General features: G+C 40.6%; 3 protein-coding genes and 1 long non-coding RNA gene across 12 annotated transcripts in view; 2 read left to right on the top strand and 2 right to left on the bottom strand.

Moving 5' to 3' along the window:
• Window positions 1-11,881: 11,881 nt before the first annotated feature.
• dnajc6 (DnaJ (Hsp40) homolog, subfamily C, member 6) lies at window positions 11,882-53,395 on the bottom strand. 6 transcript variants are annotated; one of them, XM_063460334.1, is made up of 20 exons: window positions 52,876-53,394; window positions 47,989-48,127; window positions 36,404-36,539; window positions 29,257-29,306; window positions 27,641-27,789; window positions 25,421-25,543; window positions 23,994-24,127; window positions 23,318-23,512; window positions 22,970-23,087; window positions 22,113-22,192; window positions 21,786-21,979; window positions 21,024-21,050; window positions 19,849-20,220; window positions 19,587-19,730; window positions 18,796-18,897; window positions 18,546-18,680; window positions 18,133-18,465; window positions 17,519-17,667; window positions 16,944-17,120; window positions 11,882-14,702 (listed from the first exon to the last, which is right to left on the bottom strand). In XM_063460334.1, exons 2-20 carry the CDS (start codon window positions 47,999-48,001, stop codon window positions 14,601-14,603), a joined length of 2,733 nt encoding a protein of 910 aa, XP_063316404.1. In that variant the 5' UTR covers window positions 48,002-48,127; window positions 52,876-53,394; the 3' UTR covers window positions 11,882-14,600. The 6 variants fall into 6 exon arrangements, with proteins under 6 accessions (XP_063316404.1, XP_063316403.1, XP_063316399.1 ...); XM_063460333.1 differs by lacking the exon at window positions 47,989-48,127 and having other exon boundaries at window positions 52,876-53,395; XM_063460329.1 differs by lacking the exon at window positions 52,876-53,394 and having other exon boundaries at window positions 47,989-48,309.
• On the top strand, window positions 48,494-59,284 carry LOC134615726 (uncharacterized). Its single transcript, XR_010091332.1, has 5 exons — window positions 48,494-48,600; window positions 49,452-49,709; window positions 50,156-50,583; window positions 53,590-53,661; window positions 58,459-59,284. It is a non-coding gene; the product is annotated as an uncharacterized LOC134615726 (long non-coding RNA).
• ak4 (adenylate kinase 4) lies at window positions 53,593-61,486 on the bottom strand. The gene is made up of 5 exons (XM_063460335.1): window positions 60,952-61,486; window positions 59,959-60,078; window positions 57,569-57,741; window positions 56,681-56,799; window positions 53,593-56,095 (listed from the first exon to the last, which is right to left on the bottom strand). The coding sequence occupies exons 1-5, from the start codon at window positions 61,091-61,093 to the stop codon at window positions 55,969-55,971; spliced, it is 681 nt and encodes a 226-aa protein (XP_063316405.1). The 5' UTR covers window positions 61,094-61,486; the 3' UTR covers window positions 53,593-55,968.
• A 7,226-nt stretch (window positions 61,487-68,712) lies between these two features.
• jak1 (Janus kinase 1) overlaps window positions 68,713-72,089 on the top strand; it is a 44,536-nt gene continuing 41,159 nt past the window's right edge. For 2 of the 4 annotated variants that reach the window (XM_063460644.1, XM_063460647.1), the window contains exon 1: window positions 71,292-71,558. The gene's annotated coding sequence lies outside the window, so the exon portion shown is untranslated. Of the gene's footprint in view, window positions 68,816-71,291; window positions 71,559-72,089 lie in introns of those variants that run through there. The other 2 variants (XM_063460646.1, XM_063460645.1) reach the window with 2 other exon arrangements.

The following is a 72,089-nucleotide window of genomic DNA, read 5'->3' as shown; positions in this document are numbered from 1 at the left end:
TGCAGTCTACTTTTCCCAGTCTCTTTTTGTTTGGTTTTCTTGGGTTTTTGCAATTGACCTATTCAAATATTTTTCTTTTCATTCAAATACCAACTCACTCGCCTCCTAAAGCGAACAGTTATGCACTTTTGCTTGTGTCAACGCACAGATTGAAAACCGTTCAATCCCACTTGATTTCTGGCCACAGGTGTAACTGTGTCACTAACATTTGGAGAGAAAATAAGTAAGAACACAGCGGAGGTCTGACATTTTACCAAGACAGAAAGTTTGTAGTGATTAATTAAATTAAAGTGAGGCAGAATGAAAGAAAGTGAGAAACTGTGCATATAAAGACCGAGGCAGGGGAATTTACTGTTTCAGCATAACAAAAGGAGCGCAGAGTGATGAGAAACACAAGGGCGATCAACCATGTATGACAGTTACTTCTCCAAACAACCAACCAACGAACCGTCAACACAAAATCAACTTCAGTGACACGGGCGGCCTTTGCAGTCCGTGAGGCTTCATACAAGATTATGTTCAGTCTTATGAAATGTTGCAGTGTTTACAGTTACTCACCAGCAGCCCCACACCACCAGATATCCAGAAGTGAAAGATAAAAAAGTTTGTCCTCCAGCTGATATGGCCAACATTTGAAGTTGGACACGAGGAAGGGACATTTTAAAGTCCCACACGGAGAGAGAGCTTTATGCAGAGCAACATGTCTCTAGGCATCAGGTGCTATTTCTGATACAGGCTATCAGAATACACACCAATCCCTCACAACACCACACACAGGACAGGGTGTAAATACACGAGACAATCATCCATGTATCTGTTGGAGTGGGTGCCACTCAAGTGTAGATGGCATGGGGGAATCGAATGCTTCTGGATAAAAGCCATCTCTATTTTTGTGTACATGTAAGTGGACTGGACGTGTAAGCCTCTAGCTGTGGGCACAAAGAGATCTCAGTGACAAGCCTACCTTCTGTGAAGGGCCTCCTCAAATTTTCCCCTCTGCCTAAGCTACTGTGGGCTTTGTGTCTGTGTGTGTGTGCATGCAGTTCAATGAGTGATATTTGATCCCATAAATCTTCTGACGCACAGCCAAGAGCTGGCTTTGGGTTGTGAGCCATTTGCAGCAGCCCTCCCCTCACTGACCCATACTGATCCTGACCAGGCCAAACAAGCCTTAGGATATGACCCTGCTTTATTTACTTGTAAGATAGGGGGAAAAACCTCTTACATGATATTCTTGTAAGTCTAAAAATACATCCTGTTTGTGTGAAAGGGAATGTTCACTAAGCTGCTGCACTACATTCTTACATTATACTATATTCTTACATATCATTCATACGTGATGAACAATGCTGTCTAATGCAGAAGTTCCTTAAATCTATATGTTTTCTACTGGCCAGATTAGGTCATCTCCACTGGTTACTGGAAGAAGTCTGAGTGTGTTGAATCCTAAGCTAAACTGGCTCTACTTTTTTGTGAGCTCAGTAAGCATTTGTTAAATGAGTTTATTAGTTTTGAGTCTTTTTCAGTTCAACAACGAGAGAGAAACTGAAAATTATCTGCCCTTTTGCAGTAAAACAGAAAGAAATGAGGGCATGTGGACCCTGTGGTTGACTGGTCGCTCACACAGAATAATGCATCCAGTATCCTTGAGTTTCTTACAGTCCCAGTTTGGTAAGATCCCAGAGTTTGGTAAGATTCAAAGATACTTTTAGGAGTTGGCCATTTATATACTTCTCCATTATGTTTTGTTTTCAGTCTGCTTTTCATTTCATCACATGAAAATCAAATAGATGATCCTTCCTGACCAAGCTGGCTAGCTAGTTCTAGCATCGCCAACTATCTCTACCGTCATATTCAAACATGGTCACAACTCCAACACGCCAAACGTATAAATGGAATTCCAAAAACAAATGGACGACATCATCATAGCTGGGTTTACTGTTTATCTACACTGTAGATCAAAGGTGGGCAGTTCATTGTCCCAAGGAACCACATAAGAAACTGGGAGTGTTGTGAAGGACCACATCTGTAAATTGATAAAGAGATAAAATCAACCCTGTAAAGCCTGAACCATGAAATATTTGCCAGAATTGTTTATTATTATTAAATACTGGAAATATTTAATATTTATTGAACCTTCTATATATAGAACTGGGTTCAGCTCATTTACATGACCCACCACACCAGTCGCGTTTTCTCATGATGCTCCATGGGAAAATTGTCTATCCCTGCTGTATATCAACATATATGTAGTTATCACCCTAATTTGCTTTCCAGATTGGATTTGTTTGTTGTGCTCCAGTGACTGCCAAGCACAGAAGAAATATTGATGAAAAAAGGTATACTGGACTACAGGTTGGCACCATCCACAACAAATTTATAAAGCACCAGCCTTTTGTTGCCCCACTTCCAAGTGCCAGGATCTAATAATCTAACAATAAAACAAAGGAAACTACACATTTAAACTTAAAGTTAAACATACATAAGACTTTCCAGAAACTCTTTGTACACCTGCTACAAAACCTTAAGAAGTGGGAAAGCAAAAGTCAGGGTTAAGTGGCAACAAACCCCAACAACAGCTGTACTATTTTAAAGGAGATTTTAAATGCCTGTAAAAGTTATTATTATAGTTCAATTGATTTCCATCACAGCTGCAGCTGGCAGCAGAGCCAAAGAGGGGAGAGAAGTGTTATTTTTAAACTGCCAGTAAGACAACAAAACTCTGCTGAGCCCAGCAGCATTATGGGGTCGACCTCTATGACACCTGGAGTGTTTAAAACAGCCTAAAATCTTGACAACTGTTGCGCTACAATGGCTTGGCTTCCTGTAACCAGGTGTGATCAGTAAAAAAAAATGCACACAAGACTTATCTCTGAGTTTTCTGCTGATATGTTTTCAGAGATAAAGCTGACGTTTGGCACAGTATGTGTAAAGTTGATCAGTCTCCAGATGTCATACATAAAGATGGCGTTCGTAATCAGTCAGTAATAATAGAGGAGAAAAGACATTAAAAAAACGAAGATATTCTGTTTCTTGTTGATGTATGAAATTAACACCCAGGCAGCAATATCTCAATGTTTTGGTATGCAAACCAGACATTCCTATTCATCTGTCACGCACGTGCACATTGTTTGTGTGGGAGAGAGACTAATAGACCCACACTCACACACGCACACACACACACACACACACACACATGCACACACACACACACATGCGCACGCACACATCCACACACTCCCTCTCTTTCTACAGTCTTATTGCATCAGACAGGATGTGTTGCAAAATGTTCCTTTCATTCAAGTCGATGCTTGTAGCACGGGGATTTCAGATAACCATTTATGAAAGGAAAATATGAGGGAAGAGTGATAACGAACTTCAGGGTTTAAGAGAAACATAAAAAACAGCTTTTATCTGTCAGAACCGTCACCTAATGTAACAAGTGAAGAATAACTCGCCAAATCATTCCACACATGCCTCTTGGCTACACACTTGCTCCACTAACAAAGAAACTTGAGGACAGTTCATTAAGGACATGGAACAAAGGGTCAAAGTTCACAGAAGTCAAAGAACTCTCAAAAACATGGACGAGCTGAACTTTCTCACCTCCTTGATGAAAATTATTTTTGGCTACAAGAAACAGAAACACTGGGGTTTACATTAGACTGACGTAGATTGATCGGACACTCATGGCATCTTGAGGTTGTTATTTTTGCTTTTGATTGACTTGAAAACTTGGAATTTAGTCTCACTATAATGACTCTGGTGATTCATTAATTATCAACCGAATAAATCTGGCAGCGGAGAACAAGCTAAAAATCTATATTCTGGTGCCATCTGTACTCATACAGCTGTGGTCACATTTACAGACATTTAATTTGGGGCTTTTAATTTTTTCTTTGAATTGTTCTTTTTCGTGGGTGAAATATTTGTAAAGCATACACCTTTAATAACTTAAAAAACAACAACTGGTTGGACAAGTTTGACTTTATTTTGTATTTTTATCAAATCCACATACGATCAAAAGTATACATAGAGCCCCAAGTATATACACATACTCACTTGAATGTGTCTCTTTGCCAGTATAAAAAGGATGCTGTTGATCTGATGTGAAGTTAAAGATTTTGGAGGTAGTGTAAGAATTAAGGAGCAGGAATTCAAAAGCCGCAGCCTACCATTAACTTGAAACAACTACAACACCAACATCACTGTCCACAGTGATGTGAATTTTATACCGCCTTGAAATGAGAGGGTGCTGACCAAGTAAGAAGTCCCTGTTCCAAGTTCGGCATCTTTAAGCTTGACTGAAATTTGACGCTGTCCAGATGAACAAGGCAAATACCATATGGAGAAAAGTGTCTTGATGCATGCTCAATCATCCAGGTAAGTAAATCTTCAAAAGTTTATCTGTTTATCTGGACGTAGCGTTTTGTGGGAGAAACGTTTCGTCACTCATCCAAGTGACTTCTTCAGTCTCAGCTGACTGCAGGTTTCCCCAATCTTATAAACAGTACATTTGCACAATGACTGAAACCAGCACCACTGAATAGACAATGGGCCGTGAGGTCAGTTAATTGATCATTAATATGCAAATTGTTGTGACCATTGATCAACAACCACTGATCAAAGACCATTGGTCATTGATCAAAGACTGTTCTGGAGAAAGGTTTTAAAGTCAGATGAGATAAAAGTTTATCTATTTGACCACATTGACAAGGTATGTTTGGAGGAGTAAAGCTGAAGCTTTGAGACCTGAGAGCTCTGTACGAGCTGTTAAGCACGGCAGTGGCAGCATCGTGCTCTGGGGCTGTTTTGCTGCCAGTGTTATTGGTACAATGTACAAAGTGGATAAAATAATGAAGAAATTCTTCGGCATCACCTCAGATCAGATGGTTAAAACTTGAACACAACTTGGTTTTCCAACAAGACAGTGATCTCAAACACGCATCAAAACTGTTTGGGGTTGTTTTTTTTTTACTTAACCAGGCTAATATAAGCTGCTGGAAACCAGTACATTTAAATGAACTCTGCCAATTCTGCCAAGAAGCACATCAAAGAAGTGGTCAAATATTCAGCCAGAATTGACTATGTGCATGATAGCATATGCTAGTTCCGGTGCGGAAAATCCTGTGTGGAGCTTTGTTTCCGGTGTCCTATTCGCGCCCTGTTTAATGTCCAAAAGAAGTTAACCAAATGAATGAATTAAGCGTCGATTTACATTTCTATAGATGTCTTGGTCATTTACCCAATATAACTGTAAATGATGTTCATGGACTTGTCGATATTTTGCCCCCACGCCTCGGAGCAAAAGAGAAAAGGGATTCAAATGTTATATTTCTCAGCTGTCCCTCGTTTATTGCGGGTGTTATGTTCTAAAAATAACCAGCGATAGGTGAAATCAAGTAGCCAATTTTATTTTTTTGATGCGTGGACATCGTGGACATCCAGTACTGCACTTTTTAATTTAGAAGGTAAGTCACAACATACCCTTCATACATACTAATGTATAGAAACCCTCACCAGCAATCGTTCATTTTTTGTGTGGCTTTTTTCACGGTTTGTTAACATGCTGTGTAGGTGTGTACTTGACTCGCTGATATCGACATAACGGGAAACATCTGACTGTTGTTCACCTGTAGTTTGAATGCTGAACATTTGCCTGTTTAAAGAATAAGACCAGTCACTATACAGAGATGTGCTTCTGAATGTGGACGATGTGTCTTATGCTGCAGTGATGCAGTTCTGCTTGTGTTGAGTGATGCAAACAACCGATCGATCTAAACTCTTTAAACGTCAATCACGTGGTTACCGGCTACCGGCGAAAATAATCGGGACGGTAAGCCAATTTCTGTCTTAGCGCATTTGCGCCGCTGTGTGTTTTTGTGGTCTTCTTTTGCGGCTAATTCAGTGAATTTTGGTCTGATCGTGGTGAAACTTGGTGTGTGGAGTCAGTGATGGCTCTGGGAGCTAACCAGCCTATCTTTAACCGGTTACTTTTATGAAGTCTGAAGAATTTCTGGTTCGGTTTTGTTTGTTTAGCGGACTTCTGCGCATTTACGTAACTGCTCGTTTACTCGCGGCTTATTTTCGGTGTGTTTGGTGGTTGTAGAAATGGTTTATATGACATTTTAGCTGAGATTATGAGGTTTCTGTGGATACCACACATGTCTGGACTTATATTTCTCAACCCGCGTTATAACCGATTAAACGTGATCTCCTCCTTTTTGCCCCCGGTACCGGAGACGTGGGGCTTAAGTGGTTAAACATCAAAATCTATCATTAGATTTTTTGTGACACAACAGTGGTGAGTGTTCCCACCTTCTGCTCTTTGGAACTTAACGCAATCTTTCCGTTTTCAAGTTTTGGACGTGATTTTGGAGTATATCTTAGCAGTAGCGATTTACCGCAAAGTAAAGCTACCGGAAATGTGCAACCCCACATCCGGCCTCAAACCAGGAAGTTAGCATTTTCTCGTGCACATAGTCAATTATGTCGCTTGTCGATGGCTTGCTGAGGGACATTTAGCCAAATATTAGTGGGCATGTATTCATATATTTGATCATGTATGTATACTTTTGACTCCGTTTAAATTCGAGAAAATCCTAAATAAATTCAAACTCTTGCACCCATTCCTTTGTTTTTTTTAAAGTCATTAAAGATGTAGGCTGTACAATTGTGCCTTTTGATGCCCGTGATGTGTACGTAAGCTGCTGTTCACAACCGTATTTAAAAATATGTCTACATTAACATGAAAATCATATTTACAGCAATTTATCTCAAGACTTAAATATAAACCATTCACATTTTATTCATATTTTTTCCGTAATGAATGATTTTATGATCCTTTTCCACTATATTTTTTAATAGAATCAACTTTAGTAAATGACAATACTTATTGCATGTTGTCTTGAATATAATATTGCTAAATATAATAAATAAATATGAGGTTATTGTACTCGGCCCTGAAAATCTTAGAAATATGGTATCTAACCAGATTCTTACTCTGGATGGCATTACCATGGCCTCCAGTAATGCTGTCAGGAACCTTGGAGTCATTTTTGACCAAGACATGTCCTTCAATGCACATATTAAACAAATATGTAAGACCGCTTTCTTCCATTTGCGCAACATCTCTAAAATTAGAAATATCCTGTCTCGTAGTGACGCTGAAAAACTAGTTCATGCATTTATTACTTCCAGGCTGGACTACTGTAATTCATTATTATCAGGATGTCCAAAAAACTCGCTGAAAAGCCTTCAGCTGATCCAAAATGCTGCAGCAAGAGTACTGACAGGGACTAGGAAGAGAGAGCAGATTTCTCCTGTTTTGGCTTCCCTTCATTGGCTTCCTGTTAAATCCAGAATTGAATTCAAAATCCTGCTCCTCACATACAAGGTCTTAAATAATCAGGCCCCATCTTATCTTAATGACCTTGTAGTACCATATCACCCTATTAGAGCACTTCGCTCTCACACTGCAGGCCTACTTGTTGTCCCTAGAGTATTTTAAAGTAGAATGGGAGGCAGAGCCTTCAGTTTTCAGGCCCCTCTTCTGTGGAACCAGCTTCCAGTTTGGATTCGGGAGACAGACACTATCTCTACTTTCAAGATTAGGCTTAAAACTTTGCTTTTTGCTAAAGCGTATAGTTAGGGCTGGACCAGGTGACCCTGAATCCTCCCTTAGTTATGCTGCAATAGACGTAGGCTGCCGGGGATTCCCATGATGCACTGAGTTTTTCCTTTCCAGTCACCTTTCTCACTCAGTATGTGTTAATAGACAGTGTTGGGAAGGTTACTTTTAAAATGTATTCCATTACAGAATACCGAATACATGCCCCAAAATGTATTCTGTAACGTATTCCGTTACGTTACTCAATGAGGGTAACGTATTCTGAATACTTTGGATTACTTACTTAATATATTATCATGCTGTTTACAACTACGTGAATGTACTATTGCTGTGATTTATTACTGTTACTGAAGGTCCGCGGCTCCGAACCGTAGTAAAGGGACATCTGGCTAATACGTCGGGTTCGTGTCGGGCTCCTAGCTTAAAAATAGCTTTACTTTGTTGTCTGGGTCAACTTTGCTAGAGACAGAGAGAGGCGCTGAAAGGCTGCTCCAACGGAACTTATTTTTTCCGGAGGAAAACACGAACACAGTGTACAGTTGAGTCTTAATATCTTACTTACAAATGGGCTCGTCAGGCACTCTTCTTGGCTGCAGTGGTTATTATTATATTTACATGCTTCCAGCTCCCGTTTTTGCTCCGTGACAGCTCGGACTTTTCCTTTCTCTCCCTCCCTCGCTCACAGACACATAACGTGTATGACAGTCCATTCTCGCTGCAGCACGGACTACACTGCCCATGAGGCTACATTCTTTAGGGCCATGCCTGTAGCATTCTGCCTTTTAGCTTAGCACAACAACAACAACAAAAAAGCGCTCTCTCACCCAGGAAACACGCAGAGAGAGAGAGAGAGCGTCACCCTGTAACCATGGCAACCGTAACGCTGCCGCCTGGAACAACAGAACATAGCTGTCAAACAAACCCAAACAGTCCTGACCCGCGACAATATGAAACAGGAAAGTACCGCCGTGTAATCCATTTATTTCACCAAAGTAACTGTATTCTGAATACCACCTTTTTAAACGGTAACTGTAACGGAATACAGTTACTCATATTTTGTATTCTAAATACGTAACGGCGGTACATGTATTCCGTTACTCCCCAACACTGTTAATAGACCTCTCTGCATTGAATCATATCTGTTATTAATCTCTGTCTCTCTTCCACAGCATGTCTTTATCCTGTCTTCCTTCTCTCACCCCAACCGGTCGCAGCAGATGGCCGCCCCTCCCTGAGCCTGGTTCTGCTGGAGGTTTCTTCCTGTTAAAAGGGAGTTTTTCCTTCCCACTGTCGCCAAAGTGCTTGCTCATAGGGGGTCATATGGTTGTTGGGTTTTTCTCTGTACCTATGAAGCGCCTTGAGGCGACTTTTGTTGTGATTTGGCGCTATATAAATAAAATTGAATTGAATTGAATTGAATAGTACTAATTGTTAAATCTAATATTGTCTTAAATATGATATAATATTGTTAACAGTAAATCCACGAATCAGCTCAATAAAAAAAGGACTCTACCAGTTCTAAGCTCCTAGTATTTTTGTTTGTTGACCACTGAATGGAAAGGCCATGTGAAAAGATATTTTTATGTACTTCTAATGTTCCCACGCTGAAGGAATAGCATCTCTAGAGACATTTTCCCAGGAAGCGGCAGTCGGATCACTGTAAGATAACAACAGTTCGTACTGTACTCGTGCAATTCCGAAGTTGTCTTAAATACATTTAAGACAATATTTAGTTACACAAAGCAGCACACGACCTGTTTTTCCAGGCATTCCTGACATCACAGGAGTTTCCAGCATAAATAAGTTTTAGCCTTTAAACTGACGACAGTGCTCAGCACAGACCAATCTACTTTTTTTTTCATCGTTGATGCAGAAAAACAATGTTCCCTTGTTACCATCAGTCTCTTTGTGAGAGCAATTTGTGGCCAGTCCAGGTTTATGTTGGTTATATTAGAAAGATGATTAAGACCCCCTTTTTGGGAACTGCACGTCAGTGTTTACCTGGGCCTTATATTTCATTTCATTTCTAAAATCTAGATAATCTGATTGTGTGAGTCAGGCTCGCAGCAAACAGCGGCTCTTTTGGCCTCTTTATATATAGAGTGAATTACACGGTGCATTAAACACTGAACGTGGAAATGTTCACATTGTTCACAAAAAGATGAGTGAATAATGAACTCCAATAAAACAAAAAACAAAGAGCAGCAGGTGAGCTGTGATGAAACCAAGCTGGCTTTTCTGTGGGAAGAAAAATTGGATTTACGTTAATTTAACTGTAATAAAAGACAACACTTTTATTAAAACCCAGAACGAGACTGTCTTCTTACTCTGGGGGCTACTTTATTTTCCATACATAATGGGAAACCTCTCTCAGAGCTCCATTCATTAAATTTATATTAATTTTAAGCAGAGGGCTAACAAACAAAACAAAACTATTTTGGTGGTGCCCAGGCTCAGTGACAGGATTGGCACCTCTTTCCACAGACTGGTGCAAACAGTCCAACCATATTATAGAAAAAGGGCAAATGGATTACATTTCAAAACAGCTTCAAGTAAGATTATGAAGCGACTCATACAGTCAATTTGCTTGCAATAATGACTTCCTGTAAATTAAATACATTTCTTCTCAGTGATCATTTTGTGGTGCAAACATGCTTACTCATTTCTAATTTCATCCATGTCCCCTCTGCTCATAGCTTTTTTTCTTTCTTTTTTTCAAACTCTGTGTGTGTCTAACAGCTTGACACCCAAATGCGGCTGGTGTTTAATGGTGTAGGATATCATGAAAATAAAACATCGGCCTGTGCTGATGGTAAACATCCATCAGCACTGGAGTCTCTCGAGAAGTGCGTCAGCACTGTCAGCAGAGCGAGTTGGAAGAAGGAAAAACTGAAGTGTCCAGCAGTAACTTTGTTTTACAATGAATCACTGATTGGGGGGGATTATATTCAATTACCCTAAATTTCCTTCTGGATAATCTAACGCTGGCACCGCAGCCATGTTTTCCCGAAACTGGGCCCCAAGGGGAGAACTATCAGCCCCAGATGGTAACAAAGCCGGAGAGGCTGGAACACGAGTAGCAAATAGCAGCGTTGTGCCACAGCTTATACTGTGATGGCTCATTAGCATCAGAGCAATCATGTACTGCCACAAGTTGACATTGATGATCTGATTAACGTGATTTTTCCAATAAACAGAAACAAAAATGTTGCTGCCATTGTGAGTCTGTATGTTAAGGGCCTTTCAAGAAACCCAAGAAGGTCGCTTTCTGGTCAAAAGTCAAAGCCCAAAAGCCTGTGTGAACAGGTGACACCTCAGAGGACGGGGGATGGGGGCATGAAAGGCTCTGTCCTTGAAAGATTGGAGTTTGGTGTAGAGAGATGCAGAGTATCTGTATCTTTATCTGTGGAAAGCAGAATCCAGGCTGGGGTGCAGGGGAGGAGAAGATCAGATAAACACTGGGGAACAAGATCACCTAGGGATTTAGAGGTGAGGAGAAGGATTTTACTGGAGATTCGGGACCTGACTGTGAGCCAGTGCATGATGGTGATAACCTGGTGAGGAGAAAAGCCTTTTTAAAGTGGCAGTACACCATCATATTAATTAATATTCTTATAAATGCTTATAGGGTGGAGATGGTAGCACAGTTAACTTAGTTTATGTCTGTGAAGGTTCTCAGTCATCCAGGTCATCGTAGTCTAAGGAACTTGGAAAGAAAAGCGTCTGGACTTTTCTTTCCAAGCTCCTTGGATTAACTTGGGTTCCTTTGTTTACACTTTTTACTCTGACAGGTTTTCTTTCAGATTAAAAAAGAATAAATATCAAAATAAATTCAAGGTCTTTTTTAGATGTTTACAACTTGCTGCACCTGCAGCCTGTGACAGCTGCACAGGTAGTTCAGCTGTCAAAAGAAGGTTTGCCGGGTCTCGAGGCACAGTATCAAGAGTGTGGAGGGAAAACCAGAAGATACGCAGTTATAAGAGACTCGACTGCAGCAAGACTGGTATCTGCTCCTTTGTGCGAGGAATATGAGGAGCACATCACCACCAGCAGGGTCCTCATGTGCATGTTTCTGGCCAAACTCTCAGAAACAGACCCCATGAGGTGGCACCACGTCCTTTAACTGGGACTCTCAGCTCAACTGCTCATGACATATAGCTCATGTGCTGTACAATGCAGCCCTCTAGTGGTTACAAAGACAAAGGCCAAGCGAGAAGTAAAAACTGAGGAATGCCGCTCACCCTGCTCCGGTTTCTGTTTACTGTTTATTTCTGTGCGCTGCACTTGATCATTATGTACATCCTGTAACCGTAAACAGAACTGAAAAGAACAACATGAACAGAATTTTTACACAGCTTAAGTAATATTTGAACAGGAGACAGGCAAACACATAACTTACAGTACTCTGTATCCAACTCTGAGCTCCTCCATACATACCACAAGTTCAAACAACACACATCCACTGACTACAATATAGAGGTTAGCTTTTTAACATAGCTGTAAGATCGCAGATTCAGTCAGCGAGGGAGCCTATGAGGGTTATTTCACATGTAGGTCCTCAGTGTAAATAAAGCATAGACACATACTACACACTTCTCATATCTTGTAAAACGACAAAGAAAGCAGTCCAGATTAAAGTTCAGTATTTTCAGCCTGAGACCCGGAGTCTTGTTCGACGACGCAGTCAACGCTTGTTTTGGGATCCTTTCGGGGTCCTCAGCCAGCTAATGAAACCACACCTCACATAATTCTCTTACACTGGTCAGAAGTCAGTCAGCATCCTTAATGCAGATGAACAAACTGGACGAATGAAATCCAGTGTAGGGAAAAGACAGTATGATGCCAACAGAAAATCACCTTTGACCTTACTATACAAATCAGAGAGCATGAAGACAGTTAACAGTGTCAGGATCTTCAACTGGTCATGAGCATGAGAAGGTAAACACTTGGCTCAATTTGTGTGTGAAGAATAAACAACAGGGTGAAGCGGTTTAGGCTGTTTCACCCTGAAACAGCTTAAACTATTTCTGGGGATCGTGTAGGAACATATTAGTGTTTTGGGAAAACCTCATGTGCTTGAAAGAAATTGATCATTGCCTCTCTAGTTATTGCATATTTTATCGTTTTCTCCACTTTGCTCTAAAATGATGAAATGCTTTTAGCACTAAGAACTGATTTTGTGAATAATTGCACGTAAAAAGGGGCCAAATGCATCCAAAATCAGCAAATGTTTGTGTTAGGTTAGTACACATCAGCTGCAGCATCTACTGCTGTTCACTACTTCTAATGCATACCCCATTCTTTTATGCTGATTATGAATAAACGTGTAGCAAATGAAGTAAAAAGTAAACAAAACAAATCAATAAAAAGTAAATTGTTGTAAATCAGTGTTTTGATGAAACACAGTATGATCTGCCTGACATGAAACAGTGATATACAGTAAACAGAACTCTTATTGCGGTCTTGATGGTTTGCGTTTAAGCACATTAGTGTCACTTCTGTGGTTCAGAGATTACCCCACCCAGTCTCAACCTTACAACTACCTCCCTAATTTAATGCAGGCTCCCCTCTAGAACAGCTCTGACTCATCAGAGCATCAAGATGGGATGTTTTGGGGTGTCTTACAAACTCTGGCACTGGGACAGAGGCAAATTTTTTGAGTCCTCTGGTTGTGTGGAGGCGTCTGTTAGAGTGCGTCCCATGGATCCTTGATCAGACGTGGGGGATCTGGGGAGTCTGAAGAATAGGTGTGATGTTAAGGGCGTCACATTCTCATGAACTGCCTGATGTTTCCCAGCAGAGAGCTGCACTGTGATCAGATTTACTTTAACTGCCAGTGGTTTTTACTGTTTTGGCTGACGACTGTGTTTGACAGACGTTAAAAGTCTTTAAGACAACAGCCTCAAAGTCCTGAACTCTTTCTCACGAGCAGATTGAAATTGAACCAATATTTTTAAGACAAACAAAGCGATTTAATAAATTAATTCAGGGATTGCCTTCCTTGAGAGCTGCACCGATTCGATTCATCAGTTTGTGCTTTCACAGAGATGTAAAGCAAAAATATATTATTATATGAGTGAGTGTGTGCGAGGCCTCAAGGTGCTTCATGTAAGGAACTGTACATGTGCTAATGCTAAAACATACAATTCCCAGTTCCCCACAAGGCTTCAGGATATCAGACACACCAATTCTTATTAACTCTCTTCATAACAAAACCATTCCACATGATATCATATATGTCACATACCAAGTCAAGTTATTGTGTTACTGTTTTTTTTTAATCTATTTTTGTTTCCTCAGCTACACTCAGCAAACAACATCTTCAAGGTGAAACTCGACCTGTGATCAAGATTTTCTAATCCAATCACCTCCAAACAGCCTATTTTAACTTGACGCTGCTGTTTGTGTTTGTTATTTATAGGGACATTAAATAGTGTGAAAACTGGATTTGATATGACGGAACTGATCTTGAATTCAGTGTTCGCTCACAGTACAAAAAAAATGGCTTGAATGCTGTTAAATGCTTGTTGTGCCTCACAGACTTCTTCATGCTCCAAAGCTCTCGCGAAGAGCAGTCTGACAAATGCTTGCTCAGTTTATTCTCTGGCGTTTCTTTTTCCAGATCAACAGCTCTCACCTTGTTTTGATCCATCTCTTTGACGTCCCAGTGATTTTTAATTTTTTTGAATGGGATGGTTCATACATACAGTATGGATATTAGAGCTACAGAGAGTCAGCTGTTCGTCTGAGCTTCTAGTCCGGGCACGGGAGGCTGTTCTATAGCCTGTCATCACTCAAGTTCTGCGTTTTTGTTGCAAGAAGAGAGACACGAGTTAAAGCATGGGTATAAAGGCAGATGTTGCAGGGTGTGGCTGCAGTATGCGGACAAGAGGTGGTAACACTGTAAGGGTTAGATGATGGAATCAGCAGGGACATCATCTCCTCCTCCTTAAGTCCCCTTACGCTTTATTCAGTAGAGAGGCTTTTGTCCTTGGGTCTCAAATTCTGACCAGGCATCATTTAGTTCCATGAAAATCATCTTGGCATATTGTTCGTATGGTTGTCCCGTCGCCTGCGAAGTAGGAGAGAAAAACACAACAGTTATGAACCCATAAGTAAAGCATATTTGAGACATGTTGGACTTTTGGGATTCCCACTTCATTTGTCTCTCATTTATAGCTTGCTTTACTCGAGCATTATGTCAACATTATATTATTCACTGTTACAGAAAATTCAGGTAAGACACTAACTTGTCTTTCAGTGCTGAGAGTCAGGAAGTACACGGTACCCCACTCTTTCTATAATACACACACATCCCTGCATGGATGGATGTTTACAGGTATAACTTGAATCACATGTTTAATTCTGATAAGAGTCCATGTCAGCACGGTGGCACGGTGGTTAGCACTGTTGACGCACAGAAAGAAGGTCCTGAGTTCAATTCCACCATCAGGCCAGGGTCTTTCTGCGTGGGTACACCGGGTACTCCGGCTTCCTCACACCATCCAAAGACATGCAGTTTGTGGGGATAGGTTAATTGATTAGTCCAAATTGCCCTTAGGTGTGAATGTGAGCACGAATGGTTGTCTGTCTCTGTGTGTTAGCCCTGCGATAGACTGGCGACCTGTCCAGGGTGTACCCCGCCTCTCGCCCTATGACAGCTGGGATAGGTTACAGCCCCCCCTGTGATCCTGAAAAGGATAAGCGGAAGCGGATGGATGGATTAATTGAATTGAATTCACCAACTGCTAACTAAACGTGTCTTTCTGCAGTGTGGTATAGGCAGATAAACCAGCGTTGGTTTATTAGGGATTACTTTGACCCAGGACTACAACTGGCTGTTCAGCAAACTGAAGCCAGTGCTAGAAGTGAATGAAAGAATAGAAAAACTGAGTAAAATGCTGAAACTGTTTCCTAAAGAGGAAAATGGTGATGTGATGATCATACAGTCATAAAAAACCCTTGATACTTCTCTTTTTCAGCTATTCTGTTGTAGATTTGCTGCTGTGCTTGGGATCATCATTGTGTTGCATGACTCAGTACTTGGCCAAACTTTAGCTGTTAGATAGATGTCCTCAAATTTGACCCTAGAATATTTTTCGTATAAAGGTTCGTAGGTCGTCTTGCGGCAAAACAACCCAAAGCATCATCCGTGCTTACCAGTTGCTATGAGTATGAGCTGTTTGTGGTGATACACTGTGTTTGATTTTGCCAGATATTGTGTTGTACTTTATATATCTTTTTTCTGATACAGAATTTCTCTGACCACTGCATGGTCTGAGTTTGGGATGAATTTGATTGGGTGTCCCCTTCTGTGGCATTGTGTTAACACACATGGATGACTCAGACCAGCAAACGGGCAGAACGTCTTGTTACACACAGGTGCTCAAACTTGTTGATGACCACTTACTCAAGCAAATGATTATCAGCATCTGGCTGCTACTTACCCCTTTAATTCTTATAGAAGCAATAGGGGTGTACTTAGTTTTTTACAGAACGGCACAAAGTGCTGTCAAATCTTTCCTTTTCCATCCCTGTATATGCATGCTTGCGAGGAATTATGTTTTTTTTAAAGCTAGTTTTTATTTTCATTATCATTTTCATGTCACGATATGGCCACATCATATCCAGAATTACTTTTAATCAGGGGTGCACATAAGTGGTCCGCAGGTGCGCATGCGCTGTCAAAATAAAAGACGCGCACCAGATAAGAAGTTGCAACGCACGTTTGCGTACATAAGATTTTCTGGAGGAGGACAGACATTTGTTTAGAACTCTTAAAGATGTCGAAGAAGCAAGTTCCTTTAAGCAATTACTTTGGTGTTTCTCCACCTCCAAAGAAATGTCAGAAGGAGTCCAAACCGCAAAAGAAGCGCGTATTCTCGGAAAAGTGGTTGCAGGAGGTGAGCTGGCTTCAAACAAATAATGAAAGCACAGAGATGTGGTGCAGAATATGCCGTGAAAATCCCACTCTAGAGGACAAAAACAGTGCCTTTTATATGTACGCAAACACGCGTTGCAACTTCTTGTCTGGTGCGCGTCTTTTATTTTGACAGCGAATGCGCACCTGCGGACCACTTCTGTGCACCGCTGCTTATAAGCCTGATATAAGGAGAAGAAAGTGAAAATAAAGACAGTCACTATTTTTTCATCTGACTTTACCTTCAGTTGCTTTTAAGTAAAGAATGTCTCGTTATTGCAGCTGATTTATTCTGTACATATGGATTAGATGTAAAGTCAGCCAAGCCTGTCTCCTATTACTGCATCCATACAGAAAGCATAAAGATCCCATTCATCACAAATTCTGTCTCACCTTATCTGGGTGAACAACAAGGACTGCTTTGCGATAGACCTTCTTGACCTGCTCTGGAGTAACCAGGTCAGCCATGCCCACAGGCTTCCAGCGTGTCTCTCCTTCCCAAAGCACGGTGTGCATGGTGGAGAGCAGAGCACGGATGTTACGCTCCTTCCCCTCTATCCAGTCCAGAATCTAGGGCACAGAAGAGGGAGGCAGAGGAGGGGAGCCAATAACCAGTGAGGACCTGATTTGAAACAATTATTAGCATAACTGCTTTCAGTAGTTCTGGCTCTGGTTTTATCTAAAAAAAAAGCTTTTAAAGGAGCAATTAGCTGAACCAAAATTTGGTCATGGGAGACCTACATTGGACGCTTCATTAACTCTGAAATAAACAGAAAAGGTTTAACAGCCAAAGGTTTTCGAGTACACTATCCTACTTTTGGGAATCACTGAACTGCTTCTGTTGAGCTACACTGGATAAACAGGCGACCACCACCAAGCGAAATGTCATCAAAAACTAATTGTAATCAGACACAATGAACCAAAACTCAATAGTTCAACTTCATTAGTTTCAAACAAACGGCCCATGCCTTTAGTTTCTCAGGGTCCATTTCTTTGGCCATCTCCTCCTTCCTCATCTCTGCTATAGTCCTGGGCCCTTTCTTCTCTTTGGTCCCCGCAAAGCCCTGAGCAGACAGCAGGTCGTCAAAGTTGGCATCCGAGGGTTTGGGCTTCGAACCTGACAAAGAGGCAGACAAACACAAAGACAGAATACATACTTGTTAAGCAACAAATGCACTAATTACTATACGGTGAGCTGAAGAACAATGTATGTGTGCACAGCATGAAAATTTTAATGGATTAAAAATGCGGCGCTGTCTCTAAATGTTTGCAGATATTTTGTTAAACGTTTAACTTCAAAAATCAAACAAAAAAACCTTAAAACCTTCAAAATCCTCACAATTCTTAGTAAAATTTTTAGACCTTATATTTTGAAATATGATTTCAAGGTAATAAAATATTTGTTGAAAATGTTTTCTGCTCCAAGAGTGCTATGCAAAAGTGAAATATCTTTTTCTGAATCACTTCAGAGTTAAGTGTAATCTCTATTTTGTTTTAAAAGAAAAATGTCCTTTTATGTGAAATATACCCCAACTGACCAGCCACAACATTTGGAGCGTAACAATGAGCCTGTCGAGCTTACCCATCCCAGCCTGTGCTTTTCCCCCTGCGCTGGGTGAGCCTCCTCCCATTGCGGAGAAGCTAACATTGTAGTTGGGTCGATTCTGGGGCGATGTGTGCGGCATGGAAGTGTGGCTGGGGCTGGGCTTTGGCTGCGGAGCAGGACCCTGTCCTTGCGGTTGCCACCCTCCACCACTTCCACCAGCCTGCCACGAGGGGAAAGTGCCTCCTGCGTGGGGCTGCCAGGCTCCTGTGTGCTGGGGAGATGGTGGAGGCCTCGATGGGGAGCCCATTGGAGGGAAGGAAGGGGCCGTTCCAGTAGGGGTGGTGGGCTTGCTCGAGAAGCCAGAGCCTCCTGATCAAAAGGACAGAGATTATGGCATGCGAGGTAGTAGCAAAAATACTAAGAACTTAGGAACATTTCCAGCGTCTCACCTCCAAGGCTTCCCCCCAGGTTGCCAATATCAGCGAATGGGTCCAGAGTGTTTGGCTTGGTTTGGTGGGTGGGGGTGCTGTGGACTGAGCCAGTGGGACTGGTAGTGGCTGACCGACTGCCCATACCAAAACCTCCTGAATGAATCGGCCAACAGCAAAGCAGGAAAAATAAACGACACTGATGCCAACGTGTTTTACAAACAGTGTGGTATCTGCTTGTATGTATGTGTGGCTGTGTGCTTAGGAGAACCTGTGCTTGTGGTAGCAGGTCTGTTCCAGTCCCATCCTCCCATGGCGTTTTGCTGCTGAATGTTGACAGTAGGGGTGGTGGGTGGGACGGGGGAACTCCGACCTGTTGAAGCACATAACCATCGGTCACGGGCGGAGCACACGGAAAATGGGAATTGAGGGACACGAAAACATTAAGCCAAATAAAATAACAACAGAACTGAGCTTCAGAGAGCTGCTGTTTCGTGGATGTGGAAACAAAATTTATAGTTGCTAACTAAAAATTGTCCACAGAAGCCTGAAGCCAGAAGGCTCTTCTTCATGCACACATCATGCCCTAAATCCTCAAAAGTATAAAAAAGTGTAAACCTGAAGTTAAGAAAAACTGTTTTGCCATGTTTAAATTAGAAAATACTGACTGTGAGCTGAGGAAAAAATTACTAGTAGGAGCTTGTGCTGGAGTTGAAAAATCAAGCTGCACAATCTCTATGGAGTGGCAATGAGATGACCTGCAAACACTTCACATACAGCATGCAAACTCGTGAATTACAAAGCATACATTACATGAGCAATACAACAAAAATGTGTGAGTAAGCACAGAGAAAAGCTAAAAATGGATATATACTCAGCAGTCAGGTTTGGGTGTCAGTTTAAATAGAAGCACAGATGAAGGGAAATTATCGTAGTGGCATCTTGCAAATATCTGAAAACATGCCTTATCCTAATTTGGTTCAGGCTCTTGAAATGCTTTAAGTGCACCCAAAACGATGGTTTGGGGAAATGTTCAGCAGAGCAGCAAGGAGCATGCCTTACCGAGGCTTGTAGGCTGCAGGGTGGGTGATGGTGAGCGAGCAGCATGCAGGAAAGGGTCTGGCTGCCCCACTTTACCTGGTCCGAGGAATGAACCCATCACGTCCTGAGGCTTAGGCATCGGGCCGGTCCCGAAAGGATCAAATGCTGAGGAGAACCATCCACTAGTGTTATTGTCTTATGCTAAATTGCAACAGTAATTGTGCCTATTTGAAGTCTAGTTTTAGGTTGGACCTAAAAGGAAATCCTTTTTCAAACTTCTCACCTGGTGGGGCAGGTGAGGGGCATGGTGAGGCAGTGTTGGGGGCGACTTTGTGTGGAGTGGACTGGGCAGATGGAGGCCCGCTGGTTGACTGAGGTGGGCCCCCGAACAAGTCCCCTAGGAGGTCAGTGGTTGCAGCTGCTGTAGATGGGGGCTTAGATGATGGGCGGTTGACCTCGTTGCCATCGAGGCCGAGAAGATCGACTTCCTCGGCGGGAGCAGGGGCAGCAGAAGTGGGAGCCGGGAGGTCAGGTTTCTGATGGGCTGCACTGGCATTGCTTTGCTGGCTGGAGAGAGAAAGCATTTCATCATCCGACGGCTCGCTCTCTTCGCCACGTACCCGACCGTCTGGACCTCCGTGGGACCGACTTGGCTCTGAAAATGATGAGATGGGAAAAACAGAAAAGAGAGTCATGAGAAAGACACATCAATCACGAACAAAGCAATGACTGAAGAGATAACAAAGCAGACAAAGGGAATTAATTTGAGGTTCAGATATAAAGGGACAAGAGTGAAGCAGAGGATGATGGTAAACTACGCAGGTCATTGCTTCTACAGCCAGTACAGCTATTTGTGCTACGAGGTTGCAAACATACACACAGTCTGCAAATAAATTCTAGCTAGTAGTTGCTAGTTGGAGAAAACGTCTTAAATGTGATAAATTTCAACATAAAAGAATATGATGAAAAAAAATAAGAAGCTTGTACAGCATGGGATTAAACAGCTGTATAAATCAAAAGCAATATTTCACTTTGGTAGAACATTTTAACGTTGGATTTATTTACTCCCCAGACACGTTTTCCCTTTATTTCCTTTTGGGACTATGAGTTTTTCCCCCTAGTTCTCCATATGCATAAAAAAAAACCCTTAAAAACATGTCTCTGTATGCCCAGGAAAAAAAATGCTGGTATACATGTTATGGAAATTGTGTTAAAAGACTGGTGTTTATACAAAAGACAGGACAAAATATTTCTACCAAAATGATACATCATGGGCTACAAGAATGGGCTTAATTTCAATTCAATCAATGCAAATCACAGTTGGAAACCACCAAATGGATTTTCCAATAACCAAAATCCTTCCTGGGTAGAGCATGATTGAATTGAAGCAAAACCCTGGGTAACTACGCTCACTGTATAGTTCCTCTAGCAGGTCTGTGATCTCCTCTACCGTCTTACCCTCAAGATCCAAGCCCTCCATCTCATCTTGCAGGGACAAAAATGAGTCACATTAGTTTTTATGACTATGTGTTAATGTAAATTGATTAGCCACAACAATAAAACCACTAACATTGATACTGGAAATATTTCCAAACATCCGTATGATGAGGTGAGGGAGATCTTCACAATATTAGGCAAATGGCTTTAATGTCGTACTGGCTGGTTCATAAATATTAAAATAAGTCGTAAAAAAATTTGTAGCAAGTTCTTTTTGCCTAATCTTTATTTTGGTACCAGGTACACTTACGTAAAGTCAATCCAGGTTTGGGGTTAGAGTTTGTTATTAAGGTTAATGTAGCATTATGATTGGTTTTAGGTAAAGGTATGATTACAAATTGTAAAGGCTAACAAAACAAGCAAGCAAAAATGCTAACTAAAAACATTTTCAATACAAAATTCCACATTGCTTGTTAGTCAAGCTAACTGCTAATTTGCTAGCAGCTAACCCATTTTGCTTTAGCATTTTCAGTTCTTAGCTAAAGATTTTTAGTTTAGATAAGATAAGATAAGATAAGACTTTATTGATCCCACAACAGGGAAATTTTTTGCGTTAATTTAATTATGTTGGTAGTAAAATCTGACAACAGATTAAACAAAGCAGTAAATGTTTGATTCTAAACTTAACATCTGATTTGAGTTTTTAAAAAAGGAAAACTTAATGTGTCGTATTTTATAGACTGAACACCAGTTGTTGCCCCAGTGAAACCCTCTCATTTTTACCAGCAATCGCCAGTGCATCCTGATGTTCCTGGTGGCCAGAGAAGAGCACATTTGGGCTCAAGTCTTTACAAGGAAACTGCTCCCATGGTGGTGTTAGGTCTTTCTGTTTGTCCACCCCTTCCACCTCCACGTCCAATATCACATGGAAGAGCTGGGGATATTTCTCTGGAGAGTCACAGGCATCGAGCTCTGGTCTGAGAGGAAAATCAATATGTGTGAGAAAGAAAATTGAGAAGATAAAACAGTCAACAGAGTGGAAGTCTAGCAATATTATTTTTTATAGTGAGAAACCAGAAATCCCCGATTTTTGTAAGAGATTTTCCTTACTTGTTAAACTTTAACATAGTGGTTCCAGGAGCGATGAAGCCAGTGTGGAACTGAATCTGGAAGATCTGTGTGTTGGATACCTAACACAAGCAGGAACAAAGATAAATGTTGGTTACATTATATTTTATCAGCACTCTCCTGCAGTCAGTTACCCCTTACCTGTTGTTCTGCAATGTTTTTAGGTGTTATGCTCAAGTTTTGCATGTGATAAATCTTTGTCATGTAATAAAATAAAAGCAGCTGAGATAAGAAAATCCAGAAAAAGATACAAAATAAAAGAAAAAATGTTCAAGATAAAAAAGACAAGCCCACTTTAACCATTTTAACTGAATGGATTTTTAATTATTTTGTACTATTCATCTAGGTTTTAGTACTAATGTGCTATATAGCAAAATAATGAAGTCATTAAGCTACATATGCACATATTATTATAATGCAACGCATGGTGATGTACACCTATGTGCCAATAATCTGTCATAAGATTATTGAAAGACAGTAATACCCAGATGAAACACCTGGACCAAACTAAACCAAAAATAGCATAAATAGTGCATAAATGCTTCTTGCAGTAGTCATGAGTGAGTAAATCTGCATATTTCTATAAATGAAGTAAATCATTAAGTCAAAAAAACCTTCATCCAGCTTCTTCTTGTCTTAAACAATGCAACAATGAGACACAACGAGCTGTTGAAGCTACCTGAAACTCTACAGTGGCTTATACTTTAGCATGATCTTATCACCACAATCGTTCCAATACTGTCACTGTGACTTAGTTGGAGTTTGCTGCTTGCTGGTTTGATTGAGATGTTGAATTTATCGACATTTTATCTTATAAAGCAGACTAAGCAGAAGTGTACCTTGGCCTGCAGTCGTCCTCCAATGGTTGACCTCATGTGGTAGACTGAAACCACAACATCTCCTTGCACGCTTACACCCAGAGGGAAAACTACCTTGCCGTCCTGGACCCTGTGCTCTCTAGGCGTGCAGAGAAGGTGCAGCAAAGTGTAATTGAGGGAAAGTGTTACAGAGTGAGAAAAAGGAAGGGGGTATAATGACGCTTTGATTATACTTTCATTCATATCATACTCAGCATAAAATCTCTGAGACATTTGTAGTTATTCTATTCCAATACAGAACTGCAACGCTACCATGCTCTGCTGTTAGATGATGTCAAATTTTTTATTAATCTCGCTAATGTTACTTACCTCATCCTTTCATACTCCTGTGCAGTGGTGAAGATCTTCGTCTCTCCAATGAGAACGTCACAGAAAGGTCGACAGCCACTACGCTGCTTGTTGAAACAGGGGATGGGACTCATAGTGAGGGCCTTGATCACCAAGGGCTTGCAGTGGGGTAGGCTAGGCTTCTCTGATACCATGCTACATACATAACCTATGTACCTGCAGGCAGAGAAAACAAAAACAGCAGTTTTCAATTTTCAGCGCTCTGAATGATGCAATAAATGTAATTTGTGAGGAGACGCTTGCACAACCATCAACTGTTAACTTCTACAAGTATGGCAGGCGGACTCGTGGTTCTTCTTGCCCAGCAATCAAGTGTTTATGTTTAAGCTGAGACAACTAATAACTGTTGGCTTCAGTGATGGCTGTATGTGTATTTCAACATGTTATGCCTGTAACAGCATATGATCTGAAACTGTGCTCTTCTTCTTAAGTGTGAATGTGTTTTGACCTCATTTAATATGTGATTCTTTATTAGAAGTGGTAAATGTTCATTATCTATGAAAAATAGACTGCAGATTTATTAGACATTGAAGAATGTAACATCAGCAGAACCAAAGGACGACAACTGAGCACAAGGCTCCCACTTTTCTTCTTCTCTTTCTGTCAGATTCACACCCCCATGTTCACTGATGCAAACCTGCGGTGTGAAGGCCAGAGGCCAGAACCTGGTCTTTTGGCGCTGAGCAGCTGCATGGCAGGAACTGGATTATTGAAGAGGTGGCAGAAGCAGAACATGGCACAGACCAAAACACCTGAAGGAGCGCGACCATCCTGAAAACCCAAAACAAAGATAAAATTACATGTACATCTTATCATAACCGCAATTTGAGCCACTGGGGATTTTTTTCTTTTAAATAAACACACGTATTATTTTTCAATGAGTCTATTCATACATATGAACTGACTCTGAGTTCATTTCAGGTTACATGGATACTGTAACACTGTTGTTGACTGAGGTGAAAACAGCTTTTTTAAAAAGGAAGTGTTTCGTGAAGATTATGCAAGAAGAAGCAGTTTGCCAAGGCAAAGCCAAACCCACAATGACTTGGTAATAACATGCCCCAGCACATGCCAGTCTATAGTAGTCATGGCACTGAATTCCAATAAACAGAAACTCAGTTTCTATTGAAAAAGTCAGAGATGGTTGAATTCCCAAATGTGTCTAATGCAAGTGGCTGATATTGCTAAAGTGTCATGATCCACGCACTAAAAGTGCCTTTCATCCAATAAGCCTAAATAGGACACCAAAGAATACACCATTCTACAATAAGCATAATAAAATGACTTGTATCTATCATTTTTACTGAACATCACAGACCAAGATGCAAAAATGAAATATTCCTATCCTTTGCTTTTCATTTTCTTTTCAGTACCACCTGCTAAGTAACAGCAGTGAAGAAGCTCACACGGCTGATTAATAGAGACCACAAGAGCAGTCTGAAGAGCTCCAAGCGGGAATTTATTTGGAGAAAAAAAAAACTGTTACTCCAGCGTCAAGGATTGGCAACAGCCGTTGAAGAGGAAGAGAAGATTTCTGATCTGGGTGGTAACATAACCTGTATCTGGAAGAATGATCCCTTTTGCAAAACTGTTTTGATTTATGTAGATGTGGAAAAAGAAGGTGAGTCATGTTTGGAAAGCTGTTGAGCAGTTGTTGTAGCATTTAACAACTTCAGACTTTAGAGATCCGTGTCTTGGAAGCACTTCATTTGATGTGAAAGCAAAGTTGACATGTAATCAATGATGCCAATATCATTGTTGAGCAAAATGTTTTGGAAGGGGAACAAAAAGATTCTGACACTAAATATGCTTCAGTCTATTTCAGACTCTCTGCTTCGATTCAAAAGTGGGTCACAGGACATCAAACAGCTCAAAAATTAACGGATGTGTTGTGGGACCAACAAAAACAAGTCCCTTCACATAAAAATCGAAAGTACCTCACTATGTACTTGTTTTTCATGGGAGAATGACTAGTAATAATTTCATATGAATCCTTAATAAATTCAACTATACAAAGGAGGATGAAGAATTTAATATAGGGCTAATGTATGTGCATCTCCTTACCGAGCATGTGATTACACAGACGTTCTTGGGATTCTGTTTCAGCCAGTTGTACATGTTTTTGCACACAGCAAACAGGTTGTGGAGGCTGGGTGCTTGGCGTGAAGGCCAATTACACTCTGAAACCTGTATTGAAGTAGATGCCAGGAATAAAAGGAGGGAGAAGGAAAGGGATTCCAGTAAAAAGAAAGAAAGGAGGCAGATCAGAGAGATAAAAGGGCAGGAAAGGGTTGGGGAAAAAAGGAATAGAGGAGAGGAAACGGGAGTGGGTGAAGTTAGTAACAGCACTGCAGCAGCAGAGCAACACAACAGACCAGTTGCCATGATGAGTCATCTGCTAAAGATACAGTGACTTCACAATGCAGACAGTAATAATCCATAAAACTTCACCATGTTAACAACAAGGCATGACTCCTAACAAGCCTGACTCCTTAGCTCCCACATGTGCCTTCTATGCAGTAATAGGAAACCTAGCTGCGGAAATGTCCCAATGCTGAAAGATATGCATAACCATAAAAGCAAAATAAGATACAATAAACTGAGTGTTTGGAGTTTTATATTTCCAAATGTGGTAATTTAGTGGTAACACTGGGATTGGAAGCCCACAAATTAAATTCTGAATAATGAAATGAGTGCTGGAATACCAAAAACTGCAGTTTCAGGAACGGCCAGATGAGGTTGATCGCTGCTAGCTGCTTATTAGGCCTTGCATCAGCTAATTTGCATCATTACACTGGATTTCTCAAAGCTGTCTGGATTTCTCAAAGGTGTTTGAAGTTTTGTTGTGTTTTGTGAGATTTTGAGTAATTATTCAACTTGCTGCAGGGTTAATTGTATATTTAAAAAAAACTATCCAAGAAGTCTTTGGTCCTGTTTTTTTTTTTTTTTTTTTTTTTTTTTGGTAAGAGTAAAATTCTACCATTTATTTATGTGTTAGCACAAATTAGCAAGTACTGATGTCATGTGTGATGCAGCCATGCTCTGGTTTTGTTAGCCATCTAGCTTGTAGAAACTTTCCACCTTCTTGTCGAAATGTAGTCAGTTCTGGCTTCTAAAAAACCAAATGGTGACTGCCAAATTGACGGGTTATACACAAACCAGCTGATGACACTGGATACTTCATATACTGTTTGAACAAGAATTTTATGGTTTGAAACTCAAAAAATTATTCTCAAGTTTAAAAAAAGAAAGAAAAAATGTACTTTTTTAGCATTAAGCTAATGACTAGGAATAGGACTCAAGTACCGGCTGTTGTAGAGAGCTGGTTCACAGTAGTTCAATGAAATTGTTTATCTACTTATGCCTATTGATTCTGCTTATCGGTTCCTCTTGCACTTGTGCTGATATCAGTTTTTGTGCTGGAGGAGAAAAACTGCGGTGCAGTCTAAAGCGTTGATATGGACATTAATTTTATTTTTATCACACAAAAGGACGAGAGCTCGATGGTAATGGCAAACTGCATTCAGGACAGAAACATCTGGATTATGGTGCTAAAACAACTTCAGCTCTTTTTAAGTACCTGCACAGAAAGCATGTTAACACTAAGGCAGCTAAGAATCCAGGCTGATGTTAAAAGTGAGCAACTGCTGACCCCAGCCCAGTAGCCAGACCCTGAACTTCCACAGGTAACAAACTGATGGCCTGTCATGCTGCAGTCTTCATTTCTACCTGTTCATGATTCTAAAGTAGACTCATGAGACAATGCATTTTAGGTCATTTTACTGAAAACCTTGAAATATTTAAGTAACGTACTGCATTACCTTTATGCTAAATATTTTATGTAATATTGTGTGATAATTACCACAAAATTAACACTGATTACAACAAAGAGAGAAAATACCTGCAATGCGCACAAACATTTCACCACACAGCATGCAATTAATTTGCCTGAATGTAATGTGTTTGATATTCTGCTTAGTGATGGTGGTAAGAACCCAATGAGAACCTATAAGAGATTCAATAAGGAATCGAATGAATAATCCATAAAATTAGTGATCCGGTAATGAAATCGGAATCCTTAGCAATTACAGACCTGATAAAAAAAGCAAAACGAAACTTTACTCTGGGTCGTCTGAGTCTTTTAAGGAACAATCACGCCTAAAACTGTAATTAAGCCCTCCTATTCCTCTTCTATGTTTATAAAATGAAGAGTGCGAAAAAGGTGGAGCAACCACTACATGAGTAACAGCTTCATCGAGATCCATGGGCTACAGTCACACTCACCCTGTTGGAGAATTTGGCCCCACGGTAGTTACGCTGTGATAGGTTGAAAACAGTGTAGTGGTCCGCATGCCGGCTGTCAAGAAAAGAGCGGATGTCTTCGACGTGGTTCTGGTAGCCAATCTGCACCGACTCAGCTGGATAGGTCATCACTGAAAAAAAACAAACAAAGTTTGACATGTTCACATGTACAGTGCAATTAAGACAAACGCAGTCATGACAGAGAACGTTTTAACAGAACTCCAAACAGTCTCGTTCAAAACTAAGCACAGCCTATAATTCAGCAGCTTGTAGAACCTCCTTTAGCAGCAATAACATTTCAGCCATAATTTTGTGGATTTGCTTGTGTACGTAGGAACATTGCTGTTTCTGTTGTATGACCCAATTTCAACCAAGCATTAAATGTCAGAGATGGCCTCACGCTTGACTCTAGAATACTTTTACCAAATTCACCACCATTCTTTAAGGTTTCTATGGTTGATGTAATTAAATCCTGTACAACCTGCATGAAATTCTTCTTGAGATGACATGATGCGATCAAGTAAGAGTGGTTAGTTGCCTGGATTCGTGATATCACGAGATCACGCGAGATTTCAATCCACAGGAAAATCACTGGGGTTAGAAGAAAAGCACACACCATGTGTATGCCATTGCTATTTATTGTGGTTTTACCTGTCAAGGACAAAAACGTAAAGAAAATTCTGTATCAAACCTTGTAATCATACCTTTCCTACTTTTTCTTGACTCCTTGAATTTAAAATAATCATGAAAAGGATTTCCACATTAATAAATATCTTTCTATTAGCATTAAGTACTTTTGTTGGACTAACATAATTTGCATGGATTGGATCAGCTCAATGAAATTATGATGGACTCAACTCCAGTAAATAAGTTGATTCATCATTAATTAATTAAGTTGGTCCAACTCTAGTACGTTACACATTGGAATAACAGAATTGCATAACGCTAAAATAAAGAAATTTAATCACGTGGAAATCCTTTCGATGATTTTTTTTAATGTTCATTCAAAGAGTTTTTTTCATTGAGTGTCAGTCGCCTTATAATTGTCATGAGCTTTAACATGCTAACCGAGACCTGTAGAATCCAAAATATAACTCTGAGAATTGTACAGTCTGAGCCTGGAGTGAATTTTCTGTGACCCCCACTCCTGGGAAGACTGTGGTATTGTGTTAAAGCACACCAGACCAAACTGATCAAACTGATCACAAATTCCACTGCTCACACTTGCTGATGTTCAGTTAATTAAGTACATGGCTGCTACTTACTGTCTTAATTCCTATGGAAGCGGTAAGAGTGTGCTTAGTTTTTCACAGGACTACAGAGGGGTTCTGTGAAAACTTTTCATTTCTACATAACTGTATTTTTACCCACTGTGGAGTACAGGATTGCAAAAAGGTTAGCTCAGTAGCTCTACACTCCAGCATGACTACCATGGGATATAAAGCCCTCGAGTGACAAATGTCTGACTGACTTTGCCTTTTAAAGGGCACATTGCTGCTCAGTCAAAAAACTGGAAAACAGTCCAAGTAACATTGTTAAAGTTCATCTATCTACACACATGCGTATATACAATGCCCATTCGCTAGAAATACATTTACCTATGATCCGTGATGTTATGTAGGCAATGTCCAGCTCCCCTTTGGTATAACTGTAATGAAAAAAGAAATCTTTGAAAACACGTTTTATTACAGTAATATATGTAAAACCAATGTCCACTGTCCACAAGCATCTCAATAAATGTTTAAAATATAAGTTGTGGTATGCTTTACAAAATCACCTTGCTTTTGTATTTCTGTGATTTAGATATGAAATGTTAGAGATTCATAATGACTGTTTCTGTGCATTTAGCTACCAAGACAAAATGATGCATATATAAAAAGTTAGTATAAGAATATCCGGCATCCAAAAAGGTTGATCCACCTTTCTGTCATTCACAGGTTGAACTGCATTACAGGCATATCCAAGTGATTAACTTCAGCAGGCTTTAGAGCTGAAGCATCCATGTGTCAGGAACTGGGGAAGTTATCTTGTTCAGGCTCACCACTCTAGGCTGAACTGCCTGGGATCAAAGAAATACCATATGTGAATTCTTAAATTGAGCAGCACTGCCTTTCATTGCCAAATGTAGCTCTGCCATATGGACCTTTTTTTTTTCGACTGTGGGGGCAGCTGCGGTGCACTCACATACAAGCAGTCCACTAGTGCTCCAGCACAGCAGTGGTGGAAACACGTACTAATGAAACACTGCCAAAAAGGCTCAGGGTGGGGTTAGAGTGAGAGCCGAAATTTGTTTTTGGACAAATGACTCACAAAAAGAAAATCTCACAACTGACAGCAGCAGAGGAAGGCTCAGCTCACTGTAGTTGCATTTATCTTTCAAGACAGGTTTGTAGGCTAATGCGAATCAAATTGAGTTGGCTTGTTGCCTACTGTGTAAATCCTGCAAGCTAGGCCTAGCTGGGACCGTCATCTCCGTGTGATCATGGAGGAGTGCCATATGGGCCTGCTGCAGTCCTAGACCTGGTTATGTAATGCAGTCCTTCTCAGCTAGACTGCTAAATGAGTCTTGGGTTTTTCTGTAAACATACCAAGTGTACCATATCACGTCAATGTGTGCTTTGATTTAGGGCGTTTGTGTAGTTTAGCCTTAAAAAATAATGTAACTGCTAATATACTACAATATAACAGACAAACAACCTTAATTAAATCCAACAGTGAGGGCAGTGCATGTAAGTCCTCTATAATGAGGTAATTGGGCCACAATTGAAGCTTCTATTTTGATCTCAGAGTGTTTGTTGTTCCCAGAGTGGAAAAGCAGAGTCAACGTTTGACCGATTTAACGTGGAAAAAAAGATCAGTTTTATCTTTACATTATACTTTTATTAGTAAATGGGGTCTGAGAGAGCAGAAAGGTGACATTTCTGCTGGATATTAACACTTCTGTGTGTACATATGTGTGGTTTTACCTATTTCTATGCTGAATAATACATCTATTACCATGGAAACAGGTACACAATTATGAGCCAACTAAACTGTGTGTAATAGAGAAACCCATCTCCAGTATGAAAAATGAAAAATATTGTATTAATGTGCAATCTGAACACCCACCAACTAACTAATAACAATAACACCACTATCAACACGTGACCTGACAAGACCAATTTAAAAACGGTAACGACCAGCTGATCCCAGCTGTGGTGGAGCGTTGATCTAATTACTGTGGAGATGCTAAATGCCAGCAGATGTTTTTTCAGACTGCTATAAAAAGTTTCTTGTCAGTCCTTTGTGTTACACAAAGACATTTGATAAAAGCTGTTGATATGCAGTCGATATCAGAGCGCACAATCAAAAACAAGCCCACGTCTAACAGACAGGAAGCTATGACGAGACTGGTGCAATTTCCTCCTGCTGGAAAATGATTAGATACATTTTGTAAATTGCACATAAATAGTCAGAAGGTTTGATTTTGGACTCAGTCTTTGTTTAATCTGCCACTGAATCCCTTTTTTTTCCCACCAAGTGGGCAATTTATCTAAAGGTAGTCAGTCTAGCAACTGTGTGACTAATAATTTGAAGGACTCACTTCTAAAATTGTGGTTTACCAAGATACCAATCATGCTAGCTCATTAAGATAACATAATGCTTATTCATTATTAACTTATCATCCCTGTACGGATGTTAGTATTTCATACCATTAATATATCATTCCACATCTTAGTTTTCTCTCATATGTATACTGTTACAATGGGGGGATGTTCCAATTAAACATAGTCAGAGTTTCAAATAAAGAGGTCATTTATGTAGTGTCCAAATAAGCCCTGTGAGCCACATTTGAGACTACTTGGTTTCAGACATAGACAGTGTTAAACATGGAGGTAGCCTTGGTGACGTCACCCACTGGTTTTGGACTCTACATTCTGAGCTTCAGGTTTGGCTAAAGCTCAGACATTTTGCTTCAGCTATGGACATTGCCCCTTAAGGCAGCGATCCCCAACCTTTTTTGCACCATGGACCGGTTTATGTCCGACAATATTTTCACAGCCTTTAAGGTATCGTGGATAAGTACAACAAATAAAACCAGTCCCAGAACCAAAAAAAAAGAAGATTTATTGTGAGAGTTTAGGCACCCAAGCCTCAACTCTCACGGCCCAGTACCAAATGACTCACAGACCGGGCCCGGGGTTGAGGACCGCTGCCTTAAGGCACACGGTGCTGGCTATAAGCACAGAAGCCCCACCCACCTTCTGTTCAAACCTTCTATTTGTGAGTATCACCCAATTAGAAGAAAGATGTCTACAAAAGTGTGGCGAAAGAGAACTAAAACACTTTGTACTATTGTACTGTACTGATGGCAGCAACAGATCTCTAAAACGTTGGGACAGGGGGACAGAAGACTGGAATGGTAAGTGGTACTAATAAGAAACAGTTGGAGAAACATTTTGCAACTAATTAGGTTATTTGGTAACAGGCTCGTAATAAGACTGGGTATAAAAAGATCATATTACCAAGGCAGAGTTTCTGAGAAGTAAAGATAGACAGATGTTTACCAATCTGCAAAAAATGTCTCTAATTGTAAAGCATTTTCAGAAACATATCAGAATATTGTTCCTTGATGTAAAAGTACTTTATCTGATCTTTTTTAGAACACAGTAGCTGAACATCCGAATCAAAAAGATTCAGAGAATCCCGACAAATCTCTTTAAATGACAAGGCTGAAAATCAATTCTTGGGGCCGATGATTTTTCTCTGGGTTAGAGGTTGTTTGAAATGGACTGAAAGTGGAAAACTGTTTTGTGAATATGAAATACACTGTTGATACATCTTTCAGACTAAAAAGGAGAGAGACTATCTGGCTTGCTATCAGCTGTCAGTTCAAAAGTCTGCATCTCTGATGGGATGTTGGTGCATTAGTGCCTATGGAAATGACTGCTTGAACAGTCACCTTCAATGCTGAAAGGTATATAAAGGCTTTAGAGCAACATACTCTCCCATTCAGACAACATCTTTTTCAGCAATACAATGCTAAACCACATACTGCATCTACCAGATTACAACGCACAGCTTCATAGTAGAAGACTCCAGGTGCTAAAGTGGCACGCCTGCTGTCCAGACCTTTCACCAAAAACACAAAAGAGAAGACACAACGGTAAACGCAGTTCTGTCCCAACTTTCTTTAGACGAGTTACTGCCGTCAAATTCCAAATGAGCTAATAGTTTCTTTAAAGTGGTACATTTTCTCATTCCAAAACATTTTATCTATGTTTTCTACATTCTATTGGTCTATGACATTTCCAAATGATTGCATTCTGTTTATATTTACAGTTTACACAGCGTCCAAACTTGGTTACTGTAGTGGGCTTGTAACAGGTCACCCGTACATTTGCATCTTTCTGTGGATTACATGATCACTAATGGTCACCACTGATCTTTTCTCTCTTCTATCTGACCTGAGAGACAAAACAACAATTTTTAGCAGTTAGTAATTTTTATGTGACTTTCTTATTGCTGCACTACTTTATTCAACTTGATATTGGCATTAACTCTGATGTAATAACTCACATTTTGTGATAAAAAAAAACCAGTAAAAAACCCCCAAAAGGTAAACTTGCTTGGGTTGGTGTATAGATGTACCGATATGTTATTAAACCCATTCTGAGCAGTACAGCACTTCATGTTCATGTTTTCCTCCGAGAAAGTAAACACCCTGAGTTTATAAGACATTTTAGGCTGAATACATGAGAAGTGAGATGCTCTATTAGAACCTCTCAAGACTACACAAACATAGTCTCAACCAAATCAATGTAAGTGGGTTAGATCCCGATGGATATTAGAGTCGGGCTCTCTACATTTCCCCTATGGTCTTCTCTAAAATTCACTTGTCTTCATTTTGTTTAAGCAGGATTTTTATAGCATGTCTGCTTAAACCAATTTAAGTGGCTACATAGTGTTTGCACTGCAATCATCTATCCTCAGGGCCTGATTTAGCTTCATTCACTCTTCAAAATCACAGTGGGATTTTTTTTTTAATTCACCAGAGTTTCTTATTTTTGTAGATAAGATGTGCTGTAAGTTTGTGTTCTGTATGTTTTGGTATCTGAAAAATGACATGGATAATAAAATTGGGAAAACTGGAGTTTTAGATGCAGATCAAAGTTTGAAAACTTGAGGGAAAAAGGCAAATTAATGTGTGTCTGATAGGGAGGTCGGTGGAGGGGGGGTTACAGCCTGGGTGCAGACCAAGCACACCGTGTTATTCACAAAACCAGCACAGCCATCAAGGCTCCATATTCATTGCGCTTCTCACAGACACAAACACATTGTTGCCTCAATTCGCCTGCCCTGCAAATTTTTCTTCTTCAGCTACGTAAAGAAACACAGGTTGGTTTTAATAATTCAGAAGCAGCTCTTTCCCTCGACTACGCATGAGAACAGAAGCAGAGAGGGACGGATCAAGACCTGTCGGGGCATTCAAAGAAGGCCCGTTTAACAGCAGGGGTGTCATGTTATACCGAGGAAGCTCAAGGGAATTTTTTTTTCCTTGGTTGACATTCTTGTATCTCATTTAAACCTGCTTTAACACTTTGTCCATGTCAGCAGGCACGGTTGAATATTGGCAGTCACATTTGAGATAAAGTCCAAAATTTACTCAAAATCTATTTACTCAAATCTTCTGTTAACCAACAACTTAACCAAAGGACTACATAACAAGAAAATATGGAATGTTTTGCTGGAATAATGATATATTAATCGAAACAGAATTGTTTGGAAGTGGTCTGAATGCATACTGTTTAAGAAAGCAAGAGGTATGAGCTAGCCTACTTCTCCCTCCATTATCCCTTCCATTTATTCACACATGCATATACAGTCCCCACAAACACACTTCACATCGCATCACACAGGTTCCTAATGAAATGAATCCTTCTGTATCAGCAGTGCTCTGGCCATTTGGCACAATGAACCGCCATGAATAATGCAGCCAGAAGTGGGGCAATAGACACCAAAGAGAGAGGGAGAGAAGAGAGGAGAGGAGAGGAAGAAAGGTGGAGCCGAGCGGGCAGTCGATCAACTGAAAAACACAAGGGGAACGAGAGGACAGGAGAGTGGGGGTTTGCCAAGATGTGAGCGACAGAAAGGGAGAGACCCTGGAGAGGAAATTTCACAATCAGACTTGCTGAGTCAATAGTGAGGGGAGCAACGTAGGGGTGTGTGTTTGTGTGTGTTTGTGTGTTTGATAATACAGAGGCCTCTTTGTGCCGCCCTGTGCAGATGCCTGTGCACAAACACACTGGGACGACCGAGCCGTGCCAGACTCTGAAACCTCACTCTTTCCTCCCTCCATCCCAACTGCTCTGCTGCTTCACTTCTAAAGCTAGTCGGAGACGCTTGTGATCAACATCTGAAACAGCATTTGGTTAACCAGCTCGCTCGCTACTGAACGAGCGCTAAGCACAGATTTAAGCTGGACTTGTGTGCAGTATTCATCTTTGGCTGTACAACACTCCTAATTGTTGTTAGAAAAATATCTACAGCGGGGATGTCAAACATGTTTTAAATTGTTTGCCAAATACAGCCCACTTTGATCTGAAGAGGGCCGAACCAGTGATGGTTCCTTTTTTATCAGGGTAAAGAAGTTTAATTACACATTTAATTTCATTTAATATAAGCAAAAAAGTGCAATTTCAGCATTTCTCTACATGGTAAAGAAATGCTGCAGCAGTAAATGTGAGACATCTGTTAGCATTTCTAAAATTATAGAAAAATTATAGATTATTGTTTATTACTTTGGTGTGGTTTGAATGACAATAGGGTCCCTGGTTAGTAGAAAAACTGTAAAATTTAGGAAAATACAGTTAAAAGTCCAAAATCTATGCCCTCCTTCACATTTTCCAAAGCCAATCAGTGGACCTGATTGGAGTTTCTGGTGGGCCAATTCTGACCCCTGGCCCTTATGTTTGACTGCACAGTGTATTTAATTCAGTGTCACATGGTAATAAACTCAAGATAAGCTAGATGTGATCACAATGACTAAAAATCATATCTGTAAAAATCAAAAGCACTGACTGAGCTTATATTCAAGGTCATCATCTTGAGCACTTCTGGGCCATTTTTGTCTTTTTTTCTTTTCTTTTTGTCTCTCGGTCAGACTTTGTCTCTGCGATCCTTTAACTTGTTTTCATTTTTGGGATGTGAACAAAGTTGCAGAGAGCTGATCACTCTTGTGAGTAATCCAGGTATTGGGCAAGGTCTGGGTTAGTGTGGCCAAAAAATGCTCTGATGAATGAGACATGCTGGTAGCACCAGGTCCATCAGAATGTTCCAGCAGAGGTCTGTATTGACCATCTGACCCAGTGAAGTACGCTCCTGGTTTTGTTCCTCACAGGATGTGCTCCCTTCAGGTTTGTAAACCTCAAACTCTTCACCTGACAACTGCTGGAAAGCATCAACAGTGATGATCCTTGATGATATTCAGGTCATTTTGAAATAGACGTTAATGTGAGGCTAAAAATCGCTGTCTGGACATAAACAACACGACAACCTTGAACATAAGATCAGCCAAATTTTAATCAAATAAGAGTTTTTTATTTTTAATCATCACCTCTATACAGTTGCAGTAGCCAACCAAGTCTCCATTGCTTCTGTTGCTCAAGTCTCTCGAAAAATAATCTTTGCTTATTAGTATAAGATTTGAGCAAAACTGTATTCATTCCTGTAAAATGAAACCATATGAATGCAGTGGTCACTTACGTAGCAACTTGATGCATGACTTTGGTGGAGGTGTCCTTCAGCGTGTCTTTCAGGTTGTCTTTAAAGTTGCTGAAGAACTTGCCAGCTCCTCCCTTGACCATATCCAGCAGTCCTCCGCCATAGCCTGCATCCATATCTGAGAACAAAGGAGCAAGAAGCTTTTCAAGCTCTGATGTCACTGATGTCCAACAAATTCCTACTTCATTTTGATTTAGGGCAGTCACTGTAGCTGATCCCACCTTTGTGGCACAGGGAAAGCGACCAAAATTACACGTGAGAGGAGGGCAACCTTCCGCTGAAACGTCCCATCATACGTTTTTGCGCAAATGAATTATACACGCAGTGCTCGAAGACCCGCGATCCTTCGAGCACTAATTCAGAGGTTTTTTATTTTGGTGATGAACATGAGTCACTGCTCTACACACTGAGTAAACATCCATTGAGACTGTGTCAGCTCCCAAACAGACAAAAAACAAACCAAAAACCAGCAATAAAAAACTTAAACATAAAAAATCAAAAAGAAAGAACAATACAGAATCCACATCTGAACCAAAGAGTAAAACAGTGAAATGTGGATTATTAAATATTAGGTCTCTCTCCTCCAAGTCTCTGTTAGTACATGACTTAATAATTGACCAACAAATCGATTTACTCTGCCTTACAGAAACCTGGTTGCAGCAGGATGATTATGTTAGTTTAAATGAATCAACACCCCCGAGTCATTCTAACTACCAGAAACCTCGAAGCACAGGCCGAGGGGGCGGTGTGGCAGCAATTTTTCACACCAGTCTATTAATTAACGAAAGACCAAGACAGACTTTTAATTCATTTGAAAGCCTGATGCTTAGCCTTGTCCACCCCAGCTGTAAAACTCAGAAACCAGTCTTACTTGTTATCATCTATCGTCCACCTGGGCCTTACACAGAGTTTCTCTCTGATTTCTCAGACTTTTTATCTGATTTAGTGCTCAGCTCAGATAAAATAATTATTGTGGGTGATTTTAACATCCATGTAGATGCTAAAAATGACAGCCTCAAAATTGCATTTAATCTGTTATTAGACTCAATTGGCTTCTCTCAAAATGTAAAAGAACCCACCCACCACTTTAATCACACTCTAGATCTTGTTTTAACATATGGCTTAGAAACTGAACATTTAACAGTGTTTCCTGAAAACCCTCTGCTGTCTGATCATTTCCTGATAACATTTACATTTACAATAATTGATTACACAGCAGTGGAGAGTAGACTTTATCAAAGTAGATGTCTTTCTGAAAGTGCTGTAACTAAGTTTAAGAATATAATCCACCCACTGTTATCATCTTCAATGCCCTGTACCAACATAGAGCAGGACAGCTACCTGAACGCTACTCCAACAGAGGTCGATTATCTTGTTAATAATTTTACCTCCTCACTACGTACGACTCTGGATACTGTAGCTCCAGTGAAAACTAAAGTCTCAAATCAGAAGTACCTGACTCCGTGGTATAATTCTCAAACACGTAGCCTAAAGCAGATAACTCGTAAGCTGGAGAGGAAATGGCGTGTCACAAATTTAGAGGATCATCATTTAGCCTGGAGAAATAGTTTGTTGCTTTATAAGAAAGCCCTCCGCAAAGCCAGAACATCTTACTATTCGTCACTGATTGAAGAAAATAAGAACAACCCCAGGTTTCTCTTCAGCACTGTAGCCAGGCTGACAAAAAGTCAGAGCTCTACTGAGCCAACAATCCCTTTAACGTTAACTAGTAATGACTTCATGAACTTCTTCAGAAATAAAATTTTTATCATTAGAGAAAAAATTACCAATAATCATCCCACAGATGTAATATCGTCTACAGCTACTTTTAGTACCATTGATGTTAAGTTAGACTCTTTTTCTCCAATTGATCTTTCTGAGTTAACTTCAATAATTACTTCCTCTAAACCATCAACGTGTCTTTTAGACCCCATTCCTACAAAACTGCTCAAAGAAGTCCTGCCATTAATTAATTCTTCAATCTTAAATATGATCAATCTATCTCTAATAATCGGCTATGTACCACAGGCCTTCAAGGTGGCTGTAGTTAAACCTTTACTCAAAAAGCCATCTCTAGACCCAGCTGTCTTAGCTAATTATAGGCCAATATCCAACCTTCCTTTCATATCAAAAATCCTTGAAAGAGTAGTTGTCAAACAGCTAACAGATCATCTGCAGAGGAATGGCTTATTTGAAGAGTTTCAGTCAGGTTTCAGAGCTCATCACAGCACAGAAACAGCTTTAGTGAAGGTTACAAATGATCTTCTTATGGCCTCTGACAGTGGACTCATCTCTGTGCTTGTCCTGCTAGACCTTAGTGCTGCGTTCGATACTGTTGACCATAATATCTTATTAGAGCGATTAGAACATGCTGTAGGTATTACAGGTACTGCACTGCAGTGGTTTGTATCATATCTATCTAATAGACTCCAATTTGTTCAAGTAAATGGAGAGTCCTCTTCACCCACTAAGGTCAATTATGGAGTTCCACAGGGTTCAGTGCTAGGACCAATTCTATTTACATTATACATGCTTCCCCTAGGCAGCATCATTAGAAGACATAGCATAAATTTCCACTGCTATGCAGATGATACGCAGCTCTATCTATCCATGAAGCCAGGTAACACACACCAATTAGTTAAACTGCAGGAATGTCTTAAAGACATAAAGACCTGGATGGCCGCTAACTTCCTGCTTCTTAATTCAGATAAAACTGAGGTTATTGTACTTGGTCCTGAAAATCTTAGAAATATGGCATCTAAGCAGATCCTTACTATGGATGGCATTACCTTGGCCTCCAGTAATGCTGTGAGGAACCTTGGAGTCATTTTTGACCAGGACATGTCCTTCAAGGCACATATTAAACAAATATGTAAGACCGCTTTCTTCCATTTGCGCAACATCTCTAAAATTAGAAATATCCTGTCTCAGAGTGACGCTGAAAAACTAGTTCATCCCTTCATTACTTCCAGGCTGGACTACTGTAATTCGTTATTATCAGGATGTCCTAAAAACTCGCTGAAAAGTCTTCAGTTAATCCAAAATGCTGCAGCAAGAGTACTGACAGGGACTAGAAAGAGAGAGCATATTTCTCCTGTCTTGGCTTCCCTTCATTGGCTTCCTGTTAAATCCAGAATTGAATTCAAAATTCTGCTCCTCACTTACAAGGTCTTAAATAATCAGGCCCCATCTTATCTTAATGACCTTGTAGTACCATATCACCCTATTAGAGCACTTCGCTCTCGCTCTGCAGGCTTACTTGCTGTTCCTAGAGTATTTAAAAGTAGAATGGGAGGGAGAGCCTTCAGTTTTCAGGCCCCTCTTCTGTGGAACCAGCTTCCAGTTTGGATTCGGGAGACAGACACTATCTCTACTTTTAAGATTAGGCTTAAAACTTTCCTTTTTGCTAAAGCATATAGTTAGGGCTGGACCAGGTGACCCTGAATCCTCCCTTAGTTATGCTGCAATAGACATAGGCTGCCGGGGATTCCCATGATGCATTGAGTTTTTCCTTTCCAGTCACCTTCTCACTCACTATGTGTTAATAGACCTCTCTGCATCGAATCATATCTGTTATTAATCTCTGTCTCTCGTCCACAGCATGTCTTTCATCCTGTTTTCCTTCTTTCACCCCAACCGGTCGCAGCAGATGGCCGCCCCTCCCTGAGCCTGGTTCTGCCGGAGGTTTCTTCCTGTTAAAAGGGAGTTTTTCCTTCCCACTGTCGCCAAAGTGCTTGCTCATAGGGGGTCATATGATATGATTGTTGGGTTTTTCTCTGTATTTATTATTGTGCGATCTACTGTACAATATAAAGCGCCTTGAGGCGACTTTTGTTGTGATTTGGCGCTGTATAAATAAAATTGAAAATTGAAATTGATGTGTGTAGGTGTGAAGGAATGATGGAGAAGGACATAAGAGACAAGACACACATTAAAATTCACACCAGCTCATGCGCATCTGTGTGTGTTTGCATATATTCTTAACATTGGATGAGGCCCATGTGTTTAATCTGAGTCACGCAGACCCTCCCTCCTCTGTCTGCCCTCTTCACCTACTGTGCATAGAAACCACCATGTCATTACTTTATATCATCTGGCAGTGCTGACTAATCTACCGACATTAAACATGATGCCGCAGACAAACACCCACAACCGGATTTTAGGCAAACTCTCCTCTTAGCATCATGCTTCATGCACAACCTGTCTTGTCTGCAGAAATGTGCACTTGCCGACAGAGAAGCATTCAGTCAGTGCTTGAGTTTATGATCTGTGAGGAGTGAAAAGAGCTTCTCCCAACCAAACCGGTCAGTGGGGATCATTAAGCTAGCTAAGCATCAAATTTTAGATCGGGCCCAGAGTAGGGTTGTTTTTCGGGTTTGGTGATCCTCATCTATAATTCATCTTCACGTATGTGCAAGTAGGTTTTTCCCCATTATTAAAAACAAAGAAAGCTTAGTTTATGTGTTGCACTGGCCTGGATAAACTAATGGAAGTAATGCAAAATATTTTTAACAGGCAACTTCTTCATCTATTCCAAAAAGAAAATTCCCAGTGATGCAGGAGAAGGAACACTGCGCACTTATGCAAAAACAGACTGAGTCTGTACAAAGTTTTTCTTTGGTTTTAATAGTTGGAAATGTCAGATTCACACTCTTAAAGATGTTATGGGTTTATCGATGACTTTCATCTGGACAGCACTGGGGAAAAGGGTTATTGAGGTTACACAGATGGTTCATTATGATGAGAAACTACTGTACCACTAGTTAGTAGTTTGTGGGATGTTTCTAACTCTGAAAATGGAATATGACAGGAATAGCTCATAGGAATAGCTAATGGGCTATGCAAGGACATATTTGTTTTCATGCTGGTTGGCTGCCGTGCCTGTCATGTCAGCCAACCAGCATGTCAGACTGTCAGGCCAAGTTCAGAGGTTGTCAAAATCAGAAGCCAAACAAAAACTTTCACTTTTATCTGAAACAACTACCCACATACTTTTGCTATGTTATCAAAATGTCAAAACTTGACATTTTGCTAAATGTTTTCTTTGCAATTGGATGAGAAGCTTGAAAGCATCAACTCCATCCTTATTTTAGGAGCTTGGAAAGACGCAAAGACATTACAAACAACGTCTAGGAGAAAAGCTGCGTGGAAAGTTTGATATACAACCACAGACAGCAGCTGCTTCAAACTCCTTCGACAGAGACTCCTTCACCACATGCATGATGTATTTGCAGCGATTCTTCACTAAGTTCCAAAATTAGACTTTTGGTCTCTGACTGCTGAGGCATGATGTGCATGACGGGGATTTATTTTTACTGAGAAATAAAACTCTTGCAGCCTGTGACACACCAAAATTCCCCCATGCTAAAAAAAATTGAATTGAACTTTGCAAACAGCAAAGATTACCAGTGTTAAGTCGAGTTTTTATACAATGTAACTGCATAAACATGTCTTTAAGATAGATAGATAGATAGATAGATAGATAGATAGATAGATAGATAGATAGATAGATAGATAGATAGATAGATAGATAGATAGATAGATAGATAGATAGATAGATAGATAGATAGATAGATAGATAGATTTTTTTTCTCTCTAATGTGTCAACATTTTTAAAGACAACAAAGACCCCAGAAAACATTTTTTAAAAGCAAAGCGATAGACAGGTTTGTAGTTGGCTAGTTTGTTTGATTAGTTTTGATTTGTGTGTCTTTTTTGTATTTAAGGTTTGTGTCGACTACTCTTTGCAATCCAAAAAGCATCTCAAGGATAATAAAGATTAAACAATCCAGTCACCTATCTCAGAAATATAGTTGCATCATTGGGTGTGTCTACACTGAACAATAAAAGCTAAAACAGTCCCCTTTCCTTTTTTTAGGCAAGGCTGTGATTTCAGTAGTACGTTTTGACCCATTTTAAGCTCCTTGGCATACACATCTGCCAGTCAGTGACCTTGACAGGATTAAGAAAACCAGGATCCTACACTCTACCCTGACATCAAGAACTAAGTGATGTTTGATACCTGTACAGATGGAGAAGCAGCAGTGATGCTAAATGAGCAAACATTCATAAAGAAATGTCACATCCAAAAGAGCTTTTCCACTTAAAGAAGGCTGGTCCGATAGCCCACATCGCCCCTCCTCAGCTGCCTAGTATCACATTCACTAAGCTGACCAATAGAAACAGGAGGGGAAGACAGAGGTGACTGAAGTGAGAGGAAAAAAGACAAGGCAGTTCTATTCATGTCCAGAGGGATCTGTTGGCTGTCAGCATATGTCTCCCTCCTTCTATAGCCTCAAACCTTACTCCCTCAATATCCAGCCTAGTGTTAACGACACAGATAGATGCACAGGGACAACAGTAAAGCTCAAAAGGCAAAAACCCTGCACTTAACCTCAGGGGTACCATAATCATGGGCCTTGTTTCTTCCTGAATTTCAACAACTGCAGTGTCAACCCGACGCTAATCTGCTTAATTATAGATGCTGCTGATAAGACAAGGAGTCTATGATTAATCATCTACTACACAGCTTAACCAGAAGTGTATTCCGCTCCTTTGAATGACAAGCAAGCCTTTACATGCTGCTGACACGCTGGTATTACAGCTCTGACTAAGTGTAGGAGGAAGCTGACAGAGAATTAGGCAAACTGATTCTTTTACAAAAGTTTTGAAATTCATAATTTTAAAAAACATTGTCACGACTTCTGAACCTTCAGATCCTTAAAGCTGCTTGGGATAGTTAAAAACAAGCCCAACTAATCTGTGTCATCTGTGTTTTAAACTTCATCATTACGTACAGTCTTGTGAAAAGCTTTTTACAGGACCTAAAGAAAACCAGAAGCTTTGGTCAGTTCGCTGAAATGGAGCATTCAAGTGTGTGTTAACACACGTGCCACGATATTCAGCACAAGGTTGGACTGTGCAACGCTCAGGAAAACTGCAAAAACCACAAGAGCTACATCTCGGATACTACAGGCCACAGTTAGCATGCTAAATGTTAGTTTATAACAGTACAATTAGAAAAAGACTGAATAAGTGCAGGTTGTTTGGATGGATTTCCCTTCTCTCTAAAAAGACTGTGGCAGCACAGCACATGCTGGCAAAGTTGCATCTGAGCAAACCACAAAACTTCTGGAACAATGTCCTTAAAACAGACGAGACAACGTTTGGTGAAAACCAATCACAGCATATCAGCACAAACACCTCATACCAACTGTCAAGCATGGAGGTGGAGGGGTGATAATCTGGGCTTGTTTTGAAACCACACAACCTGAGCACCTTGCAGGCACTGAGTCAAACCTTAAGTCGTCTGTATTCCAAACTCTTCTAGCATCAAATGTTAGCTTTAGCTAACATTTAGCTAACCCTCTTAGGGACACTAAAGGGGTGTCCAAATTCATAGGCTGCATCCTCCTGAGGACCCGTCCTTCGCAGTCTACGTGGGCCGGGTTCTCAGAAGATTGGGTAGGCCGGAAGTAAACGGCTGTGAAATTGGATGGTGTAGCCTTCAGATTTGCGTCACCGCTGTCTCGGTGGAGTTTAATAAACTCGGCCGTCTGCTCCTTGCTATCTAAAATATAACATGACACTGGTGTAAATTCTCTACCATCTCACACTTCTGTTTAATCAGTTTTCTGTTTGACATTTATTCAGCTGTGTGAAAACCAAGGAGGAACCCACCTGAGGGATTAATAAAGTTTTATTTTATCTAATCTAATCAATAAACTTTAATCTCAGCCAAACCAATTTACTCACGAACAAATAAAACACTGAAAAAAGCCAAACAGCAACATTTTTAGTTTATCTAAGTGACTTATATATCACATTTAATCTGAGTAGCGAAAGACCGCGGTGATCTGAAAATGATGTGCGGGGAGTTTGCCGTTCTCGCCGGCTCTAGTGACCCTCGAGCTCCCAGCTAGCTATCGAGCTGTTGGGTAACAGACGTCTCCGAAAACGTCGGAGCACTTTTGCAAATATGTGATATCTTGATAAACCGAGCAGATATTTGAAGTTTACACAGCTACATTCTCGCCTGAAAATATGTTAAAAGTTTATTTTGTGACCCAGAAAGAGTAATAACAGTAATATTTAAACTTAGTAGCGGCCGCCATTGTTGAAAACTGGAATTGGCTGGGCCGCGCTATGAATTCTGGGATATGGTGGACCACAAAGGATACACCCGACCCATCCTTCAAATTCAGGAGAAAGGAGGATGCATTTGTCAGCTGCATTCAGAGGAGTCCACGAATTTGGACAGCCTTTGTCGCGTCGCTATGACGTAATCGGTCTACAAATGTGGCCTCAGGAGGATGCAGCCCATTAATTTGGACACCATTTAGGGACACTCCCAATAGGGCTTAAAAAATCTGGGACTCTCCACCAGTTGCTCTTAGAACTGAAAAAGCTCCTCGGATGAGAGGTTAAACGTCTTCAAGAAACTTCAAGAAGTCCAGGCACTTTTCTTTTTACCCTCCTTAGCTTTAGCTAATGCTTGTCCAAACTGGATCATGCATTAAGACAACAATCCCAAACATATCAGCAAATCTACAACCGAATGGTTGAAAAAGAAAAGAGTCAAGGTGTTGCGATGGGTCAGTCCAAGTCCAGACCTCAACCTGACTGAAATGCTGCAGCAAGACCTTAACAGAGCTGTGTATACACAAATGCCCACAAACCTCAATGAGCTGAAGCAACGCTATAATGAAGAGTGGAAGAGTTTCTATGGGCACTGCAGTGTCCACAGAAACTATTTATCGTCACATGTAACACGTTTGATAAACATACAATGACAATATCAAACAGCTGAGTTATTTAAACAGATGTAAAACTGTGGTGGGGTTATGCCATGCTCTGTATAAATTAACCCCAGTAAATGGCAGAAAGTGTTGTAGTAAGATCTAACAGGATGATGTTGGTGATGTTGAAACCAAACTGGAAAGTGAACTTGGACCAATGATCTACCATTTATCTGTTCACTCATCTATATTTTTTCCATATTCTAATTATCCTAAGTGGTTCCCTTTTTGGACAGTTTAATTGCACAGTGTCAGCTGTATCGGCTACTTTACACCAAATGACTTTTTATAAAGCTGATGCAGTGATTCTCAAACTTACTGGCTGTTAAACTGAAGCAGCATCTGCTTACAACAACAAATTGTTTCATAGGCCTGAAGATATGACCATTTCAGACAGACTGTGAAATGCCAAACTCCACAGGACTCACAAAAAAATAGGCAATGAAATCTATATTTAAGAAGAAAAATTATATTTAACATGATTTCAATGGCCCATTAATCATCCCGTGTGACCGCAGAGTTTAGAAACCCCGATCTAGATTAAATTAGACAATAAAAATCTAAGCTAGCTACACGATAACTTAGAAAGTATTTAGCGGTGGTGAAAGAAAAGTACAGATTGGTGTATTCAGCAAGATCATTAGGGCCTTTAGTTTTATTGTGTTGCTGAAATATTACAATCGAAATGATACCAGTCCTTAATTAAGCAAGTTACATTTTTTTTTTTATTGTGCAGGCTTACTTTATTTTCTATATATTTCCTAAGTTGTTTTTATCTATATTTATTATAGAGTGTGGTTACCTTGTAGTCATACACCCTCAATGTGACCCTCACCTTTGCTTCAGCACATTTTGCCTATCTCTGTTTTTTTCAGTCATTATGCCCCTGCAGATCTGTTAGAATCTGCCTGTTTGCTTTCCTGTTGGTCTGGTAGCTTGCCCATGTGCCTCTGTGTCCATGACACAGATGGATGTGGGAGTCTGCTGGCTAGTGAGCCAGCTACAGTGACAAACCCTGCTAATGGAGACACCAGAGGAGGCTCTGATACAGGCTCTATCAGGTAATAGAGCAGCGGTTAGCCTGGCCATTTAGAGGAAGAGAGCACAGGAAATCAGCAGCACAGAGGGCCCTTGGCTTTGTGAGAAAGATCAATAGCTTGTTTGAATGTGGTTCCCTCCTCCTAGAGTGCCAACCTTTACCCCTCCGCATCCAGCATTGTGGGGAAAAAACAGATGGATGCATAGACACACACATGCACACACAAGCAGATCAAAAAGGTTGTCTGTACACACTGGCCAGGCAGACATCTGACACAGGAGTGCCCCCCCCCCCCCCCCCCACCCACCCACCCACCCCACCCCATTCCCCACCCACAATCCCCTTTCCTCATTGACCCTCCCACCCTCCTCATCCAGCTTCTTTTGTTTCACACAAATGTTCATCTCTGGAGACTGGCTGACTCCACAGAGTACTGCAGTGTGGTGAACACACACTCTACAAACAGGCCTCACAATCTAGATACGCCTATCAGCCTTATGTTATTTATTTATTTTGCATATGTTTTAATTGTTGTTATTATTCTGTAATATAGGTATTAATAACTGTAGTGCTAATATTTTTGGACAACTGTGCCATCATTTCAATTTTTTAAAACTGGAAATTATTTTTAAGTTTGAGTTGGTTGTTCACATTTGACATGTTCAAATTATTACTTTTATACATTTATAAGAGAAGGAAGCCTATTCACATTCATCACATGACTCTATATAGAGGTGCATAGGATGTTATGCTAATGAGAGCCTTTGCTATTATTAAAAGTGGCAGAGTCCATGGAAAGAGCCAAATGTCTGGCATGTGACAAAAATTTATATTTGTATCATGAGCCAGGTATTTGGCTCTTATCATGGAGTCTGCTATTTTAGGAATAGTAAGTATGGAAGGAGCGCAGGCAACAGAAACTATCCCAAAACTATACCACCCTATAGGATTTATTTTTAAACAAAAAACTGAATCTGTCAAAACCAATGAATTCAAACAGCTGGATTAAATTACAGCACTTTGGTGGATTGGAGTACTAACATCCACAGGGTTTTTGTTTTTCTTATATATCAGATATGTGGGGCTAATAATCTGTCATCAACAACTACCAGATTAAAACCTAAACAGAGAGGATTTGTGCTTCTACCGCCCCAAACTAAACAAGATTTATCCTCTTAACTGTTGACATATGATATTTCTGCTACAGTTGCGGTAGAATTTTGGTCTTAAAGCCCATGTGCAAAGTAAATAAACCATGAAATATGGTCTACATAGCAGATAGCACCCAAATTTAGCAATAAAATTACTTTGCATAGACTTTTCCCGTAATTTTAATAGAAAAAAAATTGATAAGTGTTTAAAAAATTCAGAACATATTTTTGGATACAGTAAACATCTGCATCTATAGAAGCCTGTTTGAAGTTGGTAGGAACAGATAGGTCATGCAAGAAGAGTAAGGCGTATTTACAAATTCATATATGGCATATATGTTTACATCTATTTTACAGTAGCAGCTCAGTACAGTCTCTTAGGTGGGGTCTGGGATTTTAGGATTCCTCTGTAGGCTACTTTCACTTATGTTAGCCATTATGTTGTCCACTGCTACCAAGACAATTACAGGCCGCGGTAACACTCAGTAAAGTCAAAACACCTTCATTAAAGCCCTTTCCGCGTCCACGAAGGCTCCAAACGCCATTCGTAAAGCAGCCGGAGGCGGTAGGGGCTCTTACCTGAGCTGTCCATGGTGCTGCAGTCCTCCTCTCTCAGCGGGCCCGCCTTCGGTCCGAGGGTGGCCGCTATGGAGCCTCCGAGTGTGCCGCCGCTGCTCCCTCTGCCGATGCTGAAGCTATCCCCTCCGCTATCGACCAGCTGCAAAGATTCATATCCATCGTAACTGCTCTTTTTCTTGTAGGCCCCCAGCAAGCTCATTACCAAAGGAAACAAAAGAAGGGAAATTAAACACAAAAGAAGCCCAGAAGACGTAGAAAGCGACGCCGTCACCGCCGCTGCTGCCCGAGCTGCTGCTGCTGCTAGTGCCTCCTCCTCTGCTGCTGCTGCTGGGTGCACCACATGTCCGGGGATGAGAGGGTGGCCGCTCTCCTCTGTTTGTGATAGAAAACCGGGTGGTCTCTCGCTCTCTTTCTCTCTCCCTCTCTCTCTTTCCTCTATTGCATCCTCCTTTTCTCAGCAGCGCATTCTACTACGACGCCTGTGCTACTGCTGTAGTCCCCGACTGAGTACAAGGGAAATCCACCCCAACTCACTCACAGTCGTCCTGCGTTAAAGCTGCACTCACACTCTCTAGTAGGCTGGTTGAGACTAGAAGCATTCGTTTAAATCTGGTAAGTAATATCCCAAATCTTTCACTTGTTATATCATTAGTGCAAAACATTAGGACAATTGTAAAGAACTGCACTTACTTCCAGTGTTTATGCTGGATTAAATCATATTAAATGTCCCAAAATAGTTCAAAATGCATGTCACGGTTTAACAGAGTCCATGTCTTTAAGTGACTTGTTTTGGTCAGATCTAATAAATAACCCAAAGGTATTAAAATTTACAATAAGACAGCAAAATATGGACTTAAAATGGACTCACATAATTAACAGATGATTTGAACAGTGGCTTCTTTTCTCCCAGTAAATCAGTTCATTTTTAAGTGATGAAGGGAACTAAACTGTTGGATTTCCACACTCGAGTCAAATGATGAATCGTGCTTGCAATGACATGTGCATAGTAGAGGCAGAGATTTGAATGGTCTGAGGTGTGTGTGTAGATGAATTGTTGATTTAAATGATAATGCTCCCAGTGTTGCATTTGAACACCTGAATTTATTTAGAGCTGCTTTTGTTTGTGTAAATAAGGTCCAGATTAGAAGTCTGGGACCATAACTGAGAACAGTTTTCATTTGATTCCTGCACTAAAAATGAACAAGGACTCCTGGCTCTGTCAGAATGAATAGGAGCAGGGGCACAATAGTGCCATGCTTTGCCACAAAAAGGAAACTCTTCCTCATAAAGAATTTCCTTTTTTTTTCTTTTTTTCTTTTTTTGGACCAACTTGGATTTTAATAACCATTAAAATTAGGCAGATTTGTCTCTTAGCTCCAAATTTGTCCGTTTCATTTTTGTGTTATGACCCCAAGTCCGTGTAGGACAAAGCACTGACCAGTGATGGCATGCTTCCTTCCTAGGCCTTGTCCCCTGGCAACAAAAACCCTGCATGGTTCTGAAAAGAGGACATGAGCCTGGGAAACCCTTTTAGGAAAACAGACCGGAGCTCAAAGCACAGCGGGAACGGAATGTCCAAAAGGGAAGAATGATACCCCGGCCATAACCGGATGCAACGTGCTGCTCCTGCATTGTTGCAAAGGAGCTTCCAGTCTAGTTCCGAACCGTGCCTTCCAGTATTTAGCCAGTGATGCGCTGCATGTTGAGCACGCCACAAGCAGGTGCAGTATGAGCTCTTTGCTTTGTCATTACACATGAACTTAAATACATATTTGTAGCATGTAATGTGCTTTAATTTATCTCGTTGTGTTTGTTTTTTTGTCTGTTCTGTATCCAAATCTGTATTTTATAATATATAATATAATCTGTAAAAAAGTTTTCTGGCTTTTTTTTTTAAAAAACTCAATTAAATTCAAATTTTAAACTGATTATATATATATATATATATATATATATATATATATATATATATATATATATATATATATATAGATATAGATATAGCGAGAGAGAGAGAGAGAGAGAGAGAGAGAGAGAGAGAGAGAGATGTGTGTGTGTGTGTGTTTTTCAGACTCTAAATTTGGTTTTAATGTCAAGGTTACAATTAGGCAAAAAATTATGACCACCTCCCTAATAGTATGTTGGTCCCCCTTTCCTGCCAAAACAGCCCTGACCCATTGACTCCACTAGACCGCTGAAGGTGTGGTATCTGGCTCCAAGATGTTAGCAACAGATCCTTTAAGTCCAATAAGTTGTGACAAGGGGCTTCCATTGATCGAATTGTCCAGGACATCCCAAAGATGCTCGACTGGATTGAGATCTGGGGAATTTGGAGGCCAACTCAACACCTCAAACTCCTCAAACCATTCCTGAGATATTTTTTACTTTGTGGGAAGGCAGACTATCATGCTGAAAGCTGTCCATGACCGTTTCCATGACAGTTTAAAGAGTAGTACATGTTAGTACATGTCAAAGTAGCATCCACGTAGATGGCAGGACCCAAGGTTTCCCAGCAGAACATTGGCCAAAGCATCACGCCGCCTCCGTCAGCTTACCTTCTTCCCATAGTGCATCCTGGTGCCAGGTGTTCCCCAGGTAAGCAGCAAGCACAAACCCAGCCATATACATGATGTAATAGAAAATATGATTCATAAGACCAGACCACTTTCTTCCATTTCTCTGTGGTCCAGTTCTGTGTTCATTGTACAGTGGTGTACAGGGGTCAGCATGGGTACCCTGATTGGTCTGCAGCTATGCAGCCCCTTACGCAACAAACTGTGATGCACTGAGTACTCTGACACTAAAGTGAGCTACAGTAGCTCAACTATTGAATACATGGGCCAACCTTTGCTCTACAGGCGAGCCTTAGCCCCGCCCCCATTAGCCTGTGGTTCACCACTCTACCTTCCTTGGATCTCTTTTAATAGATACTGACCACTGCAGACCAAGAACACCGCAAAGAGCTGCAGCTTTGGAGATGCTCTGACCCAGTCTTCTAGCCATCACAATTTGCCCCCAGATATATCAAATCCCATTCAGAGATCTTTCTTTTATCCTAAAGGTATTAACATCATTAGGTACCATAATATGGACACTAAATTTAAATGTTTTTGCTATGAGACACATGCTACATAAATGCAGGAGACTGGCTCACAACAAAAAGTAAATGCCAACAATAAACCTTCAGCAACTCTTCCCTTGTTCATCCACAGTATTGATATCAGGGTCATTGCAGACCAGGATTTTTGAGAAAACCAAAAAAAATTCAAAACCTGCCTTAAGCTCTTGCCTAACCCTCTCTTGCCTAAGCCTAACCCTTGGATGTTTTTAGACTGTGGGAGGAAGCTGGAGTGCCCAGAGAGAACTGATGCTGACACAGAGAAAACATGCAAACTCCACACAGGAAGGCCCCAACTAGGATTGAAACCCAGGACCTTTTTGCTGTGAGGTGACAGTGCTAACCACCGCACCACCATGCACCTCTTATATTGTTTTCCATTAAATTTTAAATGACATGGGAGAAGCCGCTATTATGACCTTCTGGGAATTCATTTCTATTTCCACTGTACTGCTATATGGCAACTGCTGTAATGTGAAAAGAAGCTGTATCACAGTTTATAATGGTTTTACCATTATCCTCAAAGGTAGTTTGAAGATTAATCATTATCCCTATAACAGTTAAAGCAGAATCCAGGAATCTGCTGCATCAGCTGCACGAGTCTGCTGATAAATCAGGTAGCAGACCTGAATCAACTGCTGAGCCGGTGTTGCATTAGTTCTTACGTGTCTGAGTAAATATTGTCGCTGCTGGAGTGTGCATTGCTGTAGCTTTCATCAGGACTGTCATGAAAATCTACAGACTGATGCTGCCTGTTTATCTGACAATCTCTTCACTTAACCATAAAAAGCCTTGAAGCCCTTGTGCACACAATTTATACTGAGCCATAATGAAACCATTTACGCCTGTTTGCATTAAACAAGTCATACTCTAAATCCTGATGGATGACTATAACATCCTGGTGCGAAAGGTGAGGCAGTGGTTAAACATCAATCCACGCCAAGTCCTGTAATCCGCTCACGTGGTGTGCGTGACGTTTGGTGATGTAAAGGTACGCTATTGGATCAAAACAGAGGAGCCTTCCTCTCAACAAGAGCGAGCCCTCGGTGATAAATATGGTGCATGTGATGGAAAATACATAGCACCCTTTCCTCATACAGCATTATTTAACATCGGTGCTCTGACTAAACTGTTTCTGTTTCTTGAAATTTGTCCTGCGAGACTGAATTGAGGACGGGACATACAGGATGTGCTTTCAACTGATTTTCTGAAATGCAGTTATGGTCGAAATCACCTGCCAATAGAAAATTCTAAATACTACTAAAAAAGAAAAGTGCCAGTCCTCGTGATGTGAGCCAGTCACCTCAGGTCGATGCCAGTACGAGCAAAGTAACAATAGCTGTGATTTTCTTGCAGAAGGGACACGATGTCTTATATGCAAAGGGGGGAGGGAAAAATCGTTGCCCCTGACAGAAATAACCCAAATGATGTCATTCATCCTAATCGTGAGCGCATCTTGCAAAATATAGGCCAACTGCACAGAAACAAGTGTATTTTAATTTGTTAAACTCTAATCAATCCTTCCCTTACGCTAACTGAGAGGAAACATTTCTCCTTGGAAGCGAAATCTGTCCACCGAGCAGGGATGAACTGTCGGGGAAGTGGCCACAGTCTCCGGAGGTAGATATTATGTAACATCCACACACGGATCGTGATGCTCTCCGCTTCTCTTCCTGCTTTGAGGCCACAGCAGAGCCCGAGACGATAAATTGTAATTCTCATAAACTCAATCAAAGAGTGCGAACAGAAAATCCAGCAGATGACTTTACCTTTCTGAGCGCCTTCTACCATCCTCCCGGGAGCGCCGTCTTGTGCCGAGGTAGAGATGCGCTTTGCGCTCTGCTCACAGACACCGACCTTTGATTTGTCATTCGCTGCCAGTCAAAGGTCAGTGCGTTAAAAACGCCCTGTGAGACCTGCTGTCATGTAACAACTCCCCGGTAACTCCAGGTTAACCCGTAAAAAAATGACAGAAACAACCGGAGGCTACGGCATCATCATATAATCACATTTTGGAACATGATCAACAAACAAAGTCCCGCGATGGCGATTGGTAGATCTGTAGAAGATGTGGATGAGTTAAAGGCGAGGCGGTGGTGGGAGCGTGGATGTTCGTGAATTTGTACAGTAGAAACTGCGCCGCTCAGCGCAACCTGCCTGAACTGAAGGGGGAAAACCCGGAGTGGACTGCACGGAGAAGCGAAGAGCAAGGAGAATGTTTCCACACAAAGATGCGTTCAATAATTGTAAAAATCAGCACTGGTGACCGGAAATTCATAAAGCAGATTTTGAAAAAAAAAACAAACAACAACAAAAAAAAAAAACCCAAAACGCAATAGTCAGGAGCCAGCCAAACGACACTAAAATGCAAGACATGCTTCAGATTTGGCACACATTGCAATAATAATAATAATAATAATAATAATAATAATAATAATAATAATAATAATAATAATCCTCGTGTTTGGTTTGGTTTGTTGCAGGTGAGAACATTGTTCATCATCCAAATCTGAATCAGGTGTTCACAGTCGACTCTGCTGCGCCTCCCGTCGAAGGTAAACACAGCAGATGAGACGGTAATCCGCGACGGTGGAGAAGGTCTTTCACCCAAGCTCTAACTCACGTGGGGTTGATTCACAGATCAGAGAGGATTAGACACGATGGGAGGCCAGAGATAGTATTCCTAAGCATGCTCGTGTGGTTTCAGTGTGTGTTAGCGTTGGTCTTTTAAATATGCCCTGCAGCTGGCACACATTTAGATTTTGGCGTTTTGCTTTCCTCAGAGGATTTGAGAGATACAAGATTCACACATTTATATTTTCTAGAAAGAAAGACAGACAAGAAGGAAGAGAGACTGCCATAGTATAGGCAGAAGCGTGCACTGTATTTAAAGTCCCAGGAGTAGCTATTGCATAAGTTGTTGTGGTCACACAGCCCTCTTTATTAAGTAGAGAAACAGTTTAAAGAACGCACTGTACACACAAGGTGTGTGTTTGTACACACATTATTATCATTCATTTAATTATCTCCTAGCTCTCTTACACAATATTGCATGATCTTAAGAAACGTATCTAGTTGTGCACAAGTGCATGTTGTTAAGCAAGTATTGGTTTAATCGCATAGAATAACAATGAAAGCTGACATAGGAAAACAGATTTAACATGCCTAACATGTTTTGACAGCACTTTATGAACACAGGGCAAAAAACTCATTGCCACACCCATTCATTTAAGAAGCATTCAGTCCTACACAGCACAGTGTAAACCCACTTCCCTCTAAGAGTCTGGATTTGTCCTACATTAGCAAACATGTATCAGTTTATTTCGCTCCTTCCCCAGGCTCTGTTGCACTCTCATGTTTACTTCCTCTTTGGTCTTCTGGTTACAATATGAGAGTCAACTCATAGTACTTTTAAATCAAATGTACAACATACCCATACAATCAAAACACAGATAATGGAAAAAACAATCATTACAAACCTGGGATGTAAAACAAAGAGAAGCTCATGGGAAATATGCTGCAGTGAATAAAACAGATGCTAATTTACATACAAGTTTTTAAAATGGTTGGACAGCACTAACAGAGCTACATCAAATATTTTAGAAACGTATTTGATGATGGACGTGTTGGTTATTAGTGTGGCTAAATTACTGTCTTGGTCAGCATTTCATAAGCTATTCTGTATTGTGAATAATCACTGCGACTTTCAAACAATCACATGAAACCAAAAAAGCTACAAAGCAAAGTCTGCAAAGACCTACTACATTTTGTTCATCCTGCAGCACTGATTTATACATTCAAACAATCCAGAAATGAGAACATCTTTGCATCTATGACCATATCAGAACCATAAAAGTATTTAACTGAACAATCACTGCAAAATCATTGCAGCATACCAAAAATATCACATTTTGGTGATCAGAATCTCAAGGCAACCTTATGGCATGTTTTAAGGACTGTAACAATACTGAAGGCACTGATCTTCATCCCAGTGCCGCTGAGTCACTGTACGGGATTCTTGTACAAGTCCAAAGATGACTGCACACCAAAGTTAACAGCATTTCAGCAAAAAAGATTAGCAGTTTGATACAGCTTGCACTGTCTGTGTAACTGATGGCTATAGTGTACAATCACAAATACATTTAAATAAAAAAAAACAGTTCTGTATGTAACAGATGACTTCACATGTAGCACACAGGCTTTAACAGGTTTCTAGTGTATAAGAAAAAAATGACTCAAATGATGTTTTCATATAAAAGGCGATGATGAACATTACTATTGCTCAGTTAAGGCAATGGCATGAGAATATTTACTCTTCGTGTGTGTTTTCTAGGCAATAATGTGATGATATTTTATGCTGTGATTTATATTTAAAAAACTGTAAGTGTTTTTAAACATGTGAGTATTATTTTCCCCCATCGTTTTTTGGTTTTACTATAAAATAAATTAGACATTAGTGTCTACTTTTTCCATATTGGCTCATTCAGTGGTTGGATCGGAGTAACTGAAGATCAAAATTCATGTGTGATAAACTGATTGATGAAAGTGTTGTGCAAAATTTGGATGTTTAAGCATTTTGGTTTTTAGCAGGCTTGAACGATCTTGAATGTTTTACTGTCAGGATTCTGAATCTGAATTTGTCACAATCTTCATTCTATAAGTCTTTGGAAATTTTCATACAACCTTTAGTTTGGAAAACTGGACAGTCAATGAGAAACATGTGTGTCAGTGACCTGGTCCATTGTTCTAAAGTTCACTCTTAATGACAAAACCGAAAGCTGACACCAGGCCAGTACGTAAAGGCACCACTGCACTTCTTCCCCCCCCCCTTCCCCTTGGTTTTTTGTTCATTCGGGGTAGACTCATGGTGTCTGAGCTTGGCAGGTATCTGATGGCTGTGTGTGCATCTTGGTGCTGAGGAGAGAATTGATATAAGGCCAAATCCGGTCTGTCTCTGTACCGGAAAATGAGTGCAGGATTCCTTGTGACCTGAGTGAAGAAATAGGAGAACAAATGAGAGGAAAAGCAGGTTGTGGGTACAGTTCTTACATTATCTGGAGGCTATACCACAAAATGGACAATTTAGAACGGATGCATCAAGTGTATTGACTTTTCTATTAGAGGCTCAAAGCTTATTTCCTACAATCCCCACATTTCAACTGAACTGACAATAATTTGAGAGTCAGGCGTGCCATGCTAACTGTGACTAATGCAAACTTGACAATGCAGAGATGAAGTAGGGTAATAAGAAGTCACTTATTTCTAGCTCTGTGACCAAACATTTACACACATGCAACTGTAATCTCCAAAAGTTGATTCTGTTCATTTGGACGTGGGAGAAACGTTTCGAGATGTCCAGATGAACAGAATCAACCTTTGGAGATTTACATACCTGGATGATTGAGCATGCACCAAGACATACATGTAATGTTCAAACCCAAGCTGTATTACTTGTATTAAATTATCATACTTTATATTTCCTCTAGAAGCTATTTAAATATGACTATGATTAAACAAATGTAAAAAATAACAAAATATAAAGTAAGATCAAATGAAGTGCAAGTATTTACTGACTTGTACAAATCAATTACGGGTTTTGCCACATCTTTGTAATGTCTCAGTCTGGCCATCAGAGCCTCCGGCTTGTCGTCATCGTGCTGAATCAGTGGCTCTCCTGTGATGTCATCCTTACCCTGAGGAAGGCAATGCAAGGTTACAACAACGCAGCAAAGGCAAACACAACACAAACCAGTGAAATGACATTTGCAAATGGGATTGAAGCACAGTACAATACACAAAATTAGCAAACAACAGTGCATTTGCCTCCGCATGCTGCATTAAGTCCACAATATGCAGTCAACATGATGCCCATATATTGATCTTAAGGAGCTTACTTTCAGGAATATTATAGTCAACATAAAATAAAAATATGGCAATCTGATTCCATTGTAATTAGTTCATGCTTACAATTTGCAGTTGTTTTAAGAACATTTTAACCATAAGAAATACTCCGTAAAAAAACAACAATATCATATTTGTGAATCGCTAATGTGTACTGGAGTCTTCATATCTTCACGTCACACTACTATGAGTCACACAATGTTAAATATTGCATATTTAAGATAATGATAAGTCAGTTATATATAAGATAAGATAGTTGTGATTATGTGCTAACTGGGACTTTGGAAACTTAAAAAAAAACTAAAGAAAACTAATCACAAAGCTGTGGTGGTGGTGGTGGTGCGGGAGTGTGGCAACAATCCTCCCCCTCATTTGGTTTCAGCCTTTCATTTTGGCAGGTTTCCACCCTGTAGAAGAAAGGCACTAAATCCCTAACAGCTTAAAAAAACCCACAATGACACAAAACTCGTCGGGAAGAAACATCCACACAAAAAATAAAAATCTAAATTCCAAACTATTTCAAACTTTGTGGCTATGCTGCCACTTCCAGGCTGCTGACACCTGCACTCGGGGAGGGTTGAAGCCCATGTTGTAGACTCTGCCGCTGGCTGGATGGATCCAGCGGTCGCTCAGTCTCTCCTTGAGAGTCTCATAGGGGATGTTTAGGCTGATAACCAAGTCTAGCTGATACAAATTGTTGAGGGCCAAAGCCTGTCCGAGTGTGCGGGGGAAACCTAGGCACAGTGAGGGAGAGGGAAGGGAAAACATGAGTCATCGAGTGGTCAACCAGGAAAAAAGCAATGTTACACACTGAGTTAGCTAAAAGACTAAAAAGTGAACGTGCACTTTTGAAGGTATGATCACAGCTCAGTCAATAGCATGAGGAAGAAACCGTATACACATGAAATATTCTGTTTCACAGTTTCAGATGCTGTTATTTCCTCTTGCTAATATCACCAGCTGGCAGAAGGTGTTTACAGGTTTCCTGTGGAATGGCTTGCAGTCATGATATTATATCAGGATTTTGCACTTGTGAATGAATGGGGTGAAAAACCCCGAAGCTTTCAGTTACACGGCTTTTATCGAGCACCAGCAGAAATGACAAGCCAGCGCCTTTCATTCATGCTGCCAATCCCTGTGTCTAACTGCTGCACCTCCAATCACTATGCTTTCAAACTTCTGATGTTTGCAGACAACATGACCCATATTGGGGTCATCTCAGGTGGGGATGAGTCTGCCTACAGGGGGGAACTGACAGAATGATAGTCTGATGTAGAGACAACAACCTGGAACTAAACGGTGTCAAAGCAGTGGAGACAACTGTGGACTTCGGGAGGGGCTCAGCCCCTATTTTATGCCATGTTTTTGTTATGACGCTTGCACATTAAACATTTGTTTTGGGTGCTTTGATCTTTATCTGGAGACTTCTTCCTTTCTCTTTTTTTACTCAGAAACCACAAGCCAAGAAACCTACGGAACACAAGGAATCGATATAAAGTTTTTCAAGGACGTACGATGGCAGAAGTCAAATCTACAAATGGATTCTGTATTTCTAGTTCTGTTGGCTATGACAATGCACTTTTTTTTTCTTTTTTCTTTTTTTTACAGTTGACCTTAAATGTTACATTACACAGTGTCCCTGGTTTCTACCTTTCCTCTGTGTCCAAGAACTGACAGTTCTCGAACACTCCTGTTCTTTTGTTTGGTTAATAAGGCACTGTTAAAACTCTACCAGGGTTAGAGCTGCCATGCTGGAGCCCACAAATGAATCACAGAAAAGCACTAAATCAAAGATTGCAACACAGAAAGAGACACAAAATACTGAAGACATGCCAAAGACTTTGAGAGTCTATAGTGCATGTATGTAGCTAGGTAAATGAAAGCATGACACGAACTTTGAATGGTAAAAACCAAACACGCCATTCAAACAAATATCCAGTTGGCACCAGCAACACAGACTATCAAAGGCATGATAGAGGCATGATCGAGGAAATGCAGGCGTGTATGTCTGTCTGTGTGTGTGTGTGTGTGTGTGTGTGTGTGTGTGTGTGTGTGTGTGTGTGTGTGTGTGTGTGTGTAACCTTGATTTGCTTTCCCTCTTGCTCAATTATTTGTTTACTGATCATGCTTCAAGGTTTGAATTGGTTTAACACCCACTAGCTTGTTTCGTCAATGTTTTGCATTTCTCTTGATGGCAGTGGCTAATATTCAACCTTGAAAAAGACACGGTAACCTGCAAAGTCAGCGCTTTATTCATGTAACAAGTTCCTCCAAAAGTATGAGTATCCTGTATAAAGACTGCTATTAATGACTGACTGATGAAAAGTATGTGATTATTAGCATATGATTAGAATATCATAAAAAAGTGATCTTTTGGGGGGGGGGGGGGGGGGGTGTGAGGGTGAAAGGTAATGGAACAATGCTATTGCCTGTAAATGCTTAAATAAGCAGGGGAAAGTGTTTTTTACATTTTATTTTACCAGTGAAGCATGTACACACACTTGCAAAACCAGTACCTTAAAAGTCTGTGAAGGTTCTCAGTCATTCAGGTCATCGGACCTTAAAACTTTATTACTCACACATGTAGAATAGTGAGGAGAGTATTTTTTTAATCCCCTCAGATTTAAGTAAAGCCAAAGCATATGACTCTTTGTGGTTAATTTTTGAAAATGCAGAAGTGTGTCTTTGCTTTCTTTTATTTTTCTCTCTAGCTTTCAGTGTCAGGATTTGAGGGGTGGCACCGAGTGGTGGCCAATCAGATTTGAAAGATAGCTGGTAGTTCCTAACACTGCCATGAGGCTGCATAATGAAAACATCCCTCCCAACCTCACTACAAACAATAAAGACAGAGTAGTGGGGCAGGGTGCTATATGTAAGTGTTAATGAAAAAGTAAAGCAAAGAAAAGAATAGAAAGAAGCATTGTAACAAAAAACAACCCAGTTCTTCTTACCATCCAGCAGCCAGCTGTGACCGCTCAGCTGTTCCAGTCTGGGCAGCATCAATCTGGTCATCACGTGGTCAGGCACCAGCATGCTTCTCTCTACATAGGTCTTCACCAGCAAGCCTGCCTCTGATACACAACAGACAGGTGAAAACAGACAACGTGTGTGTGTTTGTGATTCTGGATTCTGAAGTTCATAAACAAAACAGGACAGGGCCTGTTGTGTCAGTGTGGCGGTCTCACCAGACACTCTACAAACCTGGAGCCTTATCCATTTGAAATTACAGTGTAAACTCTGTGGCCTACTTAGATAATTGCATAAAAGATTCACGCTAAGTCACAGGGTTTGTCAAGCAAACTAACTTACCATGCATATATATATATATATATATATATATATATATATATATATATATATATATATATATATATATATATATATATATATATATTTTTCCTGAAACATGGCAGCAAGGTTTTCTTAAGGCACATGTGTTTTTACTTAAACCCTCCATAGTGAACTAAACCTTATTGTCAGTGTGAGCTTGGCACATGCTGGAAATTAAACTGACTGTGCTTTTGTAGCCACAATGAGGAAGTGCAGAGAGACACACGCACGCAAAAACCAAAAAAAAGAAAGAAAGAGAGAAAGAAAGAAACGGTTTTAGGCTGTTTGGAGAAACTGCTGGAGTTAGTGCTCTGGGTGAATTTGACTGAAACAGTTGATAGTAACAAATGTCCTCCGCGGTGCAGTTTGGATAGAGGGCTCAAAGTTTGCAGTGAAACAACTGTGGACACAAACAAATGCGCACAACTTCCTCCTGCAACCTTAGCAGAATTGGTATTTTTGCTATTTTTGCATTCGCGGGAGAAGGGGGATCGTGAATTTAAGATATGCAGCGAAGAAAATTAAGAGTTTCATCAACTTTTCCCTCTGCGCACGGTTTCTTCCTGTTTACACCACAGTATTGCCGTTTGGGTTGCTGTGTATATCCTACCTACCTGTTTTTGCCGCTATGCCCTCTCGTAGAAAATGACCACTGGACAGATACTGCAGGCCAAAACTTTGCGCAATCCTCTGGGATATCGTTCCTTTCCCTGATCCCGGTGGACCCATGATAGCAGCTCGGAATAACTTGGCCATATCTTAAAAGCTACTGTGAAAACAAAAACTCTAAGATGCTCAGATGTCACTTCTGCAGGTTGTGCGCCAGAGACAGAGATAGGCTCACCTTTTAATTAAATTCCTCATCAGTTGCAAGCATGAGCAATCAAATAGATCTAAGGTTAGGACGGTTTAAAAAAAAAAAAAAAAAAAGTAACTCTGCCAATGTAAATTTCAGCCTATCTCTGGAGTCTGTGGATCTTTACGCAGACAGAGCCCACTTTCTGCGCACAGTGGGACTATCCTGCTCTCAGACTCGGATCAAGTCGAAACACCCTTTTTTCTTTTTTCTTCAGGCTCTCTTATGGATACGTTACGCTACGCCTTCGTCTTTAAGACTAGCGATTTGTCTGCAAATGAATGAGGGAGTCTCCAGAACGCCCTATTTTACTGCGCACATTCATCCAGAAAAAATGCGGATGGGAGAACGTCGCAGGGTAAACTGGTTACTGTAGTTTTCTTTAAATATACAGCCCACAAACATATGTAGGCTAATGGGTCACTCTAAGACAGAGAGGGGAAAGTTTACATTAATTTTATTATTATATTTAACAACGGCATAGAAAAAAATACTGCTGTTCTATCCATCCATCTATCTGCCAATCTATCATAGCCACGTGTTAAAATAATAATATTTACCTCACGTAGGCGCGTACAAATACATCAAAATAAAACAAACAAAAAAACAAGGAAAAAGGGAAAAAGATTATTTAAAAAATAAAATAATTATTGTCGGTCTTAAAAAAATAATAAAAATAAAACGTGGGTTTATTTGCATTACACAGTTAATTGCTTCGCAGTGGGAAGGTCACTTTAAACCAATGGTGAGAGTTCTGCGTTAAAATCGTGCTCGTTACCCCGCTAATCATTAAAAGTAGTTGGTTATGCTTGGATTTCACCACTTGTTGACAGCATTTTCAGCCGATCGGAGCCTTTACAACGCCGCTTAATTTCTCACGCTTTCGCACTGCTGGCATGAGGCGCAGAAACAAGCAAACGAGACGCCGTCATTCCGCGAAACATTTGCGCACGGGTGGAATCTAGGGAGTACTTGTTGCGAGCCATACGGCGGCGGCAGCGTCCCGGAGCTGTCAAATACTGCGCACAACCTTGAGTCTTCAGTCTGTGGAATAACCAGACTAATCCATCAGACCAGCAGCTCAGAAGATTAACCTTTTTTTCCTTCGTTTTAATTTTATTCTATTTTATTATTTTTATTTTTTTAGCTTCGGAAAAGTAGTTTTTGTCCGCGAAACCGGAAACCTGATTTTAAAATCACGATCTTTTTTCTCTCTCTCTTTTTTTGTCACATGGCTTTGGAGAATTCAATAACAACAAAAAATGGCGACAATCACGTTGCTCTGTGTGGTCTTGCTGCGTCATTAAAAATATTCATGTAAACACGGGGCGTTAAACAGGGGGATTGCAGGTAAGCGAGCTCGTTGTTCGTCACACGTTAAATGCGAGTTAAATGCAATTAAAAAGAAATGATTATATTTAGATTCCACAGCATGCTGATTGTTTTTGCCCAGAAAAGGGGTGTGTGTGCAACGCTGGGCGTTAACGTTTGGCTGCACAATATTCACTGCGAACGTTGCACTTATGTATAAATATATATATGTGTGTTTTTGCATCAAGTCGCTTTTTTCACGTGCACATTTATGCTAGTGAAAACAAGCGTGCATGTTCGCGTGAGCTGACGTAAATAACAGTGTTGTTTCTGTTTGGCCAACTTTTAATTTTTTTTTCTTCTTTGAGGGGAGAAAGCAACGACAAGCTTCGACAGTGCTTATTCCTCTATAGTTCGCTTTACTGTCTTTACTCCTGGTCTCTATGCCTCCCTGCTGCCTTCACTGTTAGTGGGTTATAAGCCATTCCTCGACTATTTACATTAAGGGTTTACGCAATATGGACGCGCTTTCATCACAGGGACTGTTTTTATAGTCACTACCAACAGCAGACGTCGCTCCGAGCCTGACACCGCTGCTCTGTCTAGTTGTTACACATGTTGCTTTGCTGTCCACGTCTGACACGGCCATTTTTATTTATTTATTTATTTATCTATTTATTTTTGGCTAGTGCCCCTGTGCAGTGGGGCTAATGGAGTTGTTTACATGAAGTACGGAGGGCGGGCAGACGACGAGGAGGAGGAGCAGCTACGGCCAGCGACGCGACCGGACTGCTCGAGAGGCTTCTCGCGCCGCGCGCGCGGGGGAGGGAGGGGGAAGGGGAGGAACCCGCGAGGAGAATCATAACAAGTCTGACATCACTCGGTCTTGTGCTGGTACGAATAGCCTATGTACAGTAGGCAGTTTGTGTCGAAGAAGTCATGGCGGGAAGGCGGTGAGGGAGTGCAGTGTTGTTGTTTCAAGATGGGAAACGTTAGCTAGCCTTTGTGTGTGGCAGCGAAATGGAAACAAAGATGAGAAACCCGAGTGGTTTTGTTTTGTTTTATGTGGAACGAGGACTACGACTAACTAAGCGGATCAAACCGCATGCGCAGTCTTGTGCATGATTAATTGCCCCCGCCCCCTTTTCAAGACAGGTAAAACCCCTGTGAAAAAAAATCGTGTTTCCCTATGAAAACCGCTTTGCTCCGCTTTTCACAGCTTTCCACCGAGGCACCTGTGACTCTCACTGTGCAGCTCTCATACCTGAGCAAGGAAAAAAGGGTGTAGAAACATTATTAGGATATAGCTTAATGCATAGCAGAGTCTGCCTTTTAAAACCATCGATAAGTGAGGGGCATTAGTTTGATTGTGCAGGTGGTAAAAACCTCATAAGCCTGAATAAACTGACACACTACTTTAGCATCATCTTGCTCTCAGATGGATTTGATACAGAAGACGCCTGGATGAGGAGGATCCTGTGACTGTAACTGTCTGCAACTTTACACATGGTCCAGATATTTGTTTCCCTAATCAGCAGTAACATATAGTTTGTTTTGTTTGCTTTCCCCCCTCCCTCTGTCTGACTTTATTATTTTACCAGTTTTCTCATGTTTAGAGAGCTGAAGACCATTGGTGTAAAGGACACTTTATAAATATCACATGTTGCGTTACATGGTTGTTAGTGTGTAAATGAAAGGTTATTTCAAATTATTCATTTGTAAGCAAAAGAAATTTGCAAAACTTGCTTTGCATGAGGAGAAAACGAGCTGCAAAAAAATGCAAATGGAATGTTATCTTTGCACCTGCTGACCTACAGCAAGAATTTTATTGGTGGATGACAAAGTGGAGTGAAGTCTTGGACTGCTAGATTTGACAGGCTGCCCTGGTTCAGTTATCACAGTGCTGATGCTGTCCCCATCGAAGGTACAGTACTGTGATAACTGAAGGATGGCTGCCAACTTGACACTAGTGCAGTGGTCAAAGTGGCACATTCGGCTAACGAGGCAGAAGAACCAAAGAGAAGGTGGACAAGTGTGGGTATGTAAACGGCATTTGTTGTGATATGCTGAGTAATAAAGTTTGTAAAGGATGTCCAAGTGTCTGTCTGTGTGTTTTCATTTCCAAAATAACATCCCCAGGTTGAATCTAACAGCACATTTATAACAGTGTTCAGCACTTCAGCGAAAAGCCACAGAGCCAAAATCTGTAGTTTAGGATCGTCTTCGCTGAGTTATTTTCCCCAGCACTACAATATTTATAATCTATCTCAACTTTTCAAAGGTCAGTAAATATTTCATCTTTATATCTAACAACACAAAAGCAGTTGAGTTCAGATGGATGATTTTTTTTCTTTATAGGTTTTTTATCTCTTGCGTGAGAGCCAACTGAACAGTATCATCAAATATTGAAAAGCACATTAGATAAGAATGCAAGCATCGTTGACCCAAACCAACTTCATTTGTTTTTTGTTTAGTTCTTTTATTTGTTAACAATTTGTGGCCCTTCTTGTTCGTCATTGGCAGAATCAGCTCTGTTTTTTTTTCTCATTGTTCTTCTGGGACAAAAGTAAAGGTAATCTTAAAGGAAGAAAAGAAAAAATTACAAAAATCCGAGGGCAGAACCACCCCAGGCGTGACGCAGTGAATTCCTTAGAAGCAAACAGATGCATTGTACTTACTTAACACACCCAAAACAAATGAATCCTGCAGTTTAGACTTCTTCTGGAATTCATAAGCACAAACTCAGTTTATGGAGGTTCTCTTAACTATGACCATAAAGGTCTAATAAGCATTTAAAACACTGGAAACATGAATGCCTCTTATTCATCACCTTATTATGAACGAGCTTAGCATTGCTTGATCATTTGAGAGTGATTAAAAATAACAGCTCAAGTAGAAGAAGCTGTATTTGGTCCCGATCTGGAAACGCTGGTGGCAACTAGTTTCACATTGCTACCAACAGGGGTCGCTACAGATCCATTATTAGTAGTCTTATTACTAGTATTATTATAGCGCTTTGTGGTGTGGTTGAAGCAGAAGCACACAAATGTTTCTGTGTTGTGTAATCCGTTTGTGAACCCTTATAAAGTAAAGAACTGCTGCTGAATTCCTCTGGACTAAAGCCGGGTTCACTTCTAGTGACTCATGTAAGACGTGAAATGACATGAAAGTGTGGGGTTTTGTTGTTGTTTTGTTTTTGCTCAGTCATCCAGTTTTGCTATAGAGGGAGACTACTCCTTCCTTCCATTATACTGCGTGAACAACAACACAACGGCTTTGAGCGAGTATCCATTTTAGTACGAACTACCGAGTTGTTGTTTTGGTGACTCAGTTTGCGCACAGTTGCGCTGTAATCTGCGATCTATAGATGCCAGTTCGCTCCAAAAAACGAATCGCACTTCTTTTTTTTCAGAACATACTATTTTGAATAATGCAAGCACTGTTTGAGTCATGTCTGAACCGCGGGGTCACTCTGCACCTGTCCTTCGTATGTAAAGGGTACATGCTGCCGCTGAAGCTGCGGAAAGCCCCTGAAGAGTCATGATACTTATTTTGTTTTTCTCTCACGTTAACCTCAATCTGCTAAATCCCGCCTCGAGTCGCGTGTTTTTCTCACTCGGAGCTATACGTGCTGCATTGTGGCAAGGCTGTGTTTTGATAACAAAATACGCAACAACAAAAAAAACCCAAAACAATTTAAAGTCGCTTTCGAGACGAGGACAGCGTCTTCCCATGACCCTCCACCATGGGGGAATTTCTCCTCATACTTCCTTTAATGTGTGGCAGTAATTGCGCTTGCTTGGATGTGCCGAGGGAATTCCCTCCCCTTCATATGAGCCACATACTTTAAAAAAGACGTCTTTCAGGAGCTTTCCTTTCTTCCTTTTTTGTTGCAGGAAGAAATGCTTTTCTCCTTCTTTCTTCTTTTTATCAACTCTGATCCCCATCTCAGACAGTGTTGCATCAGTAGTTCAGGTGACTCACAGCTGATAACTGCTGCTGTGAAGCCAACTCTCACCGTTTCATTAATGTGAGAGGAAAAGGTGGAGATAAGCCTACTTTGGCTACGATTTCTGCTGCATTTTTAGCATTCATGTGCACTAGAGCAACATTTGATGTCCTGTAAATGCAATTGCACTCTAGCCACACAAGTGGAGCTTTGTGCTGTGGATAAACCATAAAAATATGTCTCCATGGGACAACCTATATCATTACTCGCTTAAACTCTCCTTATAGCTGCAAATGCATTTCTACATTTGTGTTTGTGAGTTCTAAACCCATTATAAATGCAACACAGAGGGGCTTAAAGTCAGTGTCTTTGTTTACAGGGACACTCATGACAGTGCAGTTTAAAAATTTTGAAACACATATCAGTATCTGCACACAATCGCCCAGCATTGCTGTTTGATCCTTTGTCTGCACTCAGCAGGGAAACTCCATTTTTCTCTGAGCACTGATATCACCCAGAGACGATGACTCGCTGATTCTTAGCTCTAAGAAGACAGTTAGTCACACATTTCTGCATACTTCCTGGATTCTGTACCTTCCAAGGAAGCCTTTCTCACTAGTTACAATTGTAGGACACATGATTTTAGATGTAAACCATGTTTGAGTTACTCTTTGTGTAATCACAGAGCTGGCGCACATGCCGGCTGCCAGTCAGATGATTGCAGCTACACCTGAAGGAAAACAGATATGGGGAAGTGCTTGCAAAGGGAATGAAGTGACATCCATAGCTTGCAGGTATTTCTTTGGTATGGGAATGCACAGACAGAGAGGCCGTGAACAAACCACAATAAAAGAACACAGCATTCGGCCCCTTGGTGTTAGTTACAAGAAAAAACTGGGATATTAACGCATGCAATATTCTGGAAACACAATCTGAAAATAGCGGTCTAGAAGAAAGTGCCACCTACAGAAAGGCAAAGATGGAACGATAAGCCTCGCCGTCTGTACCACAGCAGTTGGTGAATTTGTACTTTACATAGCTTACTGTACATCTCAGCTTTTCTGCTGAAGTCAGGATGTTCTCCAGTGCTCACATCAAGTTTCAGCTAAAGATGACTAAACTCAAATATAGCTAATCACAAGCAATGCAGACGAGAAATCTGTCAATATGAGTAGCAGGAGCGATGGAAACTAAGCCTCTGACACATGCACTGAAAGTGGGCTTTACAGTGAAATGAATGAATTCAAGAGATCAGTGATTCTAAGAATGCCAAGCTTTTGGTTTTCTATTTTCTTTGTTGTTGTTGAGGGATTTAACTCTAAAATGAACACTGAGTGCTCATCATGGACCTTGAATCCGGGACTCGGTGAAGGGGATTGGGGCAGTCTCCTTATTGTGTTCTTAAGGGTTTTTTTTTAATTATTATTATAGTGTCATTTATAGTATTTAAGTTCAGAGTTGAATTGAGAATATTAAGGGGGTATAATAAAGTATTTTTGAGCAAAGTGTCATCAACTGAGTTATGAAATCAAAAACATCAGTGTTGATACACTTCTATTAATTCTCCTCCTCTTTGCCCTCCTCCTTCTTCATCTTCTTCTTTCAGCTGTTCCTGTAATGGCTGCCACAGCAGATTGTCTGTCTCCATCTTAGCCTTCATCCTTTTATCGCACCAACTGTTTGCATGTCCTCCTTCCATGTACATCCATGAATCTTCTCTGTGATGCCCTTTTCTTTAACTCCTGCCTGGCAAATCAATCTTCTGCACACCCCCAAATCATCTCAGCCTTGCCTCTCTAACGTCCTTATAATGTATTAATTTCTTATCCTGTCCATCCTGCTCACTCCGGGTAAAAATTTTAACATCTTCATCATTGCCACTGCCTCCAATCATTACATCACTGCAGGGTCCCACAACCATCTTGTAAACCTTCCTTTTTTTTTCTCTTGCTGCTATCCTTCTTTTTGCATATCACCCAACACTCATCTCCACTGGCTTCACCTCTCTTGTGCACTCTGTTCCTTTGAATGGTCAACCTCAGTTATTTAATCTTATCCACCTTCACTTACACCCAGTGTTGGGACTAACGCGTTATTAAGTAACGCGTTACAGTAACTACGTTATTATTGTGGTAACGAGCACGGTAACTAGTTATTATGCCAAAACCAGGAACGCGTTACTCGTTACTGGGATTTAGATAGGCTCGTTATTCGTTACTTCGTGTGGTGGCTATCGCGGAGCTTCCACAGATTCAGTAACATTAGCAAGTGGTGGAAGCAGCAGGTGGATGAAGGAAAAGGGAGGCAAGAGGAGAGACCCGAAGCGGCCGCCGGTCCGCGTGTCAGGTGAACTGAACTTCAGGTAAGAAGTTATGACCTGCAGTCTATCGGAGTCAGATATAAACCAAGTTTAGTTTATTTTCGGTATGCTCACATTTTCGTACTGCGTGCTAGCTAGCATGAAGGAGTTTCTATACAGCTGGGTGGGTGCTATGTTACTGATGTTGAACTTTATTTTGTTCATAAGGTTAATTATTAGAGTTACCAACCGTCCCCTAAAAAACAGAATCGTCTGGTATTCAGAGAAAATATTACGCGTTTCGTACTGAGGTGAAAAGCAACACAGTTTGTCCCGGACTTCAGCTACAATGAAAAAGACACAAAGCTGGAGCTGCACAGCTGCCTCTTCTTCTCTCATTCTCTCCCGTTTCTACTTCAATCATGAAACTGATCAATGATCAGCTGATCGGCTTTTCTCTCTTGTTTATTTATCGCCCACTTTGCGCCAGAAAGAGGAAACCAGCGGATGCTGTGCTAAACAACAGCAGCACGTTTAAGCTTGATTAGCTGTTGTTAGAATTTATTTAATATTAATTTCTAGTATCAGCTGAGGTTTGCTGGAGCCACAGCTGTAAAGCTGCTGGTCATGATATCAGTTTGGTTATCTGGTGAGAGGGAAACATGAAGATGAAACCAGGAGATGTCCTTACTGAATCATCAGAGCTGAACAGGTGATGGAGAAACAGGTTTACCTTTTAGGTGACATGAATGAGTTGAAGGGAAGTTATGAGCTGTTTCTGAGAGACAAATAACACCAGCATCCTTTTCTAAGTAGCTGACAGCTGGTAACTGTGCAGGGGCGGGTCTAGCAAAGTTTTGCCAGGGGGCCAGGTAGGGCATTAACAGGGAAAGGGGGGGACAAGGAAATACTTTTCTTTATTATTCTCATTTAAAATGTCTCGCTTTTAAAAAAATAATTATCTGAGTCTTACAACAAACAATTGATAGATTGATACATATATACCATCAGAACAGTGTACATCACTGTCACAACAGTGTTTGTTTTCATTCAAAGGCTTTATGATTTTTCCTATAATGGTGGGCCGGTCTCTAGTCAAAATGCCCAGGACGATTTTTTTGTCTCAGTCCAGCCCTGTATGCAGCTCATCTGCAGTCTGGTGTTACCTACATCTTCCTATTCAGAAGGCAGAATTTCCAAGTTCTGAGTACAATCAAAAGCACCACGACTGCAGTTTTTGTGTTGGATGTAAAAAGCAGGCTAGAATCATGGCGGCGGTCAACAACGGTCCAGGCGTGGGATTTCTCTCGTGGAAATGTGCACATTATTTTTTCCTTTCTATTGGTAGGTGGCACAGTGCACTTGTGGCAAGTAAGCAAGCTAGAAGACTGGCAGTCTTGCTGGGTATCCAGTTACGGAAGCAACACATTAACAAGAGAATTCTGAGTAAAACCAAAGTTACTTTCCCTAGTAACTAGTTACTTTGAAAGTAAAGTAAACGAGTAACTTGAAGTAACTGAGTTACTTTTTTAGAGAAGTAACTAGTAATGTAACTAAGTTACTAATTTAAAGTAACTTACCCAACACTGCTTACACCACATCATGCATTTTCACTGTTACACCTGTCTCCTTCTCATTCACTACATTTCACAAGTAAATACTTTATGTATTTACTCTGCTTCTACTTGTACTTTTGCCCCATTACGTGCTCTTGTAGTAACTTAGATTTTTGTTTCATTAGAGACCAGCCAGAGTTTTTCGGGAAAAAAACACACTGTTGAATATCAAACCAGTGTTTTGATTGGCCCTTTAAAGGTGTGTCTCAGCTAAATGACCATTTTGGGGAATAATTAGTTAAAAGTCTACCTTATTATTTAAAAAAAAAGTGTGTGTGTGTGTGTGTGTGTGTGTGTGTGGAGGGGGGGGGGCACAGCTTTAGCTAGCTAGTTAGTTAGTTGTAGCTAGTTCCATCTGCTCTAATTGCTAGAGCACAGCAGTTACAAGTAATGAATGGTGAGTTTGAATACTTTAATATATTTCCCAGTCTTCCTTTTTTATATAAATCTTTGCTCATTCACTTAACCTATAAGAGGCTTTAAACGCATGGCTTGTAATAGACTAATTTTACAGTGTTGTATTGGTTCTTAGATGGAGAATCTAAATGCGTCTTCCATAGTTGTAAGCGGATAAGAAAGTGGATGAGTGAAAGCTGGGTTTTACTTTTGCATAGTCACTTACATTACTGACATTCCTTGGCATTTTTGCATCGAAGATATTAAATGCAGTTAATAAATACATCAGTTCATTGTTTAATTTTACTTGAGTTTTTTTTTTCTTTCTGTATCATCATCATCAAGTCGTTTAAGCTAAATCTGAGGCTGGAAGTAACCCACAATGCTCAGAAAGTGTGAATAACAGTTTAATTTATGTTTATCGCCGCTCAAGGACTTGTGTCGTCATCTCCAGTGAAAGGTCTCACAGCCAATCAGCTGCCGGCTTTTACCGCCAGCCACTGCGTCGTTTTCGGGAAGGGGACGTTTCTTGTCAGGAAGGGTTAGAGCTAGAGTCGAGGAAGGCTTTTTTCTCCTCCGCTAAAAAATACGGTATACTAACGGGGGAAAACTGTGGAATTAACTTCGCACCGCTTTTCTTCGGGATATTTATACTTTTTTGGGACGTTTTGGAATTAATATACAACATCTGATACTCACGAAGCTTTTAGAGAAAGCGCACCGACTTGGTCGACGCGTCTAATGTACAAAACGAAACGGAAGTAACTTGCCAGCTGTCTGGCCAAGCTTGGTAGGTGAGTAAATAACCGTTTATTAAATATTTCCGTCGAACACAGAGCACGTCTTCTGGTCTGTTAAACACATCCTGTCGTTTATCATCATTCTCCGATGCTGCCAAGAGTAAAGATGTTGGCGTTGGGCTTTTCTTTGGCCATCTAAGTTAACTTACTAGCTAGCATGCTCACGTTAACCAACGTCAATGCACTTGATAGGAATGGCACCACCTCCATTGTCTCTGTCACAATACAGGAAGATGGGTTAAACTATAATTATATTATTTAAACAATACAGAAGTACGGTGAAGGATGAGTAGGCTTAAGGAAAGCGAGGACGAATTATTAGCATATGTATTACACAATTTATGTAATCCGATTTACCGTAATATACAAAAAGAGTCTGGTTATGTTCCATTAAACATTTAACATGTCAAGGAAAATCGTGGATTAGATTGACATGGATACTCTGTGTTTAGGATTGTTATAAAGGATTTGGTAATAATGGTTAATCTCAGGATTTGTATCTGACAAAGTGGACCCAGAGGTGAC

Source organism: Pelmatolapia mariae, linkage group LG17, assembly GCF_036321145.2.
Source record: "Pelmatolapia mariae isolate MD_Pm_ZW linkage group LG17, Pm_UMD_F_2, whole genome shotgun sequence".
Classification (NCBI taxonomy): Eukaryota; Metazoa; Chordata; class Actinopteri; order Cichliformes; family Cichlidae; genus Pelmatolapia; species Pelmatolapia mariae.
This window is presented reverse-complemented; position numbering and strand designations above follow the sequence as displayed.

Coding starts and splice junctions, on each gene's coding strand:
- dnajc6 (XM_063460329.1), bottom strand. CDS start 48,187: ATGAGCTTGCTGGGGGCCTACAAGAAAAAGAGCAGTTACGATGGATAT. Junction 29,307..36,403: donor GTCATGCATCAAGTTGCTAC/GTAAGTGACCAC, acceptor TTTTCATTACAG/TTATACCAAAGGGGAGCTGG. Junction 21,051..21,785: donor GGATGCACTGGCGATTGCTG/GTAAAAATGAGA, acceptor TGTCCCTGCAAG/ATGAGATGGAGGGCTTGGAT.
- ak4 (XM_063460335.1), bottom strand. CDS start 61,093: ATGGCCAAGTTATTCCGAGCTGCTATCATGGGTCCACCGGGATCAGGG. Junction 60,079..60,951: donor GGGCATAGCGGCAAAAACAG/GTAGGTAGGATA, acceptor GTTGTGTATCAG/AGGCAGGCTTGCTGGTGAAG. Junction 57,742..59,958: donor TCACAGCTGGCTGCTGGATG/GTAAGAAGAACT, acceptor CACTGTGCCTAG/GTTTCCCCCGCACACTCGGA.